The 66,551-nt window shown below is 41.7% G+C and overlaps 4 protein-coding genes across 9 annotated transcripts; 3 read left to right on the top strand and 1 right to left on the bottom strand.

Moving 5' to 3' along the window:
- Positions 1–5,987: 5,987 nt before the first annotated feature.
- On the bottom strand, positions 5,988–10,901 carry psme3 (proteasome activator subunit 3). The gene is made up of 11 exons (XM_084141539.1): positions 10,736–10,901; positions 10,227–10,259; positions 10,056–10,118; positions 9,855–9,959; positions 9,713–9,761; positions 7,244–7,362; positions 7,065–7,133; positions 6,877–6,944; positions 6,732–6,786; positions 6,476–6,562; positions 5,988–6,370 (listed from the first exon to the last, which is right to left on the bottom strand). Exons 1-11 carry the CDS (start codon positions 10,775–10,777, stop codon positions 6,290–6,292), a joined length of 771 nt encoding a protein of 256 aa, XP_083997665.1. The 5' UTR covers positions 10,778–10,901; the 3' UTR covers positions 5,988–6,289.
- Positions 10,902–10,941: 40 nt separating this feature from the next.
- LOC311100960 (next to BRCA1 gene 1 protein-like) lies at positions 10,942–19,917 on the top strand. 4 transcript variants are annotated; one of them, XM_084141950.1, is made up of 21 exons: positions 10,988–11,170; positions 11,383–11,445; positions 11,787–11,805; positions 11,930–11,952; positions 12,071–12,259; positions 12,488–12,565; positions 12,692–12,939; positions 13,276–13,395; positions 13,530–13,787; positions 14,088–14,247; positions 14,618–14,866; positions 15,137–15,268; positions 15,427–15,502; positions 15,632–15,733; positions 15,953–16,111; positions 16,426–16,578; positions 16,776–17,340; positions 17,577–17,662; positions 17,985–18,066; positions 18,336–18,435; positions 18,726–19,917. In XM_084141950.1, exons 1-21 carry the CDS (start codon positions 11,069–11,071, stop codon positions 18,903–18,905), a joined length of 3,144 nt encoding a protein of 1,047 aa, XP_083998076.1. In that variant the 5' UTR covers positions 10,988–11,068; the 3' UTR covers positions 18,906–19,917. The 4 variants fall into 4 exon arrangements, with proteins under 4 accessions (XP_083998077.1, XP_083998078.1, XP_083998076.1 ...); XM_084141949.1 differs by having other exon boundaries at positions 16,420–16,578; XM_084141951.1 differs by lacking the exon at positions 11,787–11,805 and having other exon boundaries at positions 10,942–11,170; positions 11,383–11,457; positions 16,420–16,578.
- Positions 19,918–24,072: 4,155 nt separating this feature from the next.
- On the top strand, positions 24,073–60,056 carry LOC311100670 (transmembrane protein 106B-like). Of its 3 annotated transcripts, none has more exons than XM_084141606.1 (8): positions 24,073–24,217; positions 40,882–41,088; positions 42,115–42,175; positions 52,715–52,868; positions 52,988–53,128; positions 53,269–53,312; positions 55,265–55,318; positions 55,939–60,056. In XM_084141606.1, the coding sequence occupies exons 2-8, from the start codon at positions 40,902–40,904 to the stop codon at positions 56,063–56,065; spliced, it is 768 nt and encodes a 255-aa protein (XP_083997732.1). In that variant the 5' UTR covers positions 24,073–24,217; positions 40,882–40,901; the 3' UTR covers positions 56,066–60,056. The 3 variants fall into 3 exon arrangements, with proteins under 3 accessions (XP_083997732.1, XP_083997731.1, XP_083997733.1); XM_084141605.1 differs by having other exon boundaries at positions 40,879–41,088; XM_084141607.1 differs by lacking the exon at positions 24,073–24,217 and adding an exon at positions 26,446–26,504.
- Positions 60,057–63,252: 3,196 nt separating this feature from the next.
- LOC311100751 (ADP-ribosylation factor-like protein 4D) lies at positions 63,253–63,858 on the top strand (the record flags this gene model as incomplete). The annotated part of the gene is made up of 1 exon (XM_084141715.1): positions 63,253–63,858. The coding sequence occupies one exon, from the start codon at positions 63,253–63,255 to the stop codon at positions 63,856–63,858; it is 606 nt and encodes a 201-aa protein (XP_083997841.1).
- Between the last annotated feature and the right edge of the window lie 2,693 nt (positions 63,859–66,551).

Below are 66,551 nucleotides of genomic sequence, written 5' to 3'. Positions count from 1 at the left end.
TAGCAACAGCAGAGTCGTGAACACTGTCTACGAGAATCGAGACGACCTCATAGAATGTTTTGAAGCCATCCGGACGGGTTCATTGGGTTCATTTGACCAGCCCACCGTACCAGAAGCTACAGAATAAGGACATCGATGCTGTCTTTATCAAACGTGCCCTCGACAGCTTCGCAAGCAGTGTGCAGGCCATAAGGTAAGATAAAGATTAAACAATATCATTCGATCTTTCTCAAAGCAGAGCTTTATTTGAAAATGTATGCATGAAAGGAGACTGCATTTGTGTTTGAAATTACATTATTGTCATTATATATGGCCAGTGGTGTAATCTATCTTATTTTATATACTATGTGTACTGTACAGTGGTGCTCATAAGTGTATGAACACATTCTAAAGCTGACTAAAAAGAGGAATAAAAAAATAAAAAAATCTGTTCATGTTCATTTTTACAAATCTATACAATTGGCCAGAATATGGTTGTTCATATTTACAAATCTATACAATTGGCCAGAATATGGTTGTTCATTTTTACAAAGCCATACATATTGTTTATGCAGTGTTGAGGAATGTGAAAGAACACCCTTGATTATTTTTACTGTGATAACTTATTTTGCTTTTGTAAGCCAACACTTTTGAGATCAGTCAATAAATGCTTCTGGTATTGACTTATATGCTGCCCCTGTCTTCATGTTGTTGCTGGACATATCTTTTTAAAAATGTGTGTAGGTCACCTAAATCATCAGAAAAATTGCCCCTCCTGAGAATTTTTTCAGGAGCCGCCACTGTTAAGAAGTCAAAATACGTGGCACAGTGGTTTACAGATTCAACACATCAACTATTGTTTATTTATTTAAGATTTTGAAAGTAGAAGATTACAAAAAATGTGCAATTTAGCCAAACAGGTTTAGAATAATTCTTCATCTATTTCGATGGGCATAGTTAGCTGGTTGTCTTGGTTGGGAGGGAGTGAGACGATCAAGTGACAGCGTCGCAAGCGAAGAACAATGTTGCCTCCAACTCTATTTTTCTTGCCTGACAGACTACTACAGAGTTTGCCAATGTTAGCTATTTAGTTACGAAGCTGGGACAGTTTTCATCGGTAGAAACAGGACAAAACAAGCAACTTGTAGCTGGCTGTATCACTGCAACTCAATATCGTATGAGCTCCACTGCGCGGGCATCTACCCTAAAACGACAGCTAAACTGTCAAATAATAGAAAACAAAGCAATGTATAGCCTATGAATATCTGTACCTAGCAAACATTACAAACCATGACCTAAACAGATAAACACAAATTACTCTAATCTCCATTCCGGTGGCTAGTTAGCTGGTTGTCTGTGAGCCTAGCTAGTGAAAGTGACAGTTGAGGTTGACGCTTGGCAAACGCAGCCCAAATTTACCGCCACACACATTTCTTACTTTGCAGATTAGCTAGCTAGCTATAGCAATCAGCTTGGTACATTACCATAGGAATTACATTAGTAGAAACAAGACAAAACAACCAACTAGTTAGCTGACTATATACAGCTAAACACTGCAACTATTTCCATGAGACAGAGAGCAATCCTGCTCCACCACTGATGTGCTCGCCTGTAGGCAACCAAGTGATCATGACAGGATTTTCTAATCTGGTTGCTTTTCCCAAAATTTCACAGCATCAAACTTCAACAACACCGTTTAAAAAGTGCAAGGAGGACATGTCCAAATCGTATCACCAACCAAAATACACTACATGACCAAAGATATGTGGACACCTTCTCATCGAACATCTCATTCCAAAATCATGGGCATTAATATGGAGTTTGTCCCCCCTTTGCTGCTATAACAGACTCCACTCTTCTGGGAAGGCTTTCCACTAGATGTTGGAACATTGCTGCGGGAACATGCTTCCATTCAGCCACAAGAGCATTAGTGAGGTCAGGCACTGATGTTGAGTGATTAGGCCTGGCTCGCAGTCGGCATTCCAATTCATCCTAAAGGTACTCGATGGGGTTGAGGTCAGGGCTCTGTGCAGGCCAGACAACTTCCACACCGATCTCGACAAACTTCTTCTGTATGGACCTCGCTTTGTGCACGGGGCATTGTTATGCTGAAACAGTAAAAGGCCTTCCCCAAACTGTTGCCACAAAGTTGGAAGCACATAATCGTCTTGAATGTCATTGTATGCTGTAGCGTTAAGATTTCTCTTCACTGGAACTAAGGGGCCTAGCACGAACCATAAAAAACAGCCCCAGACCATTATTCCTCCTCCACCAAACTTTACAGTTGGCACTATGCATTGGGGCAGGTAGCGTTCTGCTGGCATCCGCCAAACCCAGATTAATCTGTCGGACTGCCAGATGGTGAAGCGTGATCCATCACTCAAGAGAACGCGTTTCTACTGCTCCAGTCCAATGGCTGCGAGCTTTACACCACTCCAGCCGATGCTTGGCATTGCGCATGGTGATCTTAGTCTTGTGTGCGGATGCTTGGCCATGGAAACCCATTTTATGAAGATCCTAATGAACAATTATTGTATGTTGCTTCATGAGGCAGTTTGGAACTCGGTAGTAAGTGTTGCAACTGAGGACAGATGATTTTTTCTCACTACGCGCTTCAGCACTCGGCGGTCCCGTTCTGTGAGCTTGTGTGGCCTACCACTTCGTGGCTGAGCCGTTGTTGCTCCTAGATGTTTCCACTTCACAATACCAAAACATACAGTTGACCGGGGCAGCTCTAGCAGGGCAGAAATTTGACGAATTGACTTGTTGGAAAAGTGGCATCCTATGATGGTGTCACGTTGAAAGTCACTGAGCTCTTCGGTAAGGCCATTCTATTGCCAATGTTTGTCTATGGAGATTGCATGGTTGTGTGCTCGATTTTATACACCTGTCAGCAACGGGTGTGGCTGAAATAGCCAAATCCACTAATTGGAAGGGTATACAGTGCATTCGGACAGTATTCAGACCCCTTGACTTTTTCCACATTTTGTTACGGATGGATCAACAAAAAAAAAACATTCCTCATCAATCTAAACACAATATACCAAAATGACAAAGCAAAAACAGGTTTAGAATTTTTTGCAAATTTGTTACAAATAAAAAACTGAAATACCTTATTTACATAAGTATTCAGACTCTTTGCTATGAGACTCGAAATTGAGCTCAGGTGCATCCTGTTTCCATTGATCATCCTTGAGATGTTTCTACAACTTGATTGGAGTCCACCTGTGGTAAATTAAATTGATTGGACATGATTGGTCCCACAGTTGACAGTGCATGTCAGAGTAAAAACCAAGCCATTAGGTCGAAGGAATTGTCCGTAGGGCTCCGAGACAGGATTGTGTCCTCCATCATTCTTAAATGGAAGAAGTTTGGAATCACAAAGACTCTTCCTAGACCTGGCCACCCGGCCAAACTGGGGAGAAGGGCCTTGGTCAGGGAGGTGACCAAGAATCCGATGGTCACTCTGACAGAGCTCCAGAGTTCTTCTGTGGAGATGGGAGAACCTTCCAGAAGGACAACCATCTCTGCAGCACTCCAATCAGGCCTTTATGGTAGAGTGGCCAGACGGAAGCCACTCCTCAGTAAAAGGCACATGACAGCCCACTTGGAGTTTGCCAAAAGGCACCTAAAGACTCTCTGAGAAACAAGATTATCTGGTCTAATGAAACCAAGATTGAACTCTTTGGCCTGAAGGCCAAGCGCCACGTCTGGAGGAAACCTTGCACCATCCCTACGGTGAATCATTGTGGTGGCAGCGTCATGCTGTGGGGATGTTTTTCAGAGGCAGGGAGACTAGTCAGGATCGAGGGAAAGATGAACGGAGCAAAGTACAGAGAGATCCTTGATGAAAACCTGCTTCAGAGCGCTCAGGACCTCAGACTGGGGCGAAGGTTCACCTTCCAACAGGACAACGACCCTAAGCACACAGTGAAGACAACGCAGGAGTGGCTTCGGGACAAGTCTCTGAATGTCCTTGAGTGGCCCAGCTAGAGCCCGGACTTGAACCCGATCTAATATCTTTGGAGAGACCTGAAAATAGCTGTGCAGCGACGCTCCCCATCCAACCTGACAGAGCTTGAGAGGATCTAAAGAGATGAATGGGAGAAACTCCCCAAATACAGGTGTGCCAAGCTTGTAGCGTCATACATAAAAAACAATTGAATCCATTTTAGAATAAGGCTGTAACGAAACAAAACGAGGAAAAAGTCAAGGGGTCTGAAAAGTCGTGGCCTCTTCGGGGCCGTCATTTAGAGTAAGTCGCTCTGGATAAGAGCGTCTGCTAAATGACTAAAATGTAATGTAAATGTAATGAAGTTATTTTTCTTTTAAAGGTCGAATGACAGCATACCGTTTCCGGTTGATAACAACAGCCACGCGAATACGACAACAGTTTGTTAGAAAGTTCATGTGACATATGGAATTATCCTTGAAATAGAAGCCAGGTGTGTGCTGATTTACAATGATTATGGCCTGAGGCCGAAACTTCTTTGTTTTCAACTTTGAGTTATGCACTTTCTTGCATTTTGATTTTTTGGGGACTATGATGTTTTAATAAACATTTATTTTGCATTTAAGCTTCAGTTTTGGATTTATTCCTTTTTTCGACAGCATGTGGTCTTTTCCAATATTCTTATTTTGACTCCTATGGACCTGGAACAGACTATTCAGTAGTAAGGGCCTTAAAAGAGCACAGATGGCCTCTTATCATTCATATACATTGTTTGAAAGGTGGATATAATTTCCTCTGAATACCAGAACAAAACAAACAAATCAAAACATTGTCTGTAAAACCCATGTATTGCATGTTTGTCATGTGAACTAATGACAGGCACATTTGTTCTCTGAACTGATGCATACAAAGGGACATTTTCCAATCAAATATTCTGTAAAACATAAGGTCCATTATGTAAGTGATCAAGATGCAGTTTGTTGGAATCAGATGTATGATTATTATAAAATGTAAATCATGATTGACTTTTGCACTGATGGGTACCTTCATTGAACATCAGCCTTTCATGTACTATTTAGCGCCATCTACTGGTTGACAAGGGCATTGCTAAAACATGGGTTACGGGACAGTCTATGGTTACTCCAATGGTTTATGAAATGAGTGTAACGTCTGTAATATTGCGTGATCCCTTTCACCCCTGAAGAACATCAATTATGATTAAAAGTGAAACTATTCCAAATGCCTTCTTAATCAGTAAAATTAGTTGAAGAAACACCTTTTGGAGTTAACATTATTGTTGTAGTTAATCTAACAAGGGCCCTTACACGTGTTTGTTTTTCATGATCGTGTTTTGTAAGTTACTTTTCTTCAATTGCTTGCAAAAAGTATTTCATTGCGTTAGAATTGTAAATATTGTGAATTTGTATGATTGTGTGCATGGCTCCCTTGTAAAAGAGGCCTTGGTCTCAATGGGATTTCCCTGTTTAAAGAGATTCTCCCGTACTTTTTAACCAGTAGTTCTAAATGTTGAACTCATGAACAAAAATTGGTCCCCGGAAACATCATACTACATCACATATATGCACCACGTCATTGCTCTCTCTCACTCCGCTGTGTGTGCATCTTGCCAGCCGTCACTCAAATGGCGAGGAGCTGAAGCTCATTGGCTAGAACTCATATTGCTAGGGGGCTGGCCCACATGAGGAAAATGGCGCAGCACAGTTTAGTAGTCACCAAAGTTCCGGAGCATGTCTTTAAAAATACATTTAAAAGAAATACCAAAAAATAATCTTACAGACATTCTGAAATAATTGTTCTGCTTTGAGTCCATAATATCCAGCATAAAGTCAGTCAGCCATTACCACTATCACCAGGGTAATTGAATACACAGCCACTAAAAGCACTTCTTTAGTGACATACATGAGACTTGTCTGCTATTGCAGCCATAGAACACATTCAATAAAGCAGTAGACATAACAAAATGGTAAAAGCTATCTTGGACCAATCCAAAACAGAGCCAGGTCTAAATAAGTTCAACAAAAGACAGTGGGAGATGCATGGACAAAATGGTTTTTAATTACATTTTAAAAAATACATAGCACTCTTCTTTTTCTAGACCTATCTCTCTCCGTCCGTCGAGCGATCTCATAACGTATTCTTCAAAGGTTTTTAAAACAATGACGATATTTTACAAATCAAACGAAAATATGCGTGCGGTTTTCTCTACTGGGGCTATGGTTTCTGGATTGTACTGATCTGGATGTGATGGTCTAGCTCTACTCTGTCAGACGACCCAAACCCAGGCTTGGGGTACCGCTACCTCGACAACATGGCAGGGGAAGGGTGGTTGGGTCAGTCTTAGTACAACGCCTCAGCATTACTGCTCCTAGGCTTCTTTATCTTGTCAATGTTCTTCAAGATCATGTCGTGTAACGTTACCTGTAGCAGAGCAGAGTTCAGGATTAGAACGCAATGTGTTAACTTGTGGGTAGAAACGGATGGTGAGGAAAACTATTCCTGTGTATAACAGAACATTTGACTCACGTATTGATTTCTCAGCTCTGAAACTATGATCTTGAGGCTGATGTATTCTTTCTCATCAATCTCTGTCACTGTGCGCCGGTAGTCCTCCTGTTTAGTGAAAGAGAGAGATAAGGTAAATAGTCATGTAGTTGCAGGTAAAAGAATGCATTCTACGGTTCATACCGTCATTTTGCCCTCAGTAAATGCCCACTGTGTAGATAGGTTTCTGTCTGGAAGAAGCCTGCCAACCAGACCTACAGTTAGCAATCACACTTACCACATGTGGGTATTTTGCTATTTTGGATACCAGCTTTGCTCTTGTGATGTAGTATCTATGGGTAGATAGGAAATAAGATGTTCATATTGTCTACTAGTAAGAGTACTCAGTGTAAACAAAGTAAAGACTGGGTTGAGGTTAGTACCTGGATATCTGGTCGAGGTAAGATGCTGCCTCCCCCTCCACTGTTCGGAGTTCAGCTACTGTCTCCTCCTGCAGAGGCCAAATCAGTAATTGAGTAATGGTTCAATTTAGCTATACACTTAGATGAGACCTTAGGTACAGACAGCAATAACACTTTACCTGTTAATACATATAAAGTAAACGTGGCACCTGAATTGAAACCCCGAAGTTGTTGCCATCTTCTATTCGTGGGATAAGCAACTGAACCCACATTTTGACCTGAAGAACAAGAAAGACTGATTATTAGATCATGGGTGATAAGTAATGAGTGACATGAGCACCCACCGAAATAGATTAAGGAAGAAACTGTGTGGGATAAAGCTATGTACCGTGTTACATTTCTCAATCAGTGTCCTGATCTCTGGCTTGACCTTCTCGATCAGGTCCACCAGCTTGGCGTTACTCTTCATCATCCCACCGGGCATGACAAAGACCTTGGTGCCAGCCACTGTAGAAGGGGAAGAGAAGATGAACAAGAGAACAGAGCTCTTACCTCTGTGGACTTGACCATAGGTGCATGACCAATGGAGCAAACGGAGAAGCTGCACCCCCACTTTCAAAATAGGGGTGCAAACTTGTGTTTTTGCATCCCCACTTTTTTACTAGAAAATGATCATGATCAATTGGGTAATTTGTCATTTTCAATGATTAGTAATGTTTTGAGCTAGTCTGTATTAAAATAGATATGTCATTTCTATATACAGTGAGGGAAAAAGGTATTTGATCCCCTGCTGATTTTGTACGTTTGCCCACTGACAAAGACATGATCAGTCTATAATTTTAATGGTAGGTTTATTTGAACAGTGAGAGACAGAATAACAACAACAAAATCCTGAAAAACGCATGTCATAAATATTATAAATTGATTTGCATTTTAATGAGGGAAATAAGTATTTGACCTCCTCTCAATCAGAATGATTTCTGGCTCCCACGTGTCTTTTATACAGGTAACGAGCTGAGATTAGGAGCACACTCTTAAAGGGAGTGCTCCTAATCTCAGCTTGTTACCTGTATAAAAGACACCTGTCCACAGAAGCAATCAATCAATCAGATTCCAAACTCTCCACCATGGCCAAGACCAAAGAGCTCTCCAAGGATGTCAGGGACAAGATTGTAGACCTACACAAGGCTGGAATGGGCTACAACACCATCGCCAAGCAGCTTGGTGAGAAGGTGACAACAGTTGGTACGATTATTCACAAATGGAAGAAACACAAAATAACTGTCAATCTCCCTCGGCCTGGGGCTCCATGCAAGATCTCACCTCGTGGAGTTGCAATGATCATGAGAACAGTGAGGAATCAGCCCAGAACTACGCGGGAGGATCTTGTTAATGATCTCAAGGCAACTGGGACCATAGTCACCAAGAAAACAATTGGTAACACACTACGCCGTGAAGGCTGAAATCCTGCAGCGCCCGCTAGGTCCCCCTGCTCAAGAAAGCATATATACAGGCCCGTCTGAAGTTTGCCAATGAACATCTGAATGATTCAGAGGAGAACTGGGTGAAAGTGTTGTGGTCAGATGAGACCAAAATCAAGCTCTTTGGCATCAACTCAACTCGTCGTGTTTGGAGGAGGAGGAATGCTGCCTATGACCCCAAGAACATCATCCCCACCGTCAAACATGGAGGTGGAAACATTATGCTTTGGGGGTGTTTTTCTGCTAAGGGGACAGGACAACTTCACCGCATCAAAGGGACGATGGACGGGGCCATGTACCGTCAAATCTTGGGTGAGAACCTCCTTCCCTCAGCCAGGGCATTGAAAATGGGTCGTGGATGGGTATTCCAGCATGAAAATGACCCAAAACACACAGCCAAGGCAACAAAGAAGGCAACAAATGAGTGGCTCAAGAAGAAGCACATTAAGGTCCTGGAGTGGCCTAGCCAGTCTCCAGACCTTAATCCCATAGAAAATCTGTGGAGGGAGCTGAAGGTTCGAGTTGCCAAACGTCAGCCTCGAAACCTTAATGACTTGGAGAAGATCTGCAAAGAGGAGTGGAACAAAATCCAAATCAATTTCTACAATTTTTTACATGCGTTTTCTGGATTTTTTGGTTGTTATTCTGTCTCTCACTGTTCAAATAAACCTACCATTAAAATTATAGACTGATCATGTCTTTGTCAGTGGGCAAATGTACAAAATCAGCAGGGGATGAAATACTTTTTTCCCTCACTGTAGGCTGTTTGTAATAGGTGAATTAACCTATTACAAACAGCCTATCTATCTTGTAACCTACAGCCTATTCATTGCCAAAATGGCCTTGCTTTAGTGTGTAGGGCCCTGTCCATTGTGCTGATACAGCGCAGCGGAGATGGGCTACAGCATTCTTGCCAACCTGTCACTTCAAAAGCACTCAATGGTCTCTGAGTCTCAGCAATTGAACTTTATGTTTGTGATATAGTGTGATATAAGCAGAATTCAATATAAATTCCAATGCAAGAACCCCCCAAAAAATGTGCCCCCTAACCGATTTCAACTGCCCCCTTAGTCACTTTATCCTGCGCAGGGTCCTTTTGCTTGGCTTGATAAGTAATATCAAGCAAATAAGCCATTCTACCCTCTCTGCATCAAATATGTATGCTGCTGAGACAAGTTAATATAAAATAATAAACATTGTGACAGTGCTTCAAACAGCACCAAAAAAAGTCAAGACAGTGCCCCCCCCCCCCCCAAGCTTTTGCACCCCCACTTTCAGACAAAGCCAGGCACCCATGGACTAGGCTTTTCCTAACAAAAACTAAACACCAGAAGAAAACTCACACAGTGTGGGGAAAATATGGTTGAATTACTCACCCTTGTCCTCCCCAGAGCCATCTTCCATCTTCCTCTTTTTGGCATTTTGCTGTGAAGAGGATATCAAGTTGTTTACAATGGACACATGCAATCAGATGGCATTTGGTCATTACAGGGTGTTAAATTCCATTCCAAGTCTCACCGCTTCAAGTCCGTCATGCAGGTTTGAGAGTAGAATGGGGTCTGGCACCGTCAAGTTGATTTCTGAGTGTATTTCCTTCAGTTCACATATGTTTAAGACGGGATCCTACAAAAGATGACCAACAACACATACACACTCTATAAAGGGAAGTCGGAGGACATTTGACTAATCATTTCATTTTGTTGACATAAATAAGTTTACCTTGAGGAAATGGTCGAGTTCCAATAACTTATTTGGGAAAAAACTTGCAACTAGCTCCTCCGCCTATGAAACAAAGAGTTTATTTGGGAAATGACATTCAGATCTAGATACAGGTAGCTAGGTACAATATTTGCTTTTGTCCCTCAATGAATAAACTGAAAGGAAACTCACCTCCCCAGTAATTCGTTCTCTGAAAGCATCGACCTGCACAAATACAACCACCAAACAACTGTCATATCACAGGCAAAATAATCAGCAGGCCTGCTTGAATACAACAAGTGAGTAGGATTCGAGTAGACTACTGTCTGAAAGATGATGCCAGTCATCAGTTCATCAACGTCACTTCAACATGCTTACTCTACTGGCTAGGCCTAAAAATTGTGCCGAATTGAGTTACCGGTACCTCGACACCGTTAGCTAGCTACCAATACACGCCCTTTATGAAACATGCGGCACAGCAACCCTTTTGTTTAGGGAGGTGCACCCTGTTGTTAGACAGTTTGCCTTGTCCGCTATGACGGGCGCAGGAAGATAAAGCAAGTTACCTTTAACACTTGGCCTCATTCTGATTCATATAATTGCAAGCTAGGTCACGTTAGCATTACATTAGCTAGTTAGCTAACAAGCAACTTTCCCCCATGATGTCTCGTGACATGTGGCGTTGATAAATCACGTTTTACCTTCGTTTTGAGTTCATTGTCCACCTTGAGGAGAGAATTCATCTTCTTTAACAACAAATGGAAAAAGTACGACTGTCCTCACTACATTCAATTCGGGGCTAAACGTGTGGTTTTCCCACTCCTGTCAGCCACACTTGTGAGCTTAAAAATGACGTATTCAACATGCGACAACATGACAAATGAATACGCATGCGCACTATTCATGCATGAACGCGTCATCGTATTTTCCTAAACGCAGCTGAGGATGTAAACAAGAGGATTGGCGAGTGCGAGAGCTCGTTTTGTCCACTAGTATCTTCAATGATTGTCCTTATTTAATCGCAAAAAGCAGCCATGGGGCTCCCTGTTACTATTAAAGTGAATTTCAGGGGGAATGTAAAGAGATTTGTGGCTCCAGATTTGGACAAGTCAGAATGGGAGTCGGTGGAAGCCTGGGTAAGTAGCGCTGGCGCAGTTTAGTTAGCCTGGATTCTTCTAGGCTCGAGCATAGCAGGCCTAACCATGGCCTAGCTAGCACAACATTGGACCACTTGAATGACATTTGTCTGCAAATTATCTTTCTAACAACAAATCAAGTTATTATTATATGTGATGTTATCCTGTTAAGCTGATCCTCAATCATCAAGCTTTTTTAATTGAATCTACAGATAAAAGCATCATTTGGAATAAGCCATTTTCAAGTGAAATATTTTGATGAGGACAATGAGGAGGTGAGATAAAATGTATTTTGTACTACTGTGTATTATTTCAACGAATGCAGTGCCAACATTTCTGATGTACAACAACAGTAGTAATAATAACACACAAGCGATACATTAGCTTATATTTGTCCTCTTACACACAAGTGTAACTCCCCAGAGAGTGGGGTCACGGCCAGGGTCGCAATGCATTGTACAGCGCCCGTGTCTGCTCCGGTATTAAAAACAGACTACCTGCTTCCCCAACCAGACAACCTGCCTCCCCAATATTAACAATAGTTTATTATTCAGTATACAACTGAAGACATTGTGTAACACTATCTGTTTCTGTATCTCCTTTTTCTTTGTTCCAGGTTTCCATCAATAGCCAAGGTATGCAAATAAAGTGTTAACTTAATAGGCTTTCTTTATTGTGACTGTTATTAAAGCTTTACAGTTCATAATCTTCACCAACACAAACGTATTCTCTGATCTGTTTTGCTTGTCTATGTTTCAGAGGAATATGAGGAGGGTGTGAAGGTATTCAAACTTACATGTTCTTTCATGGATTTCAATGGCTAAGAAAATACATTCTATGAACCTGCTGTATGTAATTACTGAAAGTGCCAGTGGCATGTGGTGTATGTATTTCCTCCAGAGTGCAGAGAAGCAGGGGAACCAGTTGCACATGAACGTTTACAAGGCGAAGCAGGGTCAGGCTGGCACTGGGCCGGTCAAAACCCAAGAAGTGAAGGAGCTGAAGGGGGACCTCCGGCCAGCCCCTCCGTACCCCTCCAGGGTCAAGACTGTGGACAAAGGCACACAGGTCACCCCCGAGAGAGATGCTGTAAGAGCACCACACACAGCTTTCAATGTTGATGCAATGTTGTCTGAATGTAAGAAAAGTGTTATACGTGTCAGGATGGTGTATTCGTTCTCTATAATTGTTCTCTTCATGAAATGTGACAATGTAATAATAAAACTAGAGCTAAGATTTGATGAACACACAATTTGGTTTCATAGTATGAATTTGATTAATCCTAATGAGTTTAATGTCAATCATTTGATTTTATAGGTGGTTGTGAAGGACAACAAAGTGACTAAGCCAGAGGATAAGCTTCCCCCAGCTTGGTTCAGATCTTACATGGAAAAAGTAAGTCCATATTGAAATGATATTCTTTACTATTTCTTTATATTTCAGAAATATAAAGAAAAAAGTCCCTAAAAATCTACTTTTTTACTTAAGAGCCCTTTTCACTGGATCCCTCTCTCCTGTCAGTTCAAGGATGAGGTGGTGAAGGAGGTAGTGGAGAGGATGTGTAATGACTTCTCTGGCCAGTGCTGCACCCACAAGGCCCCTGACCCTGATGGGCCCCTCGAGGCCCTTGGAGCAGTGGGCAGAGTCAATATCAAAGGCACAAAGGTGAACTCCTCCTCCACCGGCCCCCCTGCCTACTCCTCATTGGGCTACACTCCAGACTGCAGCAAATGCAAGAGACCAGCCACTGATGGAGCTTATAAGTGCAGGTAAACACAGCACAACAATAACAGATCAATATTATTATGTTACTAATGAGTAACTCAGAAGTTGAAATAATATAAAATGTTTATTTTACTTATTCCTCATGAAATATGTCACTATCAATTAGTAATATGGTCCTCTGTAGCTCAGCTGGTAGAGCATGGCGCTTGTAACGCCAAGGTAGTGGGTTCGATCCCCGGGACCACCCATACACAAAAATGTATGCACGCATGACTGTAAGTCGCTTTGGATAAAAGCGTCTGCTAAATGGCATATTATTATTATTTATAATATAAGTAACCTTGCCCTTACCTTCTATTTGGTGTCCTGTTTTTCTCCAGTGTGTGTCCATCCTGCATCTTATGTGAGCTGTGTCGACACAGCCACGACCCCAGCCACAACCTGGTGAGAACCAAGACGCCCCTCTCCATCCCTGAGCATGGGATGTCAGGAGAATTAAGGTTAGTCTGCTGGATGTAGAATCCTGCCTTTACTGTGATGTTGTCTATGCGTTACTTTACCTATTTTACTTTCTTGTGTTGTCAGGAGATGCTCAGCTTTCACACCTCTCTCTCTATATTTTGTTTGTACCCAGGTTTCCAAGGCGAGGAGACAGGACCGTGCGCAAGGCTGAGCGTCAGCGCCTCAAAGCCGAGAGGAGGCAGCTCAAAGCCGAGGTGAAGGAGATTAAGAAGAAGCTGAGGCTGGAGAAGAGGGGCCTGCAATGGAGCAGCCCAGCCTCTACGTCAACCAGATCCAACATGGCCACCACACAGGCTCCAGCCCTGGCCCCTGCTGCAACCCAGGCCCCAGAACCAGGCCCTTCCCCAGACCCCCAGGCCTCCAGTCCAGAGTAAGCGCCACCCCGGGAGGGCGTCAGAGTGCTGGGTGTTTCTAGGCCCAGCATGGAGCAAAAATCAAATATTTTCTCAAGAAATAGCCCATCTTTGTAATAGTTGTAATAGAGTTTATCGCTGGTGGATGATGGAACTACCTCACGTGTGAATCTGATGCTGCTGCTTCATATATTTCTAAACAAAAAATTACTTTGAGCTGCAAAAAGGATCTTGCTTTTTTGATGATTCATAAAAAAGAGGGATGGGTCTGAAGCCAGGGCTATTTTCAACAATGCTCTGTACACTTGAAACACTAGGGGTCCCGAGGTCTCCTACACCACCTTGGTGCCCACTATGGCTGCCTTGTTTCTGGATGAAAATCTGCCCGACGGGACCCGCCGAGAGCCCGGCACCAAGTTCTTCAAGTATTGGAAGATGAAGAACTCGGGCATCATCAACTGGACCTCAGAGACCAAGGTACTCCCCAAGCGGACCGATCTCAGTCCCGAACCCAAATACTAGAACTATCTCAATCCCTAACCGGAATACTACAACTATCTCATTCCATAACTGGAATACTACAACTATCTCATTCCCTAACCCGAATACTAGAACTAACCCCACCTAATTGTAACTATTGATTACATGTGATTAGTACTTACCCTGTCTGATTAACCAGACCAGTGCTACAGCCTTTTGTGAATTCAGTGTAAGTTCTCTGTTTAAGTGTTGGTGTTTTGGTACTTGGGTTTGTGTCAATGTATGTGCGTCTTCTTTGCATGCCTGTGTCTTTGTGTGTGTGTGTGTGTGTGTGTGTGTGTGTGTGTGTGTGTGTGTGTGTCCTTAGCTGAAGTGCATGTGGGGTAACCTTGCACTGGCATCGGAGGAGAAGCGCGAGGTGGCCGTGCCCCTGCTGCAGCCGGGCCAGGTGGGCGTGGTCAGTGTGGCCTTCATTGCCCCGGTGATGGAGGGCACCTACACCTCCCACTGGCGCCTGTCGCATTGCGGAGAGCAGTTTGGCCCTCGCGTGTGGTGCAGCATTGTGGTGGCCCACAGCACCAGCCCACACGCCCACTGTCCTCAGAACAAACGCCTGGCAAGTCAACCACCTCTGTGTCCCATTCACATTTGTTTACCCAGTACATACACTAGTGCAGGGACGGATTTACTAAGCAAATTTGAACCAGGTACAAAGCAATAATATTTACTTAGCTAATGCAGACACTTTTATATAGGGCTGGACTAACGAAGCATTTACATCAGGTAAAATGTTCAGGAATAAAACGTCAAAATCCACCACTATTAGTATCATTATATCATTCCAAGCATTGCTCATGTTCGTACATTCTCCTGCACTGTGCTTCAGAAGGAGGAGCCCAGGCCTGTGGTTGTGGAGGGGATGTCGAGTAGCAGCTCCAGCGACAGTGGTCTGGCCATGTCTGTAGACTACTGCCACAGAGACTACTACTTCTCCTCTGTAGACCTGCTCACTGCACAGGTGAAGAAAGGCTTAGGTGAAGGCAGTGTATGTTGGCTTTGCCATAAAGGTAGACTTGGTAGTATGACATCATCATACACCATGGGGCAACTTCATGCTTTATTCAATGACTCAACAATATTTGTGCTTTTGGTTTTTTGTATGTTTTTTTTTAATAGGATCTGTTGTCCTTTGAATTGCTGGATATTAACATTGTGCAAGAGTTGGAGAAAGTTCCAAACAACACTCCAGTCGGTAAGAAATAATGATACCACCACAATGCATGTCAATATTATTTGGTGGGCATTTTTCTGATATTCAGAGAGTTTCAAGACATAATGCTTGTGTCAAACTGAGATGAGTTTATTTTTGTTTCATTGGTAGATCTGACCCCCTGTATGTCCCCTCTGCCCCACAATGGCCCGCTACTGGAGAACCCAGGCCCTGACCTGGTCAAAGACAACACTGAGGTCAACAACCTGCTAGGTAAGACAGAGGGCAGAGGTGAATGTCGTGGTCTTTCACCATACTGCTTTATACAGTAAATAAGTTAAAACAATATATATCAAATTGTGAGATGTTTTGTTGTGTTAACTAAGGGATATGTCAGCTTGAGTAAAATAAGTTGAGAGAAAAAAGCTTTGATCACAGTGATGACCCTGTATCAGACACAGCCCTAATCTTTGTATTGTGTGTTGGGGTCAGGAGTGAAGGGGGAGAACTCGGACCCCCCTGGCCACGAGGAGGGGGACATCAGCGGGACCCAGTTTGTGTGTGAGACTGTGATCCGCTCCCTCACCCTCGAGGAGGCTCCTGACCACAAGCCCCCCCGCAGACATCAGCCCAGCTACTGCAAGCCCAAAGGTGAGGCGGCCATCTTGTTTAGTTGAATTTCCCAACAAAATGGGAAAACATGCAAACATCACTAAGTGACAATGATATGAGACTCAGTTGAACAATAAATTATGGTTGTTCTGTGCACTCACTATCTGTGGTATTTGTTATCTGACCGTAATACTATACTCTGTAACGCCAGGGTTGTGGGTTCGATTCCCACGGTGAACCAGTATGAAAATGTATGCACTCACTACTGTAAGTCGCTCTGGATAAGAGTGTCTGCTAAATAACTAAATAGTCTAAATTGAAGTTAAAAACTAAAGTTGTTTTTGAAGCTGTAGCCCCGGGACCCGTCTTTGACTATGAGAGGAAAGTACTTGACACAGCAGTAAGAGGGGCAGGACCAGATGTGCTGATGATGGGGGTTATGAGAGGTCAAGGTTCACCTCCAGGCCTTCCCCAGATCACACTGTCAGAGGAGGAGACTGTCACAGGTAAGGAACAACTCTTACTGCAGCCTGTCTGCTTCTGTTTACAGACTCGCTAGTAACTTCAAGTCAAAACGCACCAAGTAATGTTCTCACCTTTTACACATTGGCAATTGTAAATTAGCACAAGCCATGATTACGAGACATAATCAGAAAGTGGTTGGTTGGTTAATGGATATTTGTTCTCAATGCATTGTCCTCAGAGGTGCTTCTGGCTCCAGAGGTTGAAAATGTGTACATGGAGCTGTATGCAATGAAGGAGGAGGACAAGGATGACTACAAAGCCAGAAAGGATGTGAAGGACGAGAAAGCGGAGGATAAAGAAGATGAAAAGGATGAGAACTACGTTGAGATTGAAGAGGAGGAAGAAGAAGAGACCGCAGACTGGGACGAGGTGAGCAGCCAGATCTCCACCTTGTCCTCGTCCTCCTGCGAGGACTACATCATCGTCCTGCCCGACTGCTTCGACACCAATCGGCCACTGGGCGAGTCCATATGCAGCTCCGCCCTCTCGGAGCCTGTCACTACTGCAGCCGCGGAGCAGGAGGAGGAGCCAGACTCTGAGCATGAGGAGCTGGACAGAGCCACCCCAGAGGGGGAGAGGCAAGAGGAGGCCGAGGCTGCAGCCACAGTCACGGAGGCCACCATCCACAGCAGTGTCAACCAGATGCTGTGTGCCTCCCAGACGCTGGATGCCGTGCCCCTTACCCCTGAGGTGGTGCCACCGCCCGTCCCTCTCCTGCCCCCACAGGGCATGTGCACACACAGGTGAGAGGGCTCTCTGATGCAGTAGTAGACTATCAGCTTAGATATTACAGGAGACAATGATATCACGACAGATGATATGTTACTGTTCAATCACACGTTTGCAGTGTGATTTATTGAAGTGAAGTGTGCAAATTGTTCAGTATCTGCTGTATGAGGACTATCGGAATCATACTATACTCTTGTCCACTGTCCCTTCTCTCCGATCAGTATATCATCATGTTTGGTGTGTTTTCCAGGTCTGAAGTAGTCCATGTTGCAGAGCCAACAAGTCAACAAGCGTCTGGACCAGTAGAACCATGCCAACCAGCGGTCCATTTCAATGGTGAGTGTTAGACACACACACACGGCAGGTTGGAAAAGTGTCTACAAAAAACAGCCTTTTCACTGCATGAAGCAGACACAACATGTTTTGGAAGCTCTGATCACACAGTAAAATAATATGCTATTAACTAATGTGACTAGCAAGTCTTGTGTTTGTGCACTCATGTTTTTGAGGATGTGTTCACATCACTGTCTGCGGCTACTGGCCAGAAAGGAAACGTGTCTTTGGAGAGAGGGGAACAGCAAAATGTATTGACTGTTCTAATGGCTCTCTCTCTCTCATCCAGTATGTGTTCTCTCTTTTTCCCCCATCTATATTTCAGTATCTAGTCCAACCAGACCAGCAGACTCAGCCAGTGCCTTGGAGATGTACAACTCCAGACCCTGCAGCTCCATGCACCCAAGGTGAAACACCTACACAATATTAAAGACCCACTCCAGCCTCCCTAGTACCCCATTTGTAACTGTAAATGATAAAACCGCTATAAGTAGAAGATATTTAAAGACCTTTATGGTGTGATATCATTGGTGATATAACAATGTTACATAACAACTCTTCTTGACACACGCTTTGTGGCATTTTGGGTCTTGTGAAAGCATTGCTAGCTCTAAACCACTGGCCCTGGAACAGATTGTTCCCCATAGTGGCTGACCACATCTTTCCTGTTCTATAGGGGCCAAGGCGGTATCACAGAGGGACTAGTCAAGGGGGTTCTGTCAGTGGCAGCGTCTGCCTACAAGGCTCTCTTCCCTGGACATAGCTGCTCCACACAGGTAGGTCCCACATACAGCACAATACGCCACCTCGTCACACACTGCCATCAGATAAACTAGACTATGATAAATGGTTATAATATCATAAAGATTATAGTGATTATTACATACAATTGTGATAAAAGTTGCTTATCTATTTGAAAGCGCTTTTGGCTCAAAAGACCAAAGTGATGCATGTCTTCTTTTACAGTATTGTATGTACAGTATTATTGTATAAACCCTGTGCACTTTAACATGACAAACCAGAACTAACCTTTGACCTGGCTCCCCCACCCCCTTCACCACTGCAGCGTGGTGTGGACCCGGCCAGCCAGGACACCTCCATGATGGCCGTGCTGCTGGAGATGGGCTTCAGGGATCAGCGGCTCAACCAGTGGCTGCTGAGGAAGCACAAGCACAACCTGCTGCACACTGTCAACGAGCTGGTTGCCATGGCCGACAACGAATGGCGTGCCAACACACACTACTAACTGGCCAATCAGCCGGGCCCCTACACGGCCCCTGACCTCTGACACCCAGTGACAGAGAGGGGTTTTCATTATGGCACTGATGTCAGGTCATGGGCCCTACCTATTGACAGGTTCAGGGTAGGTTCTCTGTCCAAAGAGAATGGAGGTTGTGGGTATTGAATGTAATCAGAATTAGAAGTCGACTCTTCTTCATCGTGGATGGTATTGGAACAACTCTTGTTGTTTTGAAGGACTTACATGATTGATTCACAGGGGGATTTAATTACATAGGAACGCTAAAGAACTGAGATGTCAGATTCCTTTTGATTTCTCTTAGATATAGTAGTGAATCGGCTTAAACAATGCAATATTGTATGTATGTATGTATCAAAAGTACTGTTATTTTAGATGTTCGGCCACAAGCAACATTTGACCTGTTGATTGTATAAGGAACAGACACTGCAGACTAAGGAAATAAGCTGTTTATTTTTAGGAGACACCTGCATGTCAGTTTTAAGCATATGAGTCATATACTTGTGGTACCATAGGACTCACAGCTATAAATGTTGGCACTGCATCACGTCCTCATTTTACATTGTAAGAATCATCCTCTTTCATATATTTACATCATACAACACTACGTATAACCAACCATAACCTCTGTAAGAGACATTCCTAAGTTTGTTAATGGAACCAAGTTTCTCATAGTTTGTTTTTATGAACGGTAAATCCGTGAACGATTAATGCTTTACTATGGTGATTTAAGTGCATAGGTTTTAATCCTTGTAGGCCTATACTATGTCTGACAGTTCGGCCTGTCTATGTGTGTACTTTTCCTTTTTAGAAAGAAAATAAAGGTTTGTAACTGGACACATGTTTGTGGTTGTGATATGTTCAAATGCTAACAGTTTAAAGATCATGCTTTCTAAAGAAATGCTGAATATATTAATTGTGCTTGCTAAAGGGGTCTCCTTTCAATCAGTATGTAAGTACCCTGCAATTGTCAATCAGCCAATAAACAAATTGCACAATTCTCATTTAGTGGCTGAAATTTTGTATTTTCAACATGGCTGTTTGACTGGCACTGCTTTTTATGGGATTTATTGTATGGGTTTCTGTACATTTTGTGTCTGATGACTTGTTGAACTTAGGTTAACTTTAGTTAATGTGTACGGCACAAAAGAGTTGAAATGTAAAGAACAGAGAGGGTAACTGTCATGCTTGATGGTATTTTATTATGTAAGCACAGTTTTACAGCAAAAATTGGACTTCCCTCATTTGAGGACATAGAGGGTCTGGTTATCATCTAAACGGCATCAATACGCATTAAGCTGTCGGTGTTAACTTTTAGTCCTGCTTTCTCCCAAAATCATTCAAGACATTTTTGCCCTCTTCACTACAGGCGATTTATATTCGGTATAAATGAAACCTACTCATTGAGCAGACTATGTGCAGATTGAACTATTTGATAATAATTCCCTACAACTGAAATGAAGTATTCACTTGTTTACCACAACACATCTACTGTGGCAATTTACGCATGTTGGTGTTGGCTACTTACAATGTATGTAAACCATGAATAACTTGTCTACAGGATTACAAACATCCAATGCAAGTCAATGGTACCTATATTAGCATTTGTGCGCTTCATGTCCACATCATTTATATGACTTCATTGAGCTAAACAATCAGTTTTAGATACAAGATGATTTGGACATAAATTATGAAAATGCTAATATAGGTACCATTGACTGCATTGGATTTGTGCCACGAATGCAAAAAAAGTTAGCATTTGAAACAGTGGCCAGGTTAACGAAACCAAAGCATGGATACCTTGTCCATAGACTGCTTGCAGGGTAAGGAAAGCAATATCTCATTTTATTGGGTTAACTATCCCTTTAAGTTCTACCCATTGGTTGCAATTGGGCAAGGCTGTCTCTTATGAAATTCCTTTCTATAGCCTTCTGTAGCTGTGGTTAGTGGAATACATAAAGATTATATTGAAATGGCTTTATAAAATATGTTCTACTTTCTCAAACTGGATGTACACTGAATTGCTGGGCATTACATTGGCACTAAGGTATTACAACCTTGTTTGCAACTTTAAATAAGTTATGCTCAGTATCTTTAGAAATTGGACATTGGCTTACCGACTTCCATACATTGCTTTGGCCAAGTCTCTCTTTTTTTTTTAGGGGGTATATCAGCTTTAATATTGCAGATAGATTGTAGCTTCCATCAATGTAATTGTCTGCATCACTTCCAATCCCCCATATATTTTTTTGCAAATATACACTACCGTTCAAAAGTTTGGGGTCACTTAGAAATGTCCTTGTTTTCCATGAAAACATACATGAAATGAGTTTGAATAGGAAATATAGCAAAATGAATAGGAAATGTAGTCATTGACAAGGTTAGAAATAATGATTTTTAATTGAAATAATAATTGTGTCCTTCAAACTAGGCTTTCGCCAAAGAATCCTCCATTTGCAGCAATTACAGCCTTGCAGACCTTTGGCATTCTAGTTGTCAATTTGTTGAGGTAATCTGAAGAGATTTCACCCCATGCTTCCTGAAGCACCTCCCACAAGTTGGATTGGCTTGATGGGCACTTCTTACGTACCATACGGTCAAGCTGCACACACAACAGCTCAATAGGGTTGAGATCCGGTGACTGTGCTGGCCACTCCATTATAGACAGAATACCAGCTGACTGCTTCTTCCCTAACTAGTTCTTGCATAGTTTGGAGCTGTACTTTGGGTCATTGTCCTGTTGTAGGAGGAAATTGGCTCCAATCAAGCGCCGTCCACAGGGTATGGCATGGCAATGCAAAATGGAGTGATAGCCTTCCTTCTTCAAGATCCCTTTTACCTTGTACAAATCTCTCACTTTACCACCACCAAAGCACCCTCAGACCATCACATTGCCTCCACAATATTTGTTCTTCGTTATCCGAACACCTCAAACTTCGATTCGTCTGTCCATAACACTTTTTTCCAATCGTCCTCTGTCCTCTGTCCAGTGTCTGTGTTCTTTTGCCCATCTTAATCTTTTCTTTTTATTGGCCAGTCTGAGATAAGGCTTTTTCTTTGCAACTCTGCCTAGAAGGTCAGCATCCCAGAGTCGCCACTTCACTGTTGACGTTGAGACTGGTGTTTTGCGGGTACTATTTAATGAAGCTGCCAGTTGAGGACCTGTGAGGTGTCTGTTTCTCAAACAAGACACTCTAATGTAGTTGTCCTCTTGCTCAGTTGTGCACCAGGGCCTCCCACTCCTCTTTCTATTCTGGTTAGAGCCAGTTTGCGCTGTTCTGTGAAGGGAGTAGTACACAGCATTGTACGAGATCTTCAGTTTCTTGGCAATTTCTTGCATGGAATAGCCTTTATTTCTCAGAACAAGAATAGACTGACGAGTTTCAGAAGAAAGTTATTTGTTTCTGGCCATTTTGAGCCTGTAATCGAACCCACAATTGCTGATGCTCCAGATACTCAACTAGTCTCAAGAAGGTCCATTTTATTGCTTCTTTAATCAGCACAACAGTTTTTAGCTGTGCTAACATAATTGCAAAATAGTTTTCCTTTTAAAATTATAAACTTGGATTAGCAAACACAACGTGCCATCAAAATCAGCCGTTTCCAGCTACAATAGCCATTTACAACGTTAACAATGTTTACACTGTATTTCTGATTAATTTGATGACAAAAAAAGTGCTTTTCTTTCGAAAACAAGGACATTTCTAAGTGACCCCAAACTTTTGAACGGTAGTGTATATACATTATCAGTCAAAGGTTTGGACACACATACTCATTCAAGGGTTTTTCTTTATTTTTACTATTTTCTACACTATGAAATAACACATGTAATAACCAAAAAAAGTGTTCAACAAATCAAAATATATTTTATATTTTAGATTCTCCCAAGTAGCCACCCTTTGCCTTGATGACAGCTTTGCACATTCTTGGCATTCTCTTGGCAAACTTTCACAACAGTTCTTAACCTATAACCTATATACGTTTCACAGACATAGTATTTTTTATATTAGTTATCTTGTTGTTATTATTTGTTATTTGTCCCAACCTTCAGCTCCATTCAACCCCTCCCATCTTTCTCTTAACACCATCCATATTGGATTTCTATTTGCCATATATTTTTCAACTGTGCTGTGATGTTTCACAAAAGTTCTGAACCTTTCTATTCTCATTGTTTCTACAGATTGTAAATTAAAAATATTTTTTTTTGCTAAAAGCATTATTATATTATTGATCGATTGACTATGACTTTTCAGATCACCCAGTTGTGCTATCTGCAGGGCTAGTTCCAGGTAAATTTTGCAATTCCTCAGCCATTCCTGGACCTGTGACCAAAAACAAGCTACATATGGACAGTACCCAAACAAATTATCTAATGATTCTGTCTCTTCGCTGAAAAATGTGCAGAGCTGGGAAGGTTGTATCCCCCATATAAATAACATTTTATTGTTTATTTATCACAATTTTCTTTAACCAATTAACGTCTTTAATGCAGGGCAGACAGACAAGTTCCTTACATTTCCCCCCTTCCACTTTCCTCTTCCATTTTTGCAGTAATGCTGCAATTAGTTGTTTGTAATTTTGGGTAGAGCAGACATTTCTATATGTTTTTGTTAGCTGCATGTGCGACATAACTGCATAACTATGATATCATTTACGAAAGATTTTACCTTTTTAAAACATTTTTTCAAATATATATTGGTTTTTTGTCAATTAGTATATTTGAATTTAAACACAATATTTGTTGTATTATTTGTTCTTTCGTTTCTGGTGGATGAAATTGAAATTGCAACCAACTTTCTATGGCTTGTTTTAGAAATAGTGATATTTGAGAGATGATTTCCATTTCAAATAACTGAAAGTGCGAGATTGTAATCTGAATGAAGTGAAAAAGGCCTTTCTTGAACATAGGGTGAGACATTCTTACTCATTTGCTAGAGAACCAGTTCGGATTTAAGTATAACTGTTGTATGACTGAAGCCTTAAGTGAGAGGTCTAATGCTTTAATATTTAATCATTTGGCCAAGTCTTAATGAAATTGTAGGCGCATATGATACACATTGTTGTGGTTAATGCTTGTCATTTACCACCAAGTGGCAGCATACAACATTCGGAAACGACATCCTCCTGTCAAATGCTACAAGTAGGAAGTGATTACTTCACTTCGCAAGTTTACCTAAACGGTGTAGGAGAAGTGTCCAACATTCGTTAATCGTTGACTGGGATAATGCATGCTTGACCGAGAGTATTTACCTAATCAACAATTAGCAGCACTGAAAACCTGCAGGACATCAGGTTATAAGGTAAGTGCTTAGAGGCAATAGCATATCTACTTTCTACACTGTCAGCTGAACTAATGCATTGTCATTTTCCGTAGATTCAAATAGAAAACTGAATAAAATCAATGTTTTCAACGCATAAATAATGTATAGGCCAGATATACCACCAGCAATATTCCCTCTATTTTTTTTCTTCCAGCACTGAGCAAATTTTAGGTCTGCTGCGCAAACTTGAACGTTGTGAAACTTCTGTGCAACTTTCAGCACATGTTTACTGTGAACACTGCGGCTGTACCCGCTTCAAGTTACAGTTTCAGACAGTGGTCAAGTAGGCTACTGTGGCTATTTGATCATAATGTAGGTCTGCCAGAGTGGCCTACCATAAAAAACAATGGCGAAAATGCATCCCATAACATTTTAACATTTTAACATGGCAATAGCTGTTCTATCATTCAGCCTACAGTAGCAGCCAATGTGTGGTGTTCAATGCAGGGCTTGACATTAACCTGTTTATCCACTTGTCCTTCAGACAATGTTGTGTTGTTTGATGCAAAAAAACACTTTACAGAATAAAATGCATTATACCATTATTACAGAGAATCAGACACATTATGCTACCATCTGCCTATTGGCTACTTAGCTTATTCAAGCCAGTCTCAAAATACAACACTGCTCCTTTAAGACAAAAAAAGCTCTTTACCTGACTTTCAAATATGTCTAGAAATGTACACGTTTTTGTGCTTTTGTAGGAAGCAATCACTCCCCCATTGCTGACTACAAATGATCTATAACTGTGCTAATAACTCACTAACTAGCAAAGGATATGAAGAAATGTGGCACACGTAGCAACATACAGCTCTGGATTTTATCTCAAAACAAACACATCTACTCATGACTGCTCATTCTGTAAACACAGTCCAGTTCAAAGTGAATGGCACAGATCCATATTTGGCAATGGTATGGGCGTGGATCAGAAAACCAGTCAGTATCTGGTTTGATCACCATTTGCGTTATGCAGCGCAACACATCTCCTTCAATGGCCTCAGGATCTTGTCACGGTATCACTGTGCATTCAAATTGCCATTGATAAAATGCAATTGTGTTCATTGTCCGTAGCTTATGCCTGCCCATAGCATAACCCCACCGCCACCATGGGACACATGTTGACATCAGCAAACCTCTCGCCCACACAATGCCAATACACGCTGTCTGCCATCTGCCTGCTACAGTTGAAACTGGTATTCATCCAGAATGCCAGTGGCCATCGAAGGTGAGCATTTGTCCACTGAAATCAGTTACGACACCGAACTGCAGTCAGGTCAAGACCATGGTGAGGATGACGAGCGCATAAGATGAGCTTCCGTGAGACTGTTTCTGACAATCCTGCTCCCCCCGTCGCCCCAAGATGAATGGCTTGGCACCTAAAACCCTCACACACTTTTACAGATGCACAATTGAGAGCATCCTGTCGGGCTGTATCACCACCTGGTATGGCAACTGCACCGCCCGCAACCGCAGGGTTCTCCAGAGGGTGGTGCGGTCAGCCCAACTCATCACCGGGGGCAAACTACCTGCCCTGTAGGACACCTTCACCACCCGATGTCACAGGATGGCCAAAAAGATCATCAAGGACAACAACACCTGAGCCACTGCCTGTTCACAGGTGCATCAAAGCTGGGACCGAGAGACTGAAAAACAACTTCTATTTCAAGGCCATCAGACTGTTAAATAGCCATCACTAGCACATTAGAGGCTGCTGCCCTATATACATAGACTTGAAATCACTGGCCACTTTAATAATGGAACACTAGTCACTTTAATAATGTTTACATATTTTGCATTACAGAATTTGGGCAGAGTAAACCCTCTCGCTTCACCTCTTCCTCTCTGGCTTCGCTACATGCTCCACTGCTTTGATTGGTGCAGCTAAAAAAACACGAGTCTATCATATTGTGATGACCTGACTAGATCATAAAAGAACAACTGTCCAGACAGAGGATTGAGTTTACGAATGGACGGTTTATTAAACCAACTTTACACAGGCTACTGTTTGGCCGTAGCCCACGCCAAATAAATGAAAGATAACCCACAAGCCAATCGTGACCTTCTCTTGTGAAGCCCAGACGTAAAGAGAGAGAGAACAAAGGCTAAACCTGGTCTTAACTTCCAATGCTCCATCCCCCTGCCCAACCCCCCTCCACGCCACTCCGCCAACCGCCAGGATGCCCGGCATCAGAACATTCCAGGCATTCCCGTGATTGGCAGATAGCAGGTTGATTGACATGTCGGACCCCGCGAACACTGGGTACTGGTAGGTACAACACAACCATCTACTAGCCTAACACATAACACACAGCTGTCTGTGCGGGTCGCTACAATATAATGAAAAGGCACCAGCGAAAGAAAATTCAAGGAACTTGTTTATCTATGTTGTTGTGCTGTTGTTACATTTGTATTAGTGTTTCTTGTCCGATGCACTCACGGCCAAAACTATACAAACGGCATTCGCCTAGCTAGCTTCGCCCTCGTGGATTTTAACAAGCCATCAAGCAAGCTAGGTACTGATATGTATCAACTAGCGATGTGCAGTTCACAAACGATTCGTTCTTTTTGAACTACTTTTTTTACTGACTTGTGTCGTGACGTTACTTTCATTAATCTGATGACTGTTATTTATCGAGTCAACTAACTATGTTTAATTGTCACTCGATTAAATTAATCAAGTAACAATTAACTCATTAGGAATTTGGGGCACCACGGATGAAGTTGTTTAACGAGTTACCATCTCCCGAATTAAACTCTTAGAAGATATATATATATATATATATATATATATATATATATATTGTTAGAAATTGCGTCAATTCAAATCTGGTATTAGGAACAAAAGAGGTCAACACGACTTCTAAGATATACTAGTTATTTTAATTAATGCAAAAACCTTCAATGGTAAATATGATGTTTCGTATATACGGGCTCTCTGAGATGTCTCGCAGGACACTCCAGACAACTAACACATTGTTTTAGAAACAATACCCAAATACTCTGACAGAGGGAATTTCCCACTTCTCTGCTGGCCAATTAGAGTAGAGGCTTGAGCGTGGTTTAAACTTTCTCAGCCAATCCGTTGGTTCAGGGGTTGGTCTCATCTCCTCGGCGCCATTTGTTGCACACTTCAGCCAGGCACAAGATTATCATAACAACCTATCATAGTGAGAAGAGCCAGCTCCCTTAGACATCATTCCTATGTCCAAGGAAGGTTCACAGATCACAAAGAACCAGTATAGTCTAGCATTTGAAGACACAATCCTTATCTTATTATACCCCATAAAACAGCTCTTCACATCAATCACAGCCTTGCCAGGTGTCACAACCTACATTAGCCCAGTCAAGAATGCATTCTTTCTAAGTTAGTCATCCCATCAATTTAGGAGAATAATAAATCCCCAATAATATATATATATATATATATATATATATATACACATCAATAACAGTCACGAAACTAATCATTATTACCTCATCAGTCTCATTCTGAATTTTGCATACTCCTTGATATCTGCAAGAACTCTAACCTTATTGATGAATCAGCAATACACAAATTAATTATTTATTTACTAACTAACTAAATAATATAACACAGAATACATAAACACACACACGGTATAGGTTATTGATTACTAACGTAATACAATGAAAACAGGTCCCTAGTGGACTGGACTACCAATAGCATGACTGTTTGATTATAAAAAGATGGAGGAATCAGAAAGAGAGGGAAATGGAGTGACAAAGAGATTCAACTATCGTGACATTTTGAAACCACCGCTCATTCGGATAAGAAATGCAATGCATATTTATGTGTAGCTGTCCTTGGTCGTCGTCTCTCTGTTGAACCACTTTCTCAAAAAGGTTTTGAGTGTCCTATCCCACTTCGGTGAGACTCGGCTTGTCTTCGAGTGGAGTGTTCGTTAGACAACCGTTGGTACATCTGAAGTAACTATTCTAAGATGGGATTGTCCTTCCCAACTCGTATCTTTAGTGAAAGTTCTAGACTACTTTACATGCCAGCTGCAGACTGGTCTGGTGAGTTTCTTCTTCTCACCATTTCAAATGTGTGGACTAACGTCTTACGTTTCCTAGTCTTAGAGTGTTAACCATTTGTAACGTTCAGCTCCCGCTGCATGTCGGCTGGTCTGTAGAGGTTCAACCAGTTGTAATGTGAGCTCGCGCTTGACGTCGGCTGGTCTCTGATTCAAAGTTCTAACCATTCTAAACGTGCAGTCGCCACTCTCACATTTTCTGGTCTAAAGGTTGATTTTGTTTTTCAAGGCTTTTTCTGCCCTCTGGGTAAAAGGGGCATTCCATCGCGATGACACGATATCTGATGTCACTCGGGGCGTGGCTAGTCACTGTGCATAGTTTATATGAAAAATGATTATCTCATTAGAAGACTAAAATCACATTCCTATCTTCACCAAAATACTCTCATACTTAATCATATATTTTATACAACATTTAGATGTAAACTTGATAGAAAGAATATGTACACCTTCCGAGTTACAGTTATTTATTGATACCATTCTTAATGCCATCATAAAATAATAAACAATATAACATGATTATTCTTTAGATCCCCACTGACCATTCCAAACATTTAGAGGTCAGGAATTATGTTCCAATGTCCAATCTTTTGACGTTACAGTTTTTAGGCGGGAAGAGTCTCTCTGTAACAAAGAGATTTCTTTGGTGGGTACTGAAAGGCAGAGAGGGAAAGGTCCCTCCTGCTTAAATTTAGGACCCAGCGTTAAGGTGTCAAGACTGGCACAGCCCCCCCTTCCCCTCTTCTGTGGGAGAGAGGGGGTCTGGCTATCTTCAAACATTTGCCTAGCTGATGGGTCCTTTGATCCACTGTCAGGAGAGTCATGACATTTGAGAGTCCCGTTTTTTTTTTGTGACTCATTGATTTTAGTCGTTAGTTTGACCTGCTGGCCACAATGAATTCTACAGCAGGAGTAATACATGCTCCTCTGGCTCAGCTGCTCCGGAGACGTGCTTCAACCACCAACTATCTATCTATCTTCTGTGTGAAGAAAAATACAAAATAGAACATTCAGTGGGGAAAAAAAGTATTTAGTCAGCCACCAATTGTGCAAGTTCTCCCACTTAAAAAGATGAGAGAGGCCTGTAATTTTCATCATAGGTACACGTCAACTATGACAAACAAAATGAGGGAAAAAAATCCAGAAAATCACATTGTAGGATTTTTAATGAATTTATTTGCAAATTATGGTGGAAAATAAGTATTTGGTCAATAACAAAAGTTTCTCAATACTTTGTTATATACCCTTTGTTGGCAATGACACAGGTCAAACGTTTTCTGTAAGTCTTCACAAGGTTTTCACACACTGTTGCTGGTATTTTGGCCCATTCCTCCATGCAGATCTCCTCTAGAGCAGTGATGTTTTGGGGCTGTCGCTGGGCAACACGGACTTTCAACTACCTCCAAAGATTTTCTATGGGGTTGAGATCTGGAGACTGGCTAGGCCACTCCAGGACCTTGAAATGCTTCTTACGAAGCCACTCCTTAGTTGCCCGGGCGGTGTGTTTGGGATCATTGTCATGCTGAAAGACCCAGCCACGTTTCATCTTCAATGCCCTTGCTGATGGAAGGAGGTTTTCACTCAAAATCTCACGATACATGGCCCCATTCATTCTTTCCTTTACACGGATCAGTCATTCTGGTCCCTTTGCAGAAAAACAGCCCCAAAGCATGATGTTTCCACCCCCATGCTTCACAGTAGGTATGGTGTTCTTTGGATGCAACTCAGCATTCTTTGTCCTCCAAACACGACGAGTTGAGTTTTTACCAAAAAGTTCTATTTTGGTTTCATCTGACCATATGACATTCTCCCAATCCTCTTCTGGATCATCCAAATGCACTCTAGCAAACTTCAGATGGGCCTGGACATGTACTGGCTTAAGCAGGGGGACACGTCTGGCACTGCAGGATTTGAGTCCCTGGCGGCATAGTGTGTTACTGATGGTAGGCTTTGTTACTTTGGTCCCAGCTCTCTGCAGGTCATTCACTAGGTCCCCCCGTGTGGTTCTGGGATTTTTGCTCACCGTTCTTGTGATCATTTTGACCCCACGGGGTGAGATCTTGCGTGGAGCCCCAGATCGAGGGAGATTATCAGTGGTCTTGTATGTCTTCCATTTCCTAATAATTGCTCCCACAGTTGATTTCTTCAAACCAAGCTGCTTACCTATTGCAGAGCCGAACTTCCCATCATTAGTATCAACAGCCATTGTCAGCCAATCCAGTAGGTTCTAGAAGCTATGTTGAGCTTGGATTGGTCGCTCTGGCCGCGTTCTCGAGGAGGATTTTCATAAAGTTCAGCTTTCCCCAACTATGTCCCGCCCTGTTCAGCTTCCCCTCCCATTCCGCTTCTCACCGCTTTCCTTCCAATGACAATAAATGGGAATCCTCTGTTTCGCCGTGTGATGCCGCTGTATATGAACACGAGCCAGGGTGTTGATATCATTTGCGGCGTGCATCATTAGCAAAGTCATTGTAACCTATCATTTCACTTCCCCTGTGAGAACCATGAGCATGGGCTGACATTCTTTGCCTGCCAGCAGCATACCAAAGGCTGCACCGCGTGTCCATTACAATGTAAGAAATGCGTCTCTATCCCAAACCGTTCAATACTTACCATTATTACCAGAGTTTCATTTGATTATTTCTAACTATTTCTATGGCGGATTCACGGCTGCAAATGATGGAAGATGCCAAAACTTTGGAGATAACAATAGATGGTAAAGTCAAAGAAACTGGTTTACTCTATCCATCTGTGGCGAAGTATTCCCTAAATGCTTATGACAAATCCAGCTCCAGAACCAGCCATAGCCTAGCCAGCTGGCTAATCTTTTGAATATGGTGTAGTAAAAAAAACCTATCAACAACAGATAACATTAGCTAGCTAGATAAGGTTAGCAAGATAGCTAGCTAATATTTGTTGTTGTTTCTCCACTCCATGTGGAAATCACCACAATGTTCCCACCCCCAATTTGTGAATTTGTATTAGGAGCCTAGGTAATTTTTTGGCAGTGGAACCTAAACGAGCATTTCCGCTCTAGGACAGGAATTACGAAAGGGGGGCGGCAACTTCCTCTGGAGGGCGCCATTAAATTCTTGAAAATTATGAAAGGTAGTCCATTATACAGTGCATTCGGAAAGTATTCAGACCCCTTGACTTTTTCCAAATGTTGTTACGTTACAGCCTTATTCTAAAATGGATTAAATAGTTTTTTCCCCCTCATCAATCTATACAAAATAACCTAAATGACCCCCAAAAAACTGTTTTTTAGAAATGTTTGCTAATTTATTAAAAATAAAAAACTGATATCTCATTTACATAAGTATTCAGACCCTTTACTCAGTACTTTGTTGAAGCTCCTTTGGCAGGGATTACAGCATCGAGTCTTCTTGGGTATGACGCTACAAGCTTGGCACACCTGTATTTGGGGAGTTTCTCCCATTCTTCTCTGCAGATCTTCTAAAGCTCTGTCAGGTTGGATGGGGAGTGTCGCTGCACAGCTATTTTCAGGTCTCTCCAGAGATGTTCGATCGGGTTCAAGTCCGGGCTCTGGCTGGGCCACTCAAGGACATTCAGAGACTTGTCCCGAAGCCACTCCTGCATTGTCTTGGCTGTGTGCTTAGGGTCGTTGTCCTGTTGGAAGGTGAAACTTCGTCCCAGTCTGAGGTCATGAACGCTCTGGAGCAGTTTTTTATCAAGGATCTCTCTGTACTTTGCTCCGTTCATCTTTGCCTCGATCCTGACTAGTCTCCCAGTCGCTGCCGCTGAAAAACATTCCCACAGCATGATACTGCCACCACAATGCTTCACCGTAGGGATGGTGCCAAGTTTCCTCCAGACGTGACGCTTGGCATTCAGGCAAAATAATTCAATCTTGTTTTCATCAGACCAGAGAATCTTGTTTCTCATGGTCTGAGAGTCTTTAGGTGCCTTTTGGCAAACTCCAAGTGGGCTGTCATGTGCCTTTTACTGAGGAGTGGCTTCCATCAGCTATAGGAGGAGTCTTCCATTTAAGAATGATGGAGGCCACTGTGTTCTTGGGGACCTTCAATGCTGCAGACATTTGTTGGTACCCTTCCCCAGATCTGAACCTCGACACAATCCTGTTTCAGAGCTCTACAGACAATTCCTTTGACCTCATGGCTTGGTTTTTGCTCTGACATGCACTATCAACTGTGGGACCTTATATACAGTGCCTTCGGAAAGTATTCAAACCCCTTGACTTTTTCCACATTTTGTTACGTTACAGCCTTATTCAAAAATGGATTAAATATATATATATATATATATATATATGTAACTCAGCAATATACACAAAATACCCCATAATGACAAAGCGAAAACTGTTTTTTTTAATCTTTGCGAATATATAAAAAAAAAAAAACGGATACCTTATTTACATAAGTATTCAGACCATTTTTCTATGAGATCATCCTTGAGATGTTTCTACAACTTGATTGGAGTCCACCTGTGGTAAATTCAATTGATTGGACATGATTTGGAAAGGCACACACCTGTCTACATAAGGTCCCACAGTTGACAGTGTATGTCAGAGCAAAAACAAAGCCATGAGGTCGAAGGAATTGTCCGTAGACCTCCGAGACAGGATTGTGTCGAGGCACAGATCTGGGGAAGGGTACCAAAATAATTCTGCAGCATTGAAGGTCCCCAAGAACTCAGTGGCCTCCATCATTCTTAAATGGAATGATGTTTGGAACCACAAAGACTCTTCTTAGAGCTGGCCGCTCTGACAAACTGAGCAATTAGGGGAGAAGGGTTTTGGTCAGGGAGGTGACCAAGAACCCGATGGTCACTCTGACAGAGCTCTAAAGTTCCTCTGTGGAGATGGGAGAACCTTCCAGAAGGACAACCATCTCTGCAGCGCTCCACCAATCAGGCCTTTATGGTAGAGTGTCCAGATGGAAGTCACTCCTCAGTAAAAGGCACATGACAGCCCGCTTGGAGTTTGCCAAAAGGCACCTAAAGACTCTCAGACCATGAGAAACAAGATTCGCTGGTCTGATGAAACCAAGATTGAACTCTTTGGCCTGAATGCCAAGCGTCACGTCTGGAGGAAACCTGGCACCATCCCTACAGTGAAGTATGGTGGTGGCAGCATCATGCTGTGGGGATGTTTTTCAGCGGCAAGGACTGGGAGACTACTCGGGATCGAGGGAAAGATGAACAGAGCAAAGTACAGATAGATCCTTGATGAAAACCTGCTCCAGAGTACTCAGGACCTCAGACTGGTGCGAAGGTTCACCTTCCAACAGGAGAACGACCCTAAGCACACAGCCAAGACAACGCAGGAGTGGCTTCGGGGACAAGTCTCTGAATGTCCTTGAGTGGCTCAGCCAGAGTCCGGACTTGAATCCGATCTTACATCTCTGGAGAGACCTGAAAATAGCTGTGCAGCAATGCTCCCCATCCAACCTGACAAAGCTTGAGAGGATCTGCAGAGAAGAATGGGAGAAACTTCCCAAATACAGGTGCCAAGCTTGTAGCGTCATACCCAAGAAGACTTGAGGATTTAATCGCTCTCAAAGGTGCTTCAACAAAGTACTGAGTAAAGGTTCTGAATACTTATGTAAATGTGATATTTCAGATTTTTATTTTTCATAAATTAGCAAAAATGTCTAAAACCTGTTTTTTCTTTGTCGTTATGGGGTATTGTGTGTAGATTGATTAGAAAAAAATACAATTCAATCAATTTTAGAATAAGGTTGTAACCTAACAAAATGTGGAAAAAAGTCAAGGGGTCTGAATACTTTCCAAAGGCGTGTGCCTTTCCAAATCATTTCCAATCAATTGAATTGACCACAGGTGGACTCCAATCAAGTTGTAGAAACATCTCAAGGATGATCAATGGAAACAGGATGCACCTGAGCTCAATTTCAAGTTTCATAGCAAAGGATCTGAATACATATGTAAATATGGTATCGTTTGTTTTATTTTTATACATTAGCAAAAATGTCTAAAAACCTGTTTTCACTTTGTCATTATGGGGTATTGTGTATAGATTGCTGAGGATTATTATTATTTTAATCCATTTTAGAATAAAGCTGTAACGTCATAAAATGTGGAACAAGTCAAGGGGTCTGAATACTTTTTCGAAGGCACTGTATGATGTGATTGAAGATTTGTAATGTAAAACAAAATTGGTAAAATACATTTATAGAAAGGATGATAGATAAAATGCTTACATGCTGTTATCAAGTCACATTCCTGGTTTGTACCCCAAAGCTATAAAAAGGAGAAAGTTTGACATTGAATTGCAAAGGCCTACATCAGGGCTATTGAATTATATTCAAAAGGGGGCCAGATTTGAAGAAAGTTATTTACAGGGGGAGCAGACATTTTGTACATGGGATTACTCTTCTTAAGACCGGTATACAAATCAATGCACAAACACAATTATAATCTTATAAAGCACTTTCATTCAAATTAAATGTTGCTAAAAGTTCATTTTTAATTGCTGTAAGATTAGCCTAATTCAGTGCATCAAGTTGTTTAAATAATGGAAGACATTTGTACTAATGACACAGTTGACCAGCATCACATTAATTCATTTCTACTTTCCTTTTTACATACATAGCTTCATCTTTTGTTTTTATTTACACATTGGAAACCTTTTATGCATGGCATATCTCAGTTGACCAGCATCATATTCTGTTCTATTTCTTTATCATTTCTTTATTTTCTGTCTTGTTTTGTAGTTTTTTCCCCCACATAGAAACATTTTATGCATGAAGTGGAGGCTCCTCAGAGGAGGAAGGGGAGGACCATCCTCAGTGAATGTCATACAAATTAAAATAGTGAAATATTAAAGTTATCCCTTTTTAGATAAAACTGTTCTAAATATATTCACATCACCAAATAATTGACTAAAACACACTGTTTTGCAATGTAGGTCTACAGTAGGCTCAACAGCACTCTGTAGAATAGCACCATGGTGTAGCCGGAGGACAGCTAGTTTCCGTACGTTGACTTCAATACACAACCTAGGAGGCTTGTGGTTCTCACCCCCTTCCATAGACTTACACATGAATTATGACAACTTCCGGAGGACATCCTCCAACCTACCAGAGCTCTTGCTGCATGAACTGACATGTGGTCCACCCAATCAAAGGATTTGAGGATTAATATAGTACTGAAAGCATAAGCTACAGCTAGCTAGCACTGCAGTACATAAAATGTGGAACTCTTCCAAGTCAAGGTAAGCTTTTGGTTTTGTTAATTTATTGCCACCGGGGCCCGCCGACATCATTTGAGTCAATTGGAGGTGTACCTGTGGATGTATTTCAAGGCCTACCTTCAAACTCAGTGCCTCTTTGCTTAACATCATGGGAAAATCAAAGGAAATCAGCCAAGACCTTAGAAAAAAATGGTTCATCCTTGGGAGCAATTTCCAAATGCCTGAAGGTACCACGTTCATCTGTACAAACAATAGTATGCAAGTATAAACACCATGGGACCACGCAGCCGTCATACCGCTCAGGAAGGAGACACGTTCTGTCTCCTAGAGATGAACGTACTTTGGTGCGAAAAGTGCAAATCAATCCCAGAACAACAGCAAAGGACCTTGTGAAGATGCTGGCGGAAACAGGTACAAAAGTATCTATATCCACAGTAAAACGAATCCTATATCGACATAACCTGAAAGGCCGCCCAGCAAGGAAGAAGCCACTGCTCCAAAACAGCCATAAAAAAGCCAGACTACGGTTTGCAACTGCACATGGGGACAAAGATCGTACTTTTTTGAGAAATGTCCTTTGGTCTGATGAAATAAAAAATATAACTGTTTGGCCATAATGACCATCTTTATGTTTGGAGGAAAAAGGGGGTACCTTGCAAGCCGAAGAACACCATCCGAACCGTGAAGCACAGGTCTGGCAGCATCATGCTGTGGGGGTGCTTTGCTGCAGGAGGCACTGGTGCACTTCACAAAATAGATGGCCTCATGAGGAAGGAATGTGGATATATTGAAGCAACATATCAAGACATCAGTCAGAAAGTTAAAGCTTGGTCGCAAATGGGTCTTCCAAATGGACAATGACCTCAATCCCAAAAAAAATTGTGGGCAGAACTGAAAAAGCGTGCGCGAGCAAGGAGGCCTAGAAACCTGACTCAGTTACACCAGCTCTGTCAGGAGGAATGGGCCAAAATTCATCCAACTTATTGTGGGAAGCTTGTGGAAAGCTACCCAAAACGTTTGACCCAAGTTAAACAATTTAATGTAAAAGACAGGGAATCTTTACTAGGATTAAATGTCAGGAATTGTGAAAACTGAGTTTACATACACCTTAGCCAAATACATTTAAACTTCCGACTTCAACGGTACCTGAATTTGTCCAACAAAAACTCTCGTTTGCAACTGTTGGACTAATAATTAGATGCAGGCAAGAGAATGCAAGGTGGTATTGAATGTGTCAATGTCTGTCATCTTGATTACTCAAATGTATCTCGACCTGTGCACCTACGTTGTAAACTTTCATTCATAGGCTAGGTTGTAGCAACCTCATGATGGGTATAGGGAAACTGAGTATCATGTAGTAGCCTAAACCTATCGATGTTACATTGAGCTGGGTGAATGGAATATGAATGCCAGTCATCCAATATGCTATAATAGAAATAAGGCCTTGCTCATAAAAAAAGAAAAAAATTGACCTCCCTCAATCATAAGCGGCACCGACCGCCACTGTGTGAATGGCATATCTCAGTTGACTAGCTTTTGCCAAGAAGTCTCTCTCGAGACTTACGCCTTGATCACACCGATAGTGTTCTTACGCAAAATGGTACGCAGCATCATCTGGATATGTGTGCAACAAAAGTTCAACATTCATTCTGCTACCATTTCTGCAGTTTGATGCATTCGTTCGATAAAGCCAATGCACTGCAACTGCCTCTGCAACGCAATGCTGCAAGGCAAACGCAGCGTTCCATTGTAAATGAATGTACTTCTGGAGTACCAAAATGCAATGGCCCTATCGGTATGATCGAGGTGCAAAACTCATAAAATCTCGTTGCGCAGTGTAGCGTTTTGTTTGGGCTCAAATCAGAGGAGAAAATAACACATTTATTTTGAAAAGCGGTCAGTTTTTCAATGATGTCAATAAGTCCATTAAATTGATTGAAGATGTCACAAAAAAACAAAATGCATCTGATACGAACTCCTCATCAAGCATTTTCGCTAGACATGTGTTGGCCTTCTTGTGGCGGCAATTCCGGAGAAAAGCAACTATCTCCTCCCTAAGCTCACATAGGCTGCTCTCTTGACAGCATTATTACCCTTGCTTAGCCACCAAACATCATTATGTAAAAGTAGATCATGATGCTCAGCAGACTACGAACCAAGCGATGTTGTAGGCTAGATGTTGATCGGATAAGGTTTATGATCGCCATAACTGAGTCCATGTTTTTTTTTTACTCACCGCTGAGTTAAGCTGGTGTATCAGGCAATGTAGTGATCTCATCTGTGGTGAAAGCGCTGATAGGTGGGCAGACAGACCCTGTACCCTGTTAGCAGCTCTGATTGGCTGTAACTGGTAAATTGGGTGATATTGAGTGACAGCAGATAATGGGCGGGACTACAAGAAAACAGGTTCTCCCATTGGAGAATATTTGCTTTAAAAATACGTTATTTTCAGAATTGATCAAAGGGCAGTAGTGGTGGGTATAATCACTGGGGAAGCCAAGGATAGCAACCTCTGTCCAGTGATGTCCACAAAGCATATTCCATGTACAGTAACAGACAGTTACATGACCTACAGCATGGGCAAGCAAGTTCATGTTTCAGACATTTTCGGACCACTAAACAACTATTGATTTAGAACCACAGAGGGTTACCGCAAGTCGCAAAGAAAACAGGAGCTGCCTCCACTATTCCAGCACCATTTCAACTACAAAATTTCCACATTATCAAATCACCTCTGCTTAGTCTAATACAGTGACATCTAAAAGATACCAAAAACAATTTAGCCCAATCAACGTAAGCTAAATATGATGTGGCTGTCCATGGTTCTGATTTATGTGTGCTTGTGTGTGCGTGTGCGTTCGTGCAAGTAGGAAAACATGTTGACTCACCCTACTTGTAGAGAAACACTAGCCTAACCCATTCATGGACAACATTAGCTAGTTAACATTAGCCTTCTACATCTAGCTACATATTGAACTTCCATCCTCTCAGGCCAGGGGCACAACAATGTATGAATTAATGGTTGGATCAGAATTGCCTTTATAATCATTGTCCAGTATGGAGAATTAAGTAAAACCACAAGTCCAAATTCCTATCTCCCTCCATGGCTGATTTAGGAAAGGGACAATTTTAGCTAGCTGGCTAGCTAGCCACCAGAGGACAACAACACAACGAGATGCAACAATTCAATTGTTTCTGTCAATGATGTATGTTCTCAATGGGATTTGATAGGAGTGATGTCGAATCCAAGCTGGCTTCCCTTGGCACTTTTTTTTGTGCACCAGGACCAATTTTTAATTTTGTACTTTTTTTTTTAATTGGTCAATTTTTTTGGGGAAGCCTGGCTTCCCTTGGCATCCATGAATACACTCCACTGTCAAAGGGCCATTCTAAATTGATAAACGGGCCACATCTGACCCACGAGCCGCCGTTTAATAGCCGGGGAATACAGTGAGGGAAAAAAGTATTTGATCCCCTGCTGATTTTGTACATTTTCCCACTGACAAAGAAATGATCAGTCTATAATGTTAATGGTAGGTTTATTTGAACAGTGAGAGACAGAATAACAACAAAAAAATCCAGAAAAACGCATGTCAAAAATGTTATAAATTGATTTGTATTTTAATGAGGGAAATAAGTATTTGACCCCTCTGCAAAACATGACTTAGTACTTGGTGGCAAAACCCTTGTTGGCAATCACAGAGGTCAGACGTTTTTTGTAGTTGGCCACCAGGTTTGCACACATCTCAGGAGGGATTTTGTTCCACTCCTCTTTGCAGATCTTCTCCAAGTCATTAAGGTTTCGAGGCTGACGTTTGGCAACTCGAACCTTCAGCTCCCTCCACAGATTTTCTATGGGATTAAGGTCTGGAGACTGGCTAGGCCACTCCAGGACCTTAATGTGCTTCTTCTTGAGCCACTCCTTTGTTGCCTTGGCCGTGTGTTTTGGGTCATTGTCATGCTGGAATACCCATCCACGACCCATTTTCAATGCCCTGGCTGAGGGAAGGAGGTTCTCACCCAAGATTTGACGGTACATGGCCCCGTCCATCGTCCCTTTGATGCGGTGAAGATGTCCTGTCCACTTAACAGAAAAACACCCCCAAAGCATAATGTTTCCACCTCCATGTTTGATGGTGGGGATGTTGTTCTTGGGGTCATAGGCAGCATTCCTCCTCCTCCAAACACGGCGAGTTGAGTTGATGCCAAAGAGCTCCATTTTGGTCTCATCTGACCACAACACTTTCACCCAGTTCTCCTCTGAATCATTCAGATGTTCATTGGCAAACTTCAGACGGCCTTGTATATGTGCTTTCTTGAGCAGGGGGACCTTGCGGGCGCTGCAGGATTTCAGTCCTTCACGGCGTAGTGTGTTACCAATTGTTTTCTTGGTGACTATGGTCCCAGCTGCCTTGAGATCATTGACAAGATCCTCCCGTATAGTTCTGGGCTGATTCCTCACCGTTCTCATGATCATTGCAACTCCACGAGGTGAGATCTTTCATTGAGCCCCAGGCCGAGGGAGATTGACAGTTATTTTGTGTTTCTTCCATTTGCGAATAATCGCACCAACTGTTGTCACCTTCTCACCAAGCTGCTTGGCGATGGTCTTGTAGCCCATTCCAGCCTTGTGTAGGTCTACAATCTTTTCCCTGACATCCTTGGAGAGCTCTTTGGTCTTGGACATGGTGGAGAGTTTGGAATCTGATTGATTGATTGCTTCTGTGGACTGGTGTCTTTTATACAGGTAACAAGCTGAGATTAGTAGCACTCCCTTCAAGAGTGTGCTCCTAATCTCAGCTCGTTACCTGTATAAAAGACACCTGGGATATTTCTAAAAAGGGGGTCAAATTCTTATTTCCCTCATTAAAATGCAAATCAATTTATAAAATGTTTGACATGCGTTTTTCTGGATTTTTTTGTTGTTATTCTGTCTCTCACTGTTCAAATAAACCTACCATTAAAATGATAGACTGATCATTTCTTTGTCAGTGGGCAAATGGACAAAATCAGCAGGGGATCAAATACTTTTTTCCCTCACTGTACAGTGATGCTTACTGTCTTGTCTTTACAGCAATGTTGAGGACTTGGGCCTCCTATGTCTTTGTCTCTTCCTATGTCTCTAGATTTAATTCAGGACAATTATTTTATAGAGGCAGGTTGAAGGTTTATGTTGACCTCACACTGTAAAGTGCAACTCAACATTCTTTCAGGTGTCACAAAGAGGACCAACAGAGACAGCAAGGTGCTTATAGATAGAGTAATACAGAACTAGACAATATCAGTCAAACTTGTTCATGTGAGAAAAGTGAGGGAATGCATGGCTGATCTTCAAGAGGGAAATTCCACCTTGTAAGAGCAGGGGTGGGGGGTTGTGTTTAAATTTCTCCCAGCAGATAGGACGGTGTTTCAGACTATGGTCACTTTAGGACAATCCAGTGGCTCCAAGGAGGATACAGAGGCCATCATGCCTCAGGAACAAGAACCGGAGAAGAGAAGACTACAGTCCCACTCCCAACTATATGGAGCCATCACCGGGGACAGCATAGGCAACCTAGGAGATACTTGCCCGACTTGTTGGGGAGTAGGGCGTATTCCAAGAGGTAGGTGGCCCTCTTCAGACAGACTAACTACTTAGTTGTGCCTTTGATTTACTTACATGTTTTTGTTGTGATTATTTCCATGTTGGTATTCAAGACTTGTTAAGATGTGTATTTAATAACCCACATTTGTTTAAAGAGAAGTGAGTCACTTTCAGTTCTCTGTAAAATGAAATCAAAATGGTGTTGTGTGTTCTGTGCAGCAAGGCTGACATGCCACTACCAACTACTGCTGTTCACACCTTTTCTATTCACATACTCTCCAATTGTCTATACACTTAATTCACATACATATACTGTATATTTATATTGCGGACTCTGGTCCGTAAGCTAATTTCCTGCAATTCTATCAATTTTGCCATGGGGTTTCGTACTGTGTATTTCAATACTGTATTTTCAACATACTGTAGCTCATTCTAATCTTTCTACAACAGTACATTGAATTTTAGCTACACTGTTTATACACACCACATATTTATTTATATACTGGATTCTTGACATAGCTCGCTCTAATATACAGTATCTACTGCTGTACATATCATTCTTAGTATATCTTGTGTAAATTAATATTTTGTATATACGTATAGATTGCATTTGGATTACTGTTACATTGCTTTTTGGGTTGTTAATTGGATTCGTTCTGACATTTCTTTCTTTTTATTTATATTTTGTGTTATTTGTGTACTTGTTTGATATTTTACTGCATTGTTAGGAGCTAGTAACATAAGCATTTCACTGCACCCGCTATAACATCTGCTAAACTGGGTATGCGACCAATAAACTTGGATTTGATTTTAATAGAACAGCATGTCTAACTGTGAAATAATAACTCACCTTACTCTTCTCTGTATAGGACATGATCAGCTTGTGACAGTAATAACCAACGTTTGTTTTAAAAGAAGGGAGAGTCACTTTCAACTCTCTGTAAAATGAAATCGAAATGCTGTTGTGTGTTCTATGCAGCAAGGCTGACATGCCAATACAGCAGTATCTATAACTGTGAAATAAAACGTATTCTTCTCTGTATAGGACATGATCAGCGAGTGGCAGTCATTCCATGTTCGGACAAAAGACTGAGGCCCAGCCGGACGTAAGTGTGTGTGTGTGTCTGTTTTTGAGTGTCTGATTGTGTGCGTGTTTGTTTGTGTGTGCGTGCGTGTGTGTGTGCGTGCGTGCGTGCGTGCATGCATAACTATGTGTTGAACGCCTCCCTCTGCAACTGGATCCAGGAGTTCCTGATGGGCTGCCCCCAGGTGGTGAAGGTAGGCAACAACACCTCTGCCACGCTGACCCTCAACATGGGGGCCCCTTACAGGTGTGTGCTTAGTCCCCTCCTGTACTCCCTGTTAACCCACGACTCCGTGGCCACGCACAACACCAACACCATCATCAAGTTTGCTGAAGATGCAACAGTGGTAGGCCTGATCACTGACAGCGATGAGACAGCCTACAGGGAGGAGGTCAGAGACCTGGCAGTGTGGTGTCAGGACAACAACTTCTCCCTCAACGTCAGTAATACCAAGGATCTGATCGTAAACGGGGGTGAGCACTCCCCAATCCACATCGACAGGGCTGTAGTGGAGCGGGTCGAGAGCTTCAAGTTCCTCGGTTTCCAAATCACTATGGACTTAACATGGTCCACACACACCCGCACAGTTGTGAGGAACGCATGATGGTGCCTCTTTCCCCTCAGGAGGCTGAAAAGATTTGTCATGGGCCCTCAGATCCTCAACAAGTTCGACAGCTGCACCATTGAGGGCATCTTGACTGGCTGCATCACCGCTTGGTATGGCAACTGCACCGCCCTCGACCGCAAAGCACTACAGAGGGTGGTGTGGACAGCCCAGTGCATCACTAGGGCCGAGCTCCCTGCCATCCAGAACCTCTATATCAGAAAATATTAAATTTTCACAAAGTCTACTGCCTCAGTTTTTATGATGGCAATTTGCATATACTCCAGAATGTTGTGAAGAGTGATCAGATGAATTGCAATTAATTGCAGTCCCTCTTTGCATGAAAATGAACTTAATCCCCCCAAAAAACATTTCCACTGCATTTCAGCCCTGCCACAAAAGGACCAGCTGACATCATGTCAGTGATTCTCTCGTTAACACAAGTGAGAGTGTTGACGAGGACAAGGCTGGAGATCACTCTGTCATGCTGATTGAGGTAGGATAACAGACTGGTAGCTTTAAAAGGAGGGTGGTGCTTGAAATCATTGTTCTTCCTCTGTTAACCATGGTTACCTGCAAGGAAACACGTGCCTTCATCATTGCTTTGCACAAAAAGGGCTTCACAGGCAAGGATATATTTTTTTATTTTACCAATATTTAACTAGGCAAGTCAGTTAAGAACAAATTCTTATTTACAATGACGGCCTACACCGGCCAAACCCGGACGACGCTGGGCCAATTGTGCGCCGCCCTATATTGCTGCTAGTAAGATTGCACCTAAATCAACAATTTATCGGATCATCAAGAACTTCAAGGAGAGAGGTTCAATTGTTGTCAAGAAGGCGCCAGGGCGCCCAAGAAAGTCCAGCAAGCTCCAGGACCGTCTCCTAAAGTTGATTCAGCTGCGGGATCGAGGCACCACCAGTGCAGAGCTTGCTCAGGAATGGCAGCAGGCAGGTGTGAGTGCATCTGCACGCACAGTGAGGCGAAGACTTTTGGAGGATGGCCTGGTGTCAAGAAGGGCAGCGAGGAAGCCACTTCTCTCCAGGAAAAACATCAGGGACAGACTGATATTCTGCAAAAGGTACAGGGATTGGACTGCTGAGGACTGGGGTAAAGTCATTTTCTCTGATGAATCCCCTTTCCGATTGTTTGGGGCATCCGGAAAAAAGCTTGTCCGGAGAAGACAAGGTGAGCGCTAGCATCAGTCCTGTGTCATGCCAACAGTAAAGCATCCTGAGACCATTCATGTGTCGATTTGCTTCTCAGCCAAGGGAGTGGGCTCACTCACAATTTTGCCTAAGAACACAGACATGAAAAAAGAATGGTACCAACACATCCTCCGAGAGCAACTTCTCCCAACCATCCAAGAACAGTTTGGTGACGAACAATGCCTTTTCCAGCATGATGGAGCACCTTGCCATAAGGCAAAAGTGATAACTAAGTGGCTCGAGGAACAAAACATCGACATTTTGGGTCCATGGCCAGGAAACTCCCCAGACCTTAATCCCATTGAGAACTTGTGGTCAATCCTCAAGAAGCGGGTGGACAAACATAAACCCACAAATTCTGACAAACTCCAAGCATTGATTATGCAAGAATGGGCTGCCATAAGTCAGGATGTGGCACAGAAGTTAATTGACAGCATGCCAGGGCGGATTGCAGAGGTCTTGAAAAAGAAGGGTCAACACTGCAAATATTGACTCTTTGCATAAACCTAATATAATTGTCAATAAAAGCCTTTGACACTTATGGAATGCTTGTAATTATACTTCAGTATACCATAGTAAAATCTGACAAAAATATCTAAAAACACTGAAGCAGTAAACTTTGTGAAGACCAATACTTGTGTCATTCTCAAAACTTTTGACCACGACTGTACAGTAGGCAGTAGGCAGAGATAGTGAAACAAGGATCTTTACTGGTGGTCCCGAAGCCAGAATACAAAATAACGGACTTATCACGATAAAAGAAAGGCGGAGCAAATAAGTCTCCAAAAACTGGCTGACAGCCAAAATACGACATACTGATGTGGAAAATGATCACTATACTTATTAAAAATCAAAGTTCTTCCAGAGTTTTTGTAGAATCAAGATAGACTTTATTACATAGAGCAACGAAAGCCGAGCTGGTCTGCAGAGCAACTCTCGTCTACCTCTCAGCTCTCCGTTTATATAGTCATATTCACATACATCTTATCTCCCTCTTGGGTTCCCCCACCACCATCCTCAGTTTCCCTCTCTCTACCGCTCCGCCCACTTCCTTAGTCTATGATAGCGGCTAAATTGGACTTTTATTCCGTTTAGAATCAATAGTAGTACAATCAATCAAGCCCTTGTCATGCAAACTCTGTTCAACCTCGGCTCTCCCTGGCTTGACCTGAAGATTGATTGTTGGACATGACAGGTCCACACTCAATCTCTCAAACATACCCAAACCCAACTCCTCTCTTCCCTCCCGTCATGCTGTAATTACTCATGATTAGTCTGAACTCTGTTCAACTCTGACTCCGCTCTCAGGACTTTGTTTGAGGAGAGAGACAAAAGGCAACAGTCTAGTTTCAGTCTCTGATAAGGTAGGACAGCCATGGATTAGGTAAGAGCGAGGAATTCGACCCGAGGTCAGATCCCCATTTCACACACACACACAAACCCAGTGAAAGGAACCAATTAAGTTATTGCCTAGCAACAGAGAATTCTGACTATATGTTCGTCATGTCATTGATTAACTTTGTTTATCCAATAGTTTACTGAAAAATCTTCATCTTATCCCCCATATGGGACTATTGGTCCCAAATCCTTACAAAAGTATTAATTATTAATATAGTAACTAACATAAGAATAATTATGTTTATGCTATTAAGCACAATCTTTGCATTTAAGGTTATACTCATAATAAACAATATCAGCATTTCTACTCAAAACAATTCCAATATACGTGTTAGTATCCTAACACATTAAAATACATAAAATACATGCAACATTGTTTTAACCATGATCTCTATTTGAAAAAGTTATTTTGATATTATCTAGAGTCATTATCATCACTAAAGTAATATGGAATAGGATACATGTCTGAGAGATAAACATTTTCACTTCCAGATTTGTCCAGGTTTTGCTGGTCCTTGTAGTTATGACAAGCCCATCCTCCTCCTGCCATTACCCCAGACAGACATTCTAGGTTGCCATAAGGGCAGTCAAGTGGTCCTCATTGTTGTGAGGGCCAAGCAGGGCTCTCTTCCGATAATGACCATCTGCTTCTGGGCCTCTACTCCGGGCCGGCGTTGGGTCCCTTTGGCTCTGGACCTTCTTCCTTCACTAGGGTCTCGGCATCCTTAGCTTCCTCATCTCTCGGTCGTCGGTTTCCATGCGGTACTCTGGTGCAGTGGTTTAGATGATACCTCTGGTTTTAGAACTCTGCTTCTCTCCTGTTGGTATATAACTTAATGTATGACAGTTAGTTGCCTGATATACCCTTCTAATTCCCTTTCAATTTGCTCTAGAGGCAGACCCTCATATGGTCCCCTAAGCACCGGCACTGGTATGGGTCAACCTGTAAGCATTTCATGAGGTGTTAGATGCAATATTCTGTTAGCTTGCATGCGATAACTCATTAATGCCAGAGGTACGGCCCCAAAAAACAAAACAACAATGTCTGTTAAATCAAAATAACAAATCAAATTAGAATGATAACCCTTGATAACACCTTAACTTAATTGTATCCCATAAGGTAATTCAAGGAATAGTCAAATTGACTAGCGACAGGTGTCCCTCATTCAGGGCTAGTTCTCTTTCTCTGTCCTTGTCATGGTATGAATCATACATAAGCCTATTGATAAATTATAAACTTCTTCCTAATTATTAGTGTTTACATACTACATATAAATCTCACACAATGTCTCTAGCTTTCGAGTGAGGGTGATCAGGCCTCGCCAGAAAGTCAGAACAGAGGTCAGAGGTCATTCAACCCCATTTAAGTGAGTGTCTCTTTCCCTTTCCTTCCCCTTTTACCTCAGATATAATTTAACGATATTTCAAACATTTCAAAAAAAAATTGTACCAAGTTTACATTGTTTTTTTCAGTACATTTCTTATCAGGAGAATGTACATGTGTGTAATTAAAACTCTGGCAATAGAAACTTCCAAAAATGTAATTTATGTTCCCTTTAAGGTGTATTATTTCTAACCTGTGAAAAATCCACTAAACCAAAAATAAAAAACCGTACATAACTACCAAATATTAATAATAGGTGGGTTGTGTATGCTGGTGAAACGTAGGGCAAAAACAAACAAATGGCTAGGCCTTATTTAATTTGGTAGCTCCCTCTTACGGCCTAATTATAAGATTGCTGAGTTTTACTAACTGCTCTCCTGAGTTCACAGTCTCAAGAAACATTCCAAAGAGAGATAATGAAACTCCCATTCTCCTGGAAAAGAAAGTATACATTTCGTTAACATTCACTATAGTACATCTTAATCAGCCACCCAAACGTTTTAACTATGAACAAAACATGAAAATAATTCCACTGTACTCCATAAAATGAGTAATCGTTTGTTTCAATCTAATTCCTTGTTTATATAAATTGCTGTCCTTTGTAAGTAAATATAAACAAGCGTCTACTTTCTTATGCTAAAGGTACACAAAAAAATGCTCCACATCAGTCTATTACTGAGAACCATTTTGCATCTGGTGGAATGTTTGTTAACAGTGTGTGTAGATTGGGCACCTCGTCTTGAATTACCTCATTCACTGTTCTCAGGTCATGAACCAGTCTCCACTTCTGTTTGTCTGCCTTTAGGACTGGTAACACTGTCGTGTTACAGTCACTCTGAGTTTTAACCAGTACCCCTGCTTTTATCTGTCCCTCTATTGTAGCTTGAATTCCTGCCTCTGCTTTCAGTGTCATTGGGGTATTGTTGTTTCCAAGGGGTCTTGTGTATGCCTTTACTTTAACGCAAATTGGATTAGCTGAATTTACTAAACCCACATCTGTATCATATTTTTCCCATAAGTCTTCTGTGATCATACTTTCCATTTGTTTCCTTTAGCTTTTCCTGTTTTGTTTCTTCTTTAACTACTGTCATCTGTCTTTCCTCAGTTATTTCCACTTCATGTGGTTCCCCCCATCAGTTCTGCAAAGCATAGGACTTTAATGTATTTTTAGCCTATTTCATCATTGGTCCTAGATCTTTTGCCTGATATCCCTCGGCCACTAAAAGTGTTATGTGAGGTTCTGTTCCTGGTATCTCAAACCAGGTCTGTATGATATCAGATCCTGGAGCATCTTGTGCTTCCATTGCTGCCCCTTGTTTCCCTATTACAAAATATTGCGATCTCATGGAGGCCGGTTTACCCCATGCTTTCCTTAACCATAGTTGTTCTAGTAAATGATTTTGATATGGGTCATATTGTAGTGTACAATGATAGCCTAATTTTGGTAACTTTATTTCTGGAATTTGAGCCCTAATAAACTTTCCCCACTTCTTTAGTACTTCTTGTACTGGTGATTCTATGTTCCCTATCCAATATACATTTGCTGTTTTGTCCATAGCCGTCATCATTTGTGGACGTACCCCTTCCTGATTATTAGTCCCTCTGATGTGCATTTAATTTGGATGCCCATTCTACACAGTGTTTGTTCTGATACTAATATGGGTATGCAGGTAGCTTTTCCTCCTGCTTCTAGTTTTACTGGAACTGTCATAGGTATTAGCTGTGTTTGTCCTGAAAATCCTACTGTCTTTGCATATTTGCCTGACATGGGGAGGTGAGAGGCATAATTTGGACTTCCACATGAGTAAGTAGCTCCAGTATCTATCATCATGGGTGTGCCTCTGTTGTTCACCTGAACCTTTAGCATAGGTTCTTCATCAGCCTGCATAGTTACTGCCACTAGCTGACCCTCCCCTTTAGGTTTCCCTGGGCATCCCTAGTATCCCTGATTTGGTCCTCCCCACAGGTTCACTGGGCCCTGTGGAGCCTGTGTCTGAGACTGCTGCCATACATCCGAACTGGGGCCATTTCTTTGCCAATTACCCTGTTGTGGTTGCCTAGGCAGCCGTGGGTTGGTAGGACAATCCCTTCCTAGATGTCCTGATTGATTACACCCCCAGCAGACACCTAGCGGTCCTCCTGGTCCACCATTTTGGTATGTCTGCTGTTATGATCGGTGCCCTTGATTCTGGGGTCTGTTTCTATTTCCTTTGTTTTGCCACTGTCCAGGGGATTGTTGTGTGTACACATTCACTACTGTTGCAGCAGGAACTCTTTGGCCTTGCTGCTGAGGCGGTATTTGTGGACCTCCTTGGAGAACAGGTGCCATGGCGCCCTCTTCTGGCGGTGTCGGAATAATCACTTGAGCTTGTGTTTTCTTTTTGTCCTTTCTTGTCAGCTCTTCCAGCTGCACCTGTCCCAGTTTTCTCCGAATCTCTCTCCACTGCTTCGCCAGTTTCTGTTAATCCCTCCTGTATTTCTGCATTGCGTGGATAATATGGTCGCAGAATTCCTTGTGTGATTCTGACGTTAGTCCCACCACATCTTTCAGTCTGCTTCTGATAGGCGTTGGCATTGCCTCCATCAGTGATGTCCTGAACAGTGTTGTCATCAGTGGATCCCCCTCTGGGTCTTTTTCTGTTTCTTGTCGCCACCTCTTGAGCTGATCCTCTAGGTAATTTGCAGGGTTTTCTTTATCCCCCAATGGTTCCCCTCTCAGTGCTTTAGGGTCTATTTTGGCTTGATTTTGGCTTGATACTCCTGGCCTATAATTGTCAAAGGACATTCCATCCAGTTCTGTTACTATAGTTTTGCCTCCCGTGGCTCCTTGCTCTGATAATCGTCCCTCTGTCTCACTCTGTTTTTGATCAGAGTCAGCATACTGTCTAAGTTCTTCACCTTCCTCCTTATTTGCATCATCCCACTCGCTCTGTCCATCACCATTTTGTTCATCTATCCCATAATTTTCCAGTCTGTTTAACATACCCCTCAGTCCCTCATAAGTCTATATCTAAGTCTGATCCTCTTCCTCCTGTTTTATAGTTCTTTATTAGGGTATCCATGTCCTCACACACTGTTACATCAAACATTCCTTCCTTTGGCCATTTTGTTGCTAGTTTTCTAGTTCTTATTTACATTTACATTTAAATCATTTAGCAGACACTCTTATCCAGAGCGACTTCCCGTTTATCAGAGATTTTACTAATCTCTTCACTCTTTTCTGGGAACCTTCTCTTCATGATTGCTACTGGTGTCCCTGCCATCTCTATTCCCTGTATTCTTGGTCTCCCTGACGCTAGTCTTAGGTTTTGTTCAGTGTCTATATTAGGATTTAAAGTCAACAATATTTTCCTTACTGTTTTTCTTGTACCTAATTGTTCCTTTATTATTGTCGCTCGTTTTGGAATAACCCACTGAACGTCTCTCAACACTGTAGATACTTCTATTTGTGGTTCCCTTAATGTCTTACCTGTCTGCCCTTTCCCTCTTTCAAAACCTTGCTCCTCCCCTAATGCCAGCCAAGGTTCAACCTGTGTATCTATTGGGATTATTATAAAAAACAACCTCTTTTGATCTGCTTATTCTTCAAGAGTTTCTCCAATATTCTGTACTGTCCAATTTCTTCCTATTATTCCCGTCCAATCTATATATGGCCACTCTTCTCTTGCTTCCACTAAATTTGTTATTTCTGTTATTGCTCTCAGCTGAAAGTTTTTATATTCCTCAATTAATGGTATTCTCTTCCTAATATATCTTCATATTCTGCTTCTTTCCAAAAATGAGATTTTATCTCTTGCGTTTCTTTTAATATTATTCTTATCCTTGTATCATTACTGGATCAATGACATATGTAATAACTGTTTCGCATTATATTGTACCTTTTTCTGATAATGTTATAATTGTGGCCTATTGCATTAATTTAGTTAAAATATAATTTTGTTGTTTAACAAATCTAGAACCCATAATAAGTTGGTGCTATTCCATCAGCATAATAGTTAAAACTACCTGCAATCCACTGGTCCACGTAACGAAAACAAATGATCATTTTAGAATTCATTAACTATTTGCATACGTCACTGGTGTTACGCAAACTATAGAATAAAGTAATAACAATTAGAATTTGTTAAAGAATGTTTCCCATTCAACTATTCAGATTTCTCACAGCCCGATACAGTCCAGCAAGTACGACTCTCTTTTACCCACGAACTAAGACATGGCATTAGTAAAGTCTATTCACAAACCACCAATAACTAATAGTATATTTGCATTCATATTATTAAAATCTCACTTCCCTATTAAATTACTTTCCTTTGTTATCAATTCAAATCATGGCCACAGCTCTATTGTAATTGCCAGTCCGCTATTAAATGTATATATTTCCTTTCTGATTAGGCTATAGTTAATTAAACAAATACTTGCTATAGTTGACAAGCATACGTATCCATATTAAATTCAATATTCCAAATTACAACCCTATTCACAGTAGTTTAATCTATCAAATCATTAGGCAACGCAAAAAATGCCTCAATCATCCCACTATTCCTGTTGAATAAGTGAGTCTTTCAATTTTGAAAGAAGCAAGCTGCTAAATCGTCCAGTCTTACATCACAAAATCAAACACTGACTGTTCTATCAATCTAAGCAACACATAACCATAGTATTATTAGATTCCCTGCCTATATGTACATATCTACCTCAATTACCTCGTACCCCTGCACATTGATATGGTACTGTTACTCCCTGTATATATTGTAGCTTCATTGTATTTTTATTTCTCGTGTTATTATTTCTATAATTTGTTTTACTCTGCATCGTTACAAAAGGGCTCGTAAGAAAACATTTCATGGTAAAGTTGTATTCGGAGCATGTGACAAATAAAATTTGATTGATTTGAATTTGATTCAATTTTTGTGCTTTACCAATACGAGACACCGTATACAGTAAAATTCTTGGTGTGTTTAATTAACATATTGTGTTACGCTTCATATATGTTGTTCATGGTTGTTAAAGGTCACGAACAGTCAAAATCATGTTTTTCATGAAATTTGATGATATTTGGATGAAACCAGATCAAAGTACAGTATGATGACCAAAGTATGAAAAATGACTGTTGCTTTTACATTTATTAAGTTTGATCATAAACCTACTGGTCCCCTCCCCGTGTCAAACACTTGGATTCAGGATGCAGGATTATTAAAGGTACAGGGTGACATCACCCTAACTCTCTCATTTTAATACACAAATGGTAGCATGATATTCTCTTACCTAATTTAAATAAGTACCGCCTTGTAACCAACATCGGAGAAGGCGTGTTTGCAGAGGGGCGTGGTTTAGCTACTCTACTGGTGCCAAAATGTGACTGTAGGGTATCAGCAAATATAATTAAAAGTTGACCCTATTAATCTATGGCAAAGATACTCATATGTTTCCCCTTTCATCTGTGTCTGGTGTTAGCTAGTTACTGTCTAGTTAGGTCTTCAGCCAGCATGGAACAAAAGTGGAAGAAGGGCTGTTCAAAACTCTGATGCAGGTGTCAAGTCAACACATCCATCAGTGCTGCTATGAACAGCATCACAAGAGACATGCCAAACAGGAGATGTATAAAAATAATAATACATAATTGATGCAATTTCAATGCTGCTCGAGTTGCTTTGTGTATCACCATATTTGCTTGAGATGATTTTACTGCAACACTGCTCACTGCATCCAAGTTGCTTGACATAGGCGTTTCAAAGGGCTGTCAGTCGAGGCAATCGCATGAAATAAGCTTCCCGCCCACTCAGCCTGTCTTTTTCAAACTTCCTGGTAGTTAGCCATGAGAGAACAATTACTTTTTGTAAAATGTTAAGCATTTCCATCCAAAACAAATATTACGTGTGATATTTTAGTCATTCAAAAGTCTATTTTACATGGGAATCAGAAAGGTTGTTCGGGATCTTTAATTCTGCATTTTTATTTTCCAGGAAACTCTATGTGTGTATCTCGGTGGTGCTGTGTCTCCTGATCTGCTGTCTGATCCTCTTCTTCCTCTTCCCACGGAGTATCTCACTGTCCCTTGTCGCCATCCAATCAGTGATGGTCTTCTTCACCCCACACACAGTTGAAATGCAAATCATGGTAAGTACGAGATATATGCGTGCCACACTCCCGTATATATCAAAGACAATGTGTGATCACTCATTGTTTGGTTTATTGTATGAGGTCAGTGTGATCAAACTATGTTTTTCCTCTTCTAGAATGTCATCAGCGTCACCAATGAGAACTTTCAGGATATTCAAGTCTTGGATTTTGATATACAAGTGCTGATCGCTGAAACAGTGGTGGGCAGGATCAAGATATCTAATATGACCGCAGTCAAATCACGTTCAGAGAAAGCGGTGAGTTTGATATTGTTGTTTAATATAAATTAATTACAGAATTATAATACTGTGTAATGCAAAGCAACTTTGTTTATTGTCCCGTATGAAACAGTTGGACCTTAATTCCCAGTCTAATTATGTTTTCCGATCTCCTACAGTATGCTGTTGTCATACCCATAACAATTGAGGACCCAGGCCTGAAGTAAGCATGACATTTATTATAATTTATATGTCCAATATCATTACCATCATCACTACTTCTAAAATAGGAAGGAAAAATAGTGTTATCTGTGTATGTGTACATTACAGTATGAACTCTTGGATAGGACCTGCAGTATACAGTATGAATTAAACTTACAGTACGCTATTGGTTTTCAAAATATATTATTTTCTTTACAGTGCATTCGGAAAGTATTCAGACCCCTTGACTTTTTCCACATTTTGTTACGTTACAGCCTTATTCTAAAATGGATTAAATTGTTTTTTCCCCCTCATTAATCTACACACAATACCCCATAATGACAAGACCAAAAAAGGTTTGTAGATTTTTTTGCACATTTATAAACAATAAAAAACGGAAATATAACATTTACATAGGTATTCAGACCCTTTACTCAATACTTTGTTGAAGCACCTTTGGCAGCAATTACAGCCTCGAGTCTTCTTGGGTATGAATCTACAAGCTTGGCACACCTGTATTTGGTGAGTTTCTCTCATTCTTCTCTGCAGATCCTCTCAAGCTCTGTCAGGTTGGATGGGGAGCGTTGCTGCACAGCTATTTTCAGGTCTCTCCAGAGATGTTCGATCGGGTTCAAGTCCGGGCTCTGGCTGGGCCACTGAAGGACATTCAGAGACATGTCCCGAAGCCACTCCTGTGTTGTCTTGGCTGTGTGCTTAGGGTCATTGTCCTGTTGGAAGGTGAAACTTCATCCCAGTCTGAGGTCCTGAGTGCTCTGGAGCAGGTTTTTTATCAAGGATCTCTCTGTACTTTGCTCCATTCATCTTTCCCTCAATCCTGACTAGTCTGAAAAACATCCCCACAGCATGATGCTGCCACCACCATGCTTCACCGTAGGGATGGTGTCAGGTATCCTCCAGACGTGACGCTTAGCATTCTGGCCAAAGAGTTCAATCTTGGTTTCATCAGACCAGAGAATCTTGTTTCTCATGGTCTGAGAGTCTTTAGGTGCCTTTTGGCAAACTCCAAACGGGCTGTCATGTGTCAAGTTTCCTCCAGACGTGACGTTTGGCATTCAGGCCAAAGAGTTCAATCTTGCTCATCAGACCAGAGAATCTTGTTTCTCATGGTCTGAGAGTCTTTAGGTGCCTTTTGGCAAACTCCAAGCGGGCTGTCATGTGCCTTTTAGTGCTGAGGAGTGGCTTCCGTCTGGCCACTCTACCATATTGGTGGAGTGCTGCAGAGATGGTTGTCCTTCTGGAAGGTTCTGCCATCTCCACAGAGGAAGTCTGGAGCTCTGTCAGAGTGACCATCGGGTTCTTGTTTACCTCCCTGATCAAGGCCCTTCTCCCACGATTGCTCAGTTTGGCCAGGCGGCCAGCTCTAAGAAGAGTCTTGGTGGTTCCCAAATGTCTTCCATTTAAGAATGTTGGAGGCCACTGTGTTCTTGGGGACCTTCAAAACTGCAGACATTTTTTGGTACCCTTCTACAGATCTGTGCCTGACACAATCCTTTCTCGGAGATATACGGACAATTCCTTCAACCTCATGGCTTGGAATTTGCTCTGACATGCATTGTCAACTGCGGACTTTATATAGACAGGTGTGTGCCTTTCCAAATCATGTCCAATCAATTGAATATACCACAGGTGGACTCAAATCAAGTTGTAGAAACATCTCAAGGATGATCAATGCAATTAGGATGCACCTGAGCTCAATTTCGAGTCTCATAGCAAAGGGTCTGAATACTTATGTAAATAAGGTATTTCTGTTTGTTTAAAAAAAAACTGTTTTCGCTTTGTCATTATGGGGTATTGTGTGTAGATTGATGAGGAAAATGTTTTATTTAATCCATTTTAGAATAAGGTTGTAACGTAACAAAATGTGGAAATGTCAAGGGTCTGAATACTTTCCGAATGCACTGTATGTGATAAATGTGTAGGGTATTAAATGTCTTTATAACTCCTCTGTTTCAGTAATTACTGCAAGTCATCCACCATAAGGATTCACACCTTGTTCTTGCATTTGCAGTGAGTATCACACTCTATTCCAAGATATGTTAAAGAGGCCAACCAGAAACACATCTGTCGCACCACAAACACTTCAAGGCACTTCAGCCTATCTGACCACCAGGCTGTAGTATGCCCATTGACTTCCCATTGTAACATATCTTGTTTGGAACCACCCAAACACACAGATATTATTCTTCTTTGAATTCTTGTTGTCAGTGTTCTTGATGACCTTTGGCCAAGACAAAATCTAGACAAAAACAGAATTTTGTTTTTGAAGACCAAGCACTATTATTACTGGAGCCAATAGGAAAAAATTTTGCTTTTTCAAAACGTGCATGAATTGCCCCTTTCAAGCCACGTGTTCAAAAATCTCACGCATTTGTTTCATGTCCATTTGAGATTAATCATGCTGTAAAACTAGTAACAGTGTAACTATAGTCTTTGCCTTAGGTCATAAACCTACCAAATTTAAAGTTGTTGCTTTTTTTTATTACGGAAAAGGGTAGTCAGGAATAACAGAATAACAAACGTTTGAACTTCACCATTCTATAAAAGTGACATTTTGAAACACGAGACTGTGAACTTGCAGATGAAGATTTCAAAATGTCCGCATTAATATCTATTTTTGTCTTCCACAGAATGACAATGGACGTTTCCTTCCAGGCTCACTCGGAGCAGCTGTCCAAAGACACCTTTGAGTACATTGACTGTGGAGCCAACACCACCATCCCCCACCATATCAGGCAAATTATTTTTGAAAGATGAAAGCCTGTAAATGAGGGATCCCCAAAGTGAAAATATGTATTATAAACAAGATAGACTCTAAGGAATACGGGCCTCTTCCATTCTGTCTTAAGCGGTCATAAAAAGTATATTGATAATTTTTTTCTTGAAGAGGCTCCTTGTCAAAGGGAAATGTATACGTATTGTATTGTAGTAGACAATAGTATTATAGTATTGTCCTCTGCTCTGTCCACATTATTTGCTGTGCAATATTCTTCTGAAGTAGTTTTCTGAATGATTTATGAACTGTGAAAGTAGATGTTGTATTGTTTTGTTGGTTGTTTTAACATAATTGTAGGGGGATTTAAAACACACTGAGTGTACAAAACATTACGAAAACCTTCCTAATATTGAGTTGCACCCCCTTTTGCCCTCAGAATAGCCTCAATTCATTGGGGCATAGACTTTACAAGGTGTCAAAAGCATCCACAGGGATGCTGGCCCATGTTGACTCCAATGCTCCCACAGTTGTGTCAAGTTGGCTGGATGTCCTTTGGGTGGTGGACCATTCTTGATACACACGGGAAACTGTTGAGGATGAAAAACCCAGCAGCATTGCAGTTCTTCACACACTCAAACTGGTGCGCCTGGCACCTACTACCATACCCCGTTCAAAGGCACATCTTTTGTCTTGCCCATTCACCCTCTGAATGGCACACATACACAATCCATGTCTCAATTGTCTCAAGGCTTAAGAATCCTTCTTTAACCTGTCTCCTCCCCTTCATCTACACTGATTGAAGTGGATTTAACGGGTGACATCAACAACGGATCGTAGCTTTCAACTGGATTCACCTGGTCAGTCTATGTCATGGAAAGGGCAGGTGTTCCTAATGTTTTGTACACTCAGTGTAGATTGCATCATTAAAAGTCACTCGGTGTGTATGAGATATATGATCATGATTTATAATACAAATTAAATCCCACAAGCTACACTACATGGCCATAAGTATGTGGACAACCCTTCAAATTAGTGGATTAGGCTATTTCAGCCACACCCGTTGCTGACAGGTGTATAAAATTGAGCACATAGCCATGCAATCACCATAGACAAACATTGGCAGTTGAATGGCCCATACTGAAGAGATCAGTGACTTTCAACGTGGCACCGTCATAGGATGCCACCTTTCCAACAAGTCAGTTCGTCAAATTTCTGCCCTGCTAGAGCTGCCCCGGTCAACTGTAAGTGCTGTTATTATGAAGTGGAAACGTCTCGGAGCAACAATGGCTCAGCCGCGAAGTGGTAGGCCACACAAGCTCACAGAACTGGACCGCCGAGTGCTGAAGTGTGTAGTGCGTAAAAATCGTCTGTCCTCGGTTGCAACACTCACTACCGAGTTCCAAACTGCCTCTGGAAGCAACATCAGCACAATAACTGTTCGTCGGGAACTTCATGAAATGGGTTTCCATGGCCGAGCAGCCGCACACAAGCCTAAGATCACCATGCACAATGCCAAGCGTCGGCTCGAGTGGTGTAAAGCTCGCCGCCATTGGACTCTAGAGCAGTGGAAATGCGTTCTCTGGAGTGATGATTCACGCTTCACCATCTGGCAGTCCGACGGACGAATCTGGGTTTGGTGGATGTCAGGAGAATGCTACCTGCCCGAATGCATAGTGCCAACTGTAATGTTTGGTGGAGGAGGAATAATGGTCTGGGACTGTTTTTCATGGTTCGGGCTAGGCCCCTTAGTTCCAGTGAAGGGAAATCTTAATGCTACAGCATACAATTACATTGTAGACGATTCTGTGCTTCCAACATTGTGGCAACAGTTTGGGGAAGGCCCGTTCCTGTTTCAGCATGACAATGCCCCGGTGCACAAAGCGAGGTCCATACAGAAAAGGTTTGTCGAGATTGGTGTGGAATAACTTGACTGGCCTGCACAGAGCCCTGACCTCAACCCCCGCGAACACATTTGGAATGCAGACTGCGAGCCAAGCCTAATCGCCCAACATCAGTGCCTGCCTCACTAATGCTCTTGTGGCTGAATGGAAGCAAGTCCCCGCAGCAATGTTCCAACATCTAGTGGAAAGCCTTCCCAGAGGAGTGGAGGCTGTTATAGCAGCAAAGGGGGGGACCAACTCCATATTAATGCCCATGATTTTGGAATGAGATGTTCAGCAGGTGTCCACATAGTTTTGGCAATGTAGTGTATGTTATGTGTATTATAAAGTTTACTGCATTGATATTCAATATGAAATTGCCTTGTAATTCAATTAACCTCCATTAACCTTCTTATATAACATTTCCTAAGGGTTGCCATGATTTGACTGTGAGAGGAATTTTGCAGCACAACTCAAATGTTCTAAGTGTGCAAATAGTTAAGAGGGACATTGCTGAAATACCTATGTCATTACCAGCTTTTTTAAAGTATCTATGAAGACACTGACGTGATGTTTTTTTTTAGGGCTTTATTGCCCATGTTGCTGTTAATTGCATTCCAATGTGAGGGTTGTTCTCTCTGTTCCAGTGCATGATGGTTACAGCTACAGATGTAGATGTAATGTAGGAGGGGTTGTAGCTACCACTGCTGGGAGTACTGTATGGACTGAAACACATCAAACAGCCATCTTCATAAATGTGATGTCATCAACACAAAGTTTTGGCTTTGTCCTTTTAGAAAAATCCATCTTCACTGGAGGTTATATCAAGTATGAAAACTGAACTCATGATAACTAGAGGTCCTATAGCAGTAGAATGGACATGTTTGGCTAAGGTTGTCTGCATCACTCAACAGTGTGTGATGCAAGAACTGAACTCACTGAGTATCTGTTGTCAATCCTGGCACTGTAGTTGTCTTTGTTTGTGTGCAAACACTTGCATTGCACATTTTTACCTGCCATAATGAGAAAAGAATGCAGAGGGTTATAAATAAGTTAGATTCAGTTAATTGCGTTGACATTCATAACCTCTACCAAGGGATAAGAATACCCTACCCAGTGGCACATCCAGCACTTTGGGCTCAGGGGGCAGGACTGGCATGGTTGGCGCCTCAGGCTGGCTCTCTACCAAAAGAGCTGGTCCCTTCACATTCTATATGTCCAAGAGAGAAATCATCATCTCTTTATACGCGTCGCTAATCATGTTTTATTTGTTTGCTTGTTTGGCCAGAAATGCTCCCCATGTCAAGCAAGTCAGGGCTCTGTGATTTAGTCTACCACTGCAGTAACATTGTGACCTTGACTGGAATAGCTACTGTATCAGAATTAATGTCCTACTGTGCTGTCATTGCTAATGACTAAAATAACCATGGCCCTGCCTTATGAGTGATAGTCACGCGGTGATCAACCACGTTCTGCCTGCGCCGCGCTTCCCAGTGCATGGCTGCCATGTTACAGTACACCACCCTGTGGAGAAGGAGGCAGTCTAATTTGAGCAGGCCCATTACCCTGACCTATGAGTACTCAATACCCTATAATGTAATCCTTTGTAGAGGCATAAAAACCTCTACCTCCTAGGCTACATCACAGAATAAAAAAGTTTCATAGAATAACTGTTTGTGCAATAATACATAAGCTCATCTGCATTGATGATGTTTGTAGTAAAAAAAATCATCTCTGTTTCAAAACAGAGACACAACTGTAATATTTACTTTCCTAAATAGAAGAAATGCACTTGCCAATGAGCTCCCCAGACAGCAACAACAGGACAGCAGCAACAGCCCTTACTGAATACATTGTCAGCTCTGACTGCAACCCCAACCACATCTGGGCAGATGTGTTGCTTGATAACTTTGATTGTGACATCATATGACGATAATGATAATGCATGATGAAACAAAACTGTCTTGTTCAAAGAATTCCATTCCATTATTACAATTTGACGGTCATGGTTGGGTTTGACACAGGGTGGCGCCAAAGTCTGTCCATACACTGTAAACAGTGCCTTGCAAAAGTATTCAACCCCCTTGGTGTTTTTTTCCTATTTTGTTGCATTACAACCTGTAATTTAAATTGATGTTTATTTGGAGTTCATGTAATGGACATACACAAAATAGTCCAAGTTGGTGAAGTGAAATGAAAACAATTACTTGTTTCAAAAATTCTAAACAAATAAATAATGGAAAAGTGGTGCATGCATATGTATTCACCCCCTTTGCTATGAAGCCCCTAAATAAGATCTGGTGCAACCAATTACCTTCAGAAGTCACATAATTAGTTAAATAAAGTCCACCTGTGTGCAATCTAAGTGTCACATGATCTCAGTATATTTACTCCTGTTCTGAAAGGCCCCAGTCTGCAACACCACTAAGCAAGGGGCCCACCAAGCAAGCGGCACCATGAAGACTAAGGAGCTCTCCAAACAGGTCAGGGACAAAGTTGTGGAGAAGTACAGATCAGGGTTGGGTTATAAAAAAATATCTGAAACTTTGAACATCCCACGGAGCACCATTAAATCCATTATAAAAAATGTGAAAGAATATGGCACCACAACAAACCTGCCAGAGAGGGCCGCCCACCAAAACTCACGGACCAGGCAAGGAGGGCATTAATCAGAGAGGCAGCAAAGAGACCAAAGATAACCCTGAAGGAGCTGCAAAGCTCCACAGCGGGGATTGGAGTATCTATCCATAGGACCACTTTAAGCCGTACACTCCACAGAGCTGGGATTTACGGAAGATTGGCCAGAAAAAAGCCATTGCTTAAAGAAATAAATAAGCAAACACGTTTGGTGTTCGCCAAAAGGCATGTGGGAGACTCCCCAAACATATGGAAGAAGGTACTGTGGTCAGATGAGACTAAAATTGAGCTTTTTGGCCATCAAGAAAAACGCTATGTCTGCCGCAAACCCAACACCTCTCATCACCCCGAGAACACCATCCATGGTGGTGGCAGCATCATGCTGTGGGGATGTTCTTCATCAGCAGGGACTGGGAAACTGGTCAGAATTGAAGGAATTATGGATGGCGCTAAATACAGGGAAATTCTTGAGGGAAACCTGTTTCAGTCTTCCAGAGATTTGAGACTGGAATGGAGGTTCACCTTCCAGCAGGACAATGACCCTAAGCATACTGCTAAAGCAACACTCGAGTGGTTTATGGGGAAACATTTAAATGTCTTGGAATGGCCTAGTCAAAGCCCAGACCTCAATCAAATTGAGAATCTGTGGTATGAGTTAAAGATTGCCGTACTCCAGCGGAACCCAACCAACTTGAAGGAGCTGGAGCAGTTTTGCCTTGAAGAATGGGAAAAAATCCCAGTGGCTAGATGTGCCAAGCTTATAGAGACATACCCCAGGAGACTTGCAACTGTAATTGCTGCAAAAGGTGGCTCTACAAAGTATTGACTTTGGGGTGGTGGGGGGGGGGGGGGGGGGGTGAATAGTTATGCACGCTCAAGTTTCTGTTTTTTTGTCTTATTTCTTGTTTGTTTCACCCAAAGTGGTAGGCATGTTGTGTAAATCAAATGATACCAACCCCCCAAAAATCAATTTTAATTCCAGGTTGTAAGGCAACAAAATAGGAAAAATGCCAAGGGGGGTGAATACTTTCGCAAGCCACTATACCTAGAGTTTCCTTTTACTGGCTGTCATGTTACTCTAGCACAAAAAGTGAGATTTATTTCATTGAAATAAGTGCATGTCTCTGAATTGGTGTTGCTCCTCTCAGTGGGAATGTCTAAAGAATGAACTTGAATTTTCTCATGCAATCTAATATGCAGGCATCAAATTCAACATGGGTTAGGGATCACTATTTGTCTTTCCAAGTAGTTGTGTACTGGGAGGGAGAATAGGATATTAGGAATACTGTAGTTCACATTTACTCTATCCTGCGACATTAAGGCTGCTTATCCTAATTCCTGCTATATTGTAGCTGCATGCCAGCATCTCACCTTCTGTATATGGAACCATTGACATACTAGACCAGCAGGGGGAGTAGATTATTGAGTGACGTCACCTCGGGTTGTTGTTCTAGGTAGGAGGTCTTGTGCATGCTATTCAATTCCACTCCACTGCTCATTGCTCCATCAGTGCAGGGAGCAGACGGACAGATATTAGCACTCGGAGATAAATAATATTTGGACGTATGAGTACATGGATGTATTTGCTGCACTAGGATGATGCTATTTATGTTCATTCAAGTGGTCTAGAAGGTAAATATATCACATATGTTTTACTAATTATTTGACAATAGTTTGTTCAGGTTTAAGACTGCACAGATATAAATATGGTATCTTACTGCAATGAAATCTGAGTTGTAATGCCATGTACAAGGCTGGTTATTATAGCAGTGTCATTCCTGTAAAATGTCTCACTCATAGAAGGTTATGCATTTTATTATTGTGCAAATCTGCAGTTTTATCACATTTAATTCCTAAGAATGATGCTAGGATTACAGTACGTAGGCTATATTCTTATATCTGGTGTTCTCATAATTAGATAGTTGGGGTGGCACTAATCTTTCTTTTAACAGCCTATGGAGAAAATATGGGTTGGTTTATAGTTTTCTTTTTTTTTCTTCACAAAAACAATTGGATTATAATTAATCGCAATCCTATCCTGGGCATCAACTGCATTAATTGTGCAAATGAATAGATATTCAATTATTTATATTAAACTTGGAATCAATGTGCCCCAAGTCAGCCATTGGGGTTTAACTGTCCTAAGAGGATTAGAACTACATGTTGTCAGGCATACCGCTTCTTAGAGTTTTAAACCCAAACCAAAAATGAAATTGTGCTGTCTGGACATTTTCTATGACCGACAATTAAATTGGCTAGGCTTAGGCTATGACTGTTATGGTTGTGGATTTACTCTAACAAGGAATAACCAATTGGTCTCAATTGTTGCTTTGCTATTTGCAATGCAAGTTTATAAGAAATTGCATTATTCATTGAGCAGTCTGATTAGATGCAAACACGGTAAAGCAATCATGTCAGCGTACTAACCATAGTAGCAATCATTCATGTGTTATATCAAAGTGTCTGATGACATTTCCTATCTGTGTCATTGTTTATTATTGTGTAAAAGCTCCTCAATTGTAGTGATACCTGACAATCTCATCTAGTCTTTAAATAGTAACTCATTGTGTTTGCGTTTTGATAAGGTCCCCAGTCCTGCAACCATCCAGTCTAGCACCTCCACCTTTGACGAGGGTGCCAATGCCAACCTATTAGAAAGGATTATCGAGAATCTGCCACCTCATCCAAAGAGGTGAGAACATCCCATCACCATGGGGAACCAGCTGACCGAGATAGCCCCCAACACCCCGTTCCTGCAAAACTTCCAGTCCTTGCACGTGGTAGTGATTGGCCTGGACGCGGCTGGCAAAACCTCTCTGCTCTACAGACTGAAACTCAAGGAGTTTGTCAAGACCATCCCGACCAAGGGCTTTAACACGGAGAAGATCAAGGTAGTGGTGGGCAGCTCGCGGGCCATCACCTTCCAGGTGTGGGATGTAGGGGGCCAGGAGAAGCTGCGGCCCCTGTGGAAGTCATACACGAGGCGGACCGACGGCATTGTGTTCGTGGTGGACTCCACCGAGGCCGAACGCATGGAGGAGGCCAAGGTGGAGCTTCACAAGATCACCCGTACCTCGGAGAACCAGGGGGTGCCCGTCCTGTTGCTGGCCAACAAGCAGGACCTGGACTCGGCTCTGTCTGTGAGCGAGGTGGAGAAGGTCCTGGCCGTCCATGAACTGAATGCTTCCACCCTGCACCACGTACAGAGCTGCAGCGCCGTGGATGGACAAGGCCTACAACCAGGCCTAGAGAAACTCTACGAGATGATCCTGAAGAGGAAGAAGATGGTGAAACACAACAAACATAGAAAGAGATGAGCCTGGATTATCCTGATTTACAGGGCCATTTGGGACTCTTTGAGCGGAGGTCCTGTACCTTTAACTAAAACGGAAGGCTTTTTTGCCAACAAAGGACCAATTACAGATGGCACAGGGGTCAGGAGAAATGGATTTGGCCTTTATGTGACATGCAGTATTGATACACTGTCTTTCATACCTTGTATTAGCCACACAGCTGCCCTTTGTATGCAATGAATATGTGATAGCCACGATAGGCTGTAGTTGCCTATGACATATTTTGTCCCACAAAGTTGGACTCACTTGTTTTATCCTACAACACAGTAGAAATGTGATATCGAACTTTGAACTCTGAACTCCTGTTGGATTTGAACAAAGACACACATTTTATATGATATGAAGCTAAATCGTATTGATATCAAATGGGATACCAAGGCAATTACAGTATTATTATTTTGGTCACTTTTGAATGAACAATTCCAAGTGCATTCCCCTTATGCCACAGAGTTTCAGTTGGATTCACAGACTGTTTTTACAAGTTGTAAACATTTTGTAACACTGAAGAATTAATAAATCAAACCACTGTATTAAATATATGTTGCTTTCTGTTCAGACAATATCAAAGTGTAAAGTTAACACATTGTGCATTTTAAGGGGACTTAGACTTAGGAAGAGTCCAAAGAAGATTTAAAATGTTTCTTTTTGCCATCCTTTAACAACATAAAGCTATCCTCATATGATCCCTCTGTCGTTGCAGAGAATTTTCCTGCGTAGCAGGAAATGCAAATTGTAGTGTATTCAAGGTTTTAAAAGGCTTCTAAAGTTTGTACTTTCCACTTTAAAATGTCAGACTTGATTTATCCTAACAAAAAATTTACCAACCCCTACAAAAATGTACATTAATTATAATCCATATACTAATTCACATTTCCTGTTACTCCAGGATTATTTTCCTGCTGTGTTCCAACTGGTCAAATTAAGATAGCAGATCTGTAGGCCCTAGACATTTTAATAGGTGTAGTAGGCTGCAGCAAAGATACCCTTTCAGCCATGAATCTAATTTGATTTATGCACAATGCAGAGAGCTACAGTATATGATGGATAGATTATTCAAAACTCAAATCCTGCCCTGAGGTGATGTACTGAACTTGACTAGCTTTCCCTTCTGTACTATAGATAGACACAATACAGCTTCGTTGATGATAGTCTCGCTGCCAGTGCCTGGGCAAAGGGAATGTCCTACAGCAAATCAGCCAGCATTGAAAGAGCAAAGTTCACCGTACTCCCATAGAAAGATCAAATCAAATCAAATGTTATTTGTCACATACACGTGTTTAGCAGATGTTATAACGGGTGTAGCGAAATGCTTGTGCTTCTAGCTCCGACAGTGCAGTAATATCTAACAAGTAATTTCTAACAATTTCACAACATGTACCCAATACACACAAAACTAGTAAGGAATGGGATTTAAGAATATATACATATATGGACAAGCAATGACAGAGCGGCATGGACTAAGATACAGTAGAATATTATAGAATAGAATGCAGTATATACATATGAGATGAGTAGTGCAAGATATGTAAACATTATTACAGTGACTAGTGTTCCAGATGACTAGTTTTGCATAAGAGAACAAGAGTTACTGTTGTTTACGTTTACATATGCATTCAAAGAAGACATTTGCCACAATTACAAGCAACACATAAAGATAGTACTGAATATCAGCGCAGTATTTGCGTGATGAAACAACCTACATGTGCTAGCTGTATAGAGCGGGTCTGGATATGATACATTCATGTGGAATGGCACCGTTCTCCAGTATGTTCGCCACGTTTTGCATTATATTCATTGTATCTCTTCTCCTCTATTCATGGCTGAGTCAGCAAATTGGCTATGGAGAGCAGCCCCCGCCCCCAGCCCACCATATCCATTTACTTTGATTTCCACCTCAGCTAGGCTGCCAGCTGCTTGCATTGTAATTCAATCAATTAGTAGTGTGGTTGTGGGCAGAATCAAACAGCTTCGTGGAATAATAAAGATGGATAGCCGTGGGCTTTGGTGACTATGGCAGAGCTACATTAGGAAACCTCTTGAGTCTGTAATGAATGTGATTCGTCATTCTATAGATCTGGCTCACCAATATGCATAGTATGCAAGATTGCATACTTCAAGTATAGGATATTCAAGGCTTTGATCAGACATAAGGTGTACACTTTAGCACTAGTAATATACATTATATTTCTAGTGCTAAAGTGTACACTTTTGTGAAACATTTGGATCTTGTGTATTCTCAATTATAAACATAATAGTGAAAGTGAATTATTGGGAGGACTTTAAGGATATGAGACAAAGCCATGTTGCTGTACCAGACCAGACAGTGATGGCATTTAGGTAGAATGAAACTGACCAGCTACTTGAATGTTTTCTTATAGTGGATAAGACCCAAGCCCCCTGCTGACAAGTCCAATTAAGAAGAGACACTACTGTCCCTAAGAACTAGAGCAAACAAACATTAACACTCTTTCCCCTACAGTGGAGATTGTGGTAGATACAGATACATACTGACTGCCAAATAAATATGCTTTATTCTTAATCCAACTACAATTAGTCCAACTACAAACAACAACAATATTTCATATTATTCAGTCCTCACTATTGTGAAGTTGGTTTGTTTGAGTGCACTCGACTATAGAGAAACGTATGTCAGATGG

The sequence above is a fragment of the Coregonus lavaretus genome (genome assembly GCF_964263955.1).
Source record: "Coregonus lavaretus genome assembly, chromosome: 25".
In the NCBI taxonomy this organism is placed as follows: Eukaryota; Metazoa; Chordata; class Actinopteri; order Salmoniformes; family Salmonidae; genus Coregonus; species Coregonus lavaretus.
Note: the sequence above shows the minus strand (reverse complement) of the source record. Positions and strands in the feature narration are given on the sequence as shown.

Coding starts and splice junctions, on each gene's coding strand:
- psme3 (XM_084141539.1), bottom strand. CDS start 10,777: ATGAATTCTCTCCTCAAGGTGGACAATGAACTCAAAACGAAG. Junction 10,260..10,735: donor ACAATGAACTCAAAACGAAG/GTAAAACGTGAT, acceptor GTATTTGTGCAG/GTCGATGCTTTCAGAGAACG. Junction 6,787..6,876: donor TACCTCGACCAGATATCCAG/GTACTAACCTCA, acceptor ATCTACCCATAG/ATACTACATCACAAGAGCAA.
- LOC311100960 (XM_084141949.1), top strand. CDS start 11,069: ATGGGGCTCCCTGTTACTATTAAAGTGAATTTCAGGGGGAATGTAAAG. Junction 12,940..13,275: donor GATGGAGCTTATAAGTGCAG/GTAAACACAGCA, acceptor GTTTTTCTCCAG/TGTGTGTCCATCCTGCATCT. Junction 16,579..16,775: donor AGAGGAGGAGACTGTCACAG/GTAAGGAACAAC, acceptor CATTGTCCTCAG/AGGTGCTTCTGGCTCCAGAG.
- LOC311100670 (XM_084141606.1), top strand. CDS start 40,902: ATGGTCACTTTAGGACAATCCAGTGGCTCCAAGGAGGATACAGAGGCC. Junction 52,869..52,987: donor CAGTTGAAATGCAAATCATG/GTAAGTACGAGA, acceptor TTCCTCTTCTAG/AATGTCATCAGCGTCACCAA. Junction 55,319..55,938: donor ACCTTGTTCTTGCATTTGCA/GTGAGTATCACA, acceptor TGTCTTCCACAG/AATGACAATGGACGTTTCCT.